Here is a 60,948-nt window from a genome sequence, read left to right as displayed (position 1 = left end):
GAGTTACCAGCATCCTAAGGCTGGATAATTCTCTGCACAACCTGATCCAATCAGAAGATGAGGTGAGCATAAGGAAGAAATGGCAGAGATTAGATCAAAGCCTCCAATTGCAGGAGTATGCCTACTGTTTAGTATTCAGGTTCACAACCTGGAGGTGGTGTTGGATCCCCAGCTGCTCAGGGATATGCTGATAGTAGTGGTTTCCAAGATCACATTTAACCATAGGCACTTGGCTAGAAGGTTGTGACCTATGCTTTCAGATAGAGATCTCACTACAGTTATCCATGTTTTTAGCACCTCCTTACTGGAGTATTGTACAGCTTTCTCAATGTTAGTCAGCCAGACATGGTCAAGAAAATTTAACCCCCACAAAAGCCAGGTAAGGCCTAATGTGGTGCTTGAGCGAGTATCCCCTCACAATCATACAGCTTTTGCAGCTGTAGAACCCTGGGAGTTTTCTAAAGCCAGGAGTTCTAGAGGTTGCTGGTTGTTTAGAGAGGGTCCTCAGTTGTAGTAGTGCCAATACTACTAGGAGAAAAAAAAAAAAATCTTTAGACGATTTTTCAGAAGCAGGTTGTTAATGTTGGCCCAGGATAGCATGGATTTCCCCCAGAGAAGCATATAGTAGGGGTTAGCTGGCTACATTGTTTAGTCAACTGATCAATAAAGAAACTATGATATTATAATAGTAACCCCATCGTCTCATGACATGCATCTCTCTATTGCTATCCCAGTATGCATTAATATTTTTTTCCAGACATATTTCAAGATTTTTTTTTCAAAAATCATTGTTTATCAATTGAAATGACGAGGTCAGGATATAACATTTGGTATTTCACCTCCATGTCACCTTTGTGCATTTTGATGAAATGCAGCAGAATGACTGCTGCCATTTAATTAAACAGAAATCTGGATTAACTCCAGCTGCGGGCCATGTAATCAGTGCTTGTGTGTTCAAAAAGGGGTGTTTTCCCTAGCCCATATTTCATTCCTGCATGGAAATCTGCTCTCATTCAAACCCATCCACATGCTGCAGTAAATGATTTTTCTCTCTTCTGAACTACATACATAAGTTTCCCCTCCCCTTCCTTCATTGCCTATGAAAACAAAAAAAAAAGGCACGAACAGCTTGACTTGTCTATATACAGTTAATACTCTTTAGTGATGGAGGCCCCAGCTTTTTGATGTACAAATCTACCACTTAATCAAGTTTATACTGTAAGTAGTGTAAAATCTATTATGCTGTTTAATGCAGGGTTTTTTTCTGTGTTGATCTCTCCAGATGGGCATAATTTGTTCCTCTAGTGCACATTGCTTTGAAAATTTTGTTGTGCAGTTTGGTGCCCGGGAGAGGTTGAATCTTTCTTCAGACCAGGTGCGCCATGATCTTTAGTATTTCTTTGAACACTGGGGATTGCTTTCGTGTTATGATTAATCAATCAATACAAATAGTATTAATCAAGTTACTTACATACTCATTCTGTTTATCATATTAGCATAGCTCTGATCTAAGATTCAGATCTTTCACCTGACAATTGAACAGTTATAGACCAACATACATGCATTCCTTAAAAAGACTCTTCAATTGATATTTCAAACTAGGTATTCAGGGATGGGTGTGTGTAAATTCTTAAAAGTAGAGCACATCTCTCAACTAGGTTTGGTGCATGTACAAAACTTTCTGCATGATCTTTGAGTACGCACTATACCCCTAGATGTCACCATTGTTCCATGCTAGCGCTCCTGAGTGTTTATCTCTCTGCCAGCAGAAAAGAGGATTGCTCAAGAAGACATTTTGAATTTGTTCATTTCCAGAGGCTGGACATCTTTTCACAATAATTTGACATGGCATGTTTTCTTAAGCTATTAGTACTCGCTGTTCAGACTTCACACAATTGTGCAAGCTAAATCATAATTCCTGCCATGCATGAAAGATTTTGCAGCTCTGAATTTCTGAAATTCCATATCCTGCATGGAGGCTACAGATGGGTTAACTCAAAAAACATTTGGATTTACCATGATTTCAGATTTGTCTTCCAAATCTCACCTGCCAAAACAAACTAGAAATAAAAAGCACTGTTTTCAGTGGGACAGAGCCAGTTTCTCCCCCTTTGTTTCCACTTTCTTCTTTCCTATGGGCCTGCAGAGAGATGAGACTGTTGGAAATATTATTTTGTGAAAAAAGATATCAAAAATACTTTGAGGGGTCCCCTCAGCTGCTTCCATGTTAAGGTAATTTCCATCAATCTCAGTTTAAATGTAGACTATTCCACCATGGATGCACAATGGAGTTCTACAGCCTTATATGATAAGACATTCATTTGTACCATCTTCTCCCGTAATTTGTCCCTATGGGAAATGAAATTTTAGATCTAATTTTATTTGAGGCCAGTTTAAAAAAAACTAGTAACAAATCATAGATCTTTTCCCTTTCCAATTTCTTAGATTCAAGAAGCTGATCCTGTTCACTGCCTGGCAGTGAAAGATTGTTCTGTATAGCAATAACGTCTACACAGAGCACTTGGCCCACCTGAAACCTAATCTATCAAGGTGTTAATAAAGTACCTACTCATTGTGATACTATATGAAGGGATTTCAGGAACATCTCCATAATGGTTGTAATCAGGGAAGTGGGGTTATTAAGAAGTCTTAATTTACCTAACCCTGAACCTGTTGCGATACAAGGCTAAATGTCACGGCTAACCTGGTGGCTGAACTTTGACTTCGTCCTCACCCATAACTATTTCACATTTGGGGACAATGTATACCTTCAAATCAGTGGCACTGCGATGGGTACCCGCATGGCCCCACAGTATGCCAACATTTTTATGGCTGACTTAGAACAACGCTTCCTCAGCTCTCGTCCCCTAATGCCCTTACTCTACTTGCGCTACATTGATGACATCTTCATCATCTGGACCCATGGAAAAGAAGCCCTTGAGGAATTCCACCATGATTTCAACAATTTCCATCCCACCATCAACTTCAGCCTGGACCAGTCCACACAAGAGATCCACTTCCTGGACACTACGGTGCTAATAAGCGATGGTCACATAAACACCACCCTATACCGGAAACCTACTGACCACTATTCCTACCTACATGCCTCTAGCTTTCATCCAGATCATACCACACGATCCATTGTCTACAGCCAAGCTCTATGATATAACCGCATTTGCTCCAACCTCTCAGACAGAGACAAACACCTACAAGATCTCTATCATACATTCTTACAACTACAATACCCACCTGCTGAAGTGAAGAAACAGATTGACAGAGCCAGAAGAGTACACAGAAGTCACCTACTACAGGACAGGCCCAACAAAGAAAACAGAAAATAACTAGCCATCACCTTCAGCCCCCAACTAAAACCTCTCCAATGCATCATCAACGATCTATAACCTATCCTGAAGGACGACTCATCACTCTCACAGATCTTGGGAGACAGGCCAGTCCTTGCTTACAGACATGTTCTTGTTAACTGCTGGAAATAATCTACCTTGCTTGTCACCATGAAAGGTTTTCCTCCTTCCCCCCCACCCCTGCTGCTGATGGCTCATCTTAAGTGATCACTCTTACAGTGTGTATGATAAAACCCATTGTTTCATGTTCTCTGTGTGTGTATATAAATCTCCCCACTGTATTTTCCACCAAATGCATCCGATGAAGTGAGCTGTAGCTCATGAAAGTTTATGCTCAAATAAATTTGTTAGTCTCTAAGGTGCCACAAGTACTCCTTTTCTTTTTGCAAATACAGACTAACATGGCTGCTACTCTAAAAGGCTAAATATATAAACAACCAAGAGGATAGAACATCACAGAAGTCTAGGAAGGAAGTTTTCTAACAACATACATTCTGAACATTAAGTGCACTTACGGGCTCTCCTATAAAGTGGTATATGTCCATGCTGTTCTATAAGGGATTTGAACAACCTTCGGTCCCACTGATTTCATTAGGGCCTCTCCTGGTAATAAAGTTGCATGTGTACATGGTTGCAGGATCAAGACCTTAGTCTCATCCTTCAAGAGAGAGCATGGGAAATGGGCAGTTTAGTTAAAACATAATATTCATAGTGCCCATTAATTAGCTCTCTCCAGTTGTAATCCCAGTTGGATTCTGAATCCTTCAGTACAGCTGTTAACTACTCCAGTCTAGCCATAAATAGCCAGACATTATTCTGAGTTCTACTGTAGAGTTACAAACACCAGAGTGACCAACTGACCAGTCAGCCACACACTGCATTTGGAACTGGAATTATGCAATCAGGCAGCAGAAACCAAAAAAAAACAAAACAAAACCCACAAATACATTACAGTACTCATTATGCAAGGCACTGAATTTAGCCGTATGGAGTGGAAATCCATCAACTTCATGAAAAAACTCATATGGATACAGACAGACATCTTCCTCTCCAAATGCAAACAGATGGAGATCATGCCAAAAGGACTGAAGGTAAAAAATCCAGACTATGCTGACAGATTGTGGCACACACTCTCAAAGAAACTGCCGAACCACCTGATCAACATCTTATACAGCAAACAGGGAAAGATTAAGAATGAGCTCTCAAAACTGGATACTCTAAAAACCAAGCCTCCACACAAACTTCCTCGTGACTGGACTTCACAAAAACTAGACAAGCCATTTACAACACACTTTGCTTCTCTACAAAAGAAAAAAAGGACACTAAACTACTACATGCCACAAGGGGCCACAACAGTGGTTCCCTTAACCCACCCAGCAATATTGTTAATCTTTCCAGCTATACTCTTAGCCCAGCAGAAGAATCTGTCCTATCTCGGGGCCTCTCCTTCTGCCCTTCCACCCCCATGAAAATGATACAGTTCTGTGGTGACCTAGAATCCTATTTTCGATGTCTCCGACTCAAGGAATATTTCCAACACGACCAACATGTTAACCCACAGAGACCTTCCTACCAACACTACAAAAAGAAGGATTCTGGGTGGACTCCTCCTGAAGGTCAAAAACAGACTGAACTTCTACATAGAGTGCTTCCGCTGATGTGCATGGGCTGAAATTGTGGAAAAGCAGCATCACTTGCCCCATAACCTCAGCTGTGCAAAACACAATGCCATCCACAGCCTCAGAACAACTCTGACATCAAAAAAGGTTGACAAAGGAGGTGCTGTCGTCATTGTGACTAGGTCGGAATATGAACAAGAGGCTGCTAGGCAGCTCTCCATTACCCACTGATCCCACTGAGGATTACCAAAAGAAACTTTACCATCTGCTTCAGAAACTCTGAAAAAGCACAACAAAAAATCTGCACAGACACACCCCTAGAACTCCAAGCAGGAGTATTCTATCTGCTACCCAAGATCCATTATCTCAGTCATTGGCACCCTGACAGCAGGATTGTCTGGCTATATAGACTCTCTCCTCAGGCCCTATGCTACCAGCACTCCTAGCTATCTTCGAGACACCACTGACTTCCTGAGGAAACTACAATCCATCGGTGATCTTCCTGAAAACACTGTCCTGGCCACTATGGATCTAGAAGCCCTGTACACCAACATTCCGTGAGCTGTAGCTCATGAAAGCTTATGCTCAAATAAGTTTGTGTTAGTCTCTAAGGTGCCACAAGTACTCCTTTTCTTTTTGCGAATACAGACTAACACGGCTGCTACTCTGAAACCCGTCAGGAACAGTATCCCTGATAATGTCATGGCAAACTGGGTGGCTGACCTTTGACTTTGTCCTCACCCATAACTATTTCACATTTGGAGACAATGTATACCTTCAAAATCAGCGGCACTGCTATGTGGCCCCACAGTATGCCAACAATCTCACAGATCTGCTTCTCCCTACTTAAGTCTTATTGATGAGGCTTGGGTGGTTTTGTAAATGCAATTTAGGCTACACTTTTTTCATGTCAATGGGGCTTATGTTCCTAAGGGCCAGATTTTTAAAGGTTGTTAGGTGCTGAGGATTTTTATATCACTCAGGTACCTAACATGAATGTCAAGGGGAGTTAGGTGCCTACACTCTTGAGAATAGGACTAGGTGTTTATCTGGCTAACTTAGAACAATGCTTCCTCAGCTCTTGTCCCCTAATGCTCCTACTCTACTTGCACTATGCTGAGGAGATCATCTGGACCCATGGAAAAGAAGCCCTTGAGGAATTCCATCATGATTTCAAAAATTTCCATCCCTCCATCAACCTCAGCCTGGACCAGTCCACACAAGAGATCCATTTCCTGGACACTACAGTGCTAATAAGCGATGGTCACATAACCTATCCCGGAAACCTACTGACCGCTATTCCTATCTGCATGCCTCCAGCTTTCATCCAGACCACACCACACGATCCATGGTCTGCAGCCAAGCTCTACAAAACAACCGCATTTGCTCCAACCCCTCAGACAGAGACAAACACCTACAAGATCTCTATCATGCATTCCTACAACTACAATACCCACCTGCTGAAGTGAAGAAACAGATTGACAGAGCCAGAATAGTACACAGAAGTCACCTACTACAGGACAGGCCCAACAAAGAAAATAACAGAACGCCATTAGCTGTCACCTTCCGCCCCCAACTAAAACCTCTCCAGCACATCCTCAAGGATCTACAACCTATCCTGAAGGACGACCCATCACTCACAGATCTTGGGAGACAGGCCAGTCCTTGCTTACAGACATCCCCCAACCTGAATCAAATACTCACCAGCAAACACTAACCCAGGAACCTATCCTTGCAACAAAGCCCGTTGCCAACTGTGTCCACATATCTATTCAGGGGACACCATCATAGGGCCTAATCACATCAGCCACATCAGAGGCTCGTTCACCGGCACATCTACCAATGTGATATATGCCATCATGTGCCAGCAATACCCCTCTGTCATGTACATTGGCCAAACTGGACAGTCTCTACGTAAAAGAATAAATAGACACAAATCAGATGTCAAGAATTATAACATTCAAAAACCAGTTGGAGAACACTTCATCCTCTTTGGTCACTCGATTATAGACCTAAAAGTCACAATTCAACAAAAAAACCAAACAAACTTCAAAAACAGATTCCAATGAGAGACTGCTGAATTGGAATTAATTTGCAAACTGGACACCATTACATTAGGCTTGAATAAAGACTGGGAGTGGATGTGTCATTACACAAAGTAAAACTATTTCCCCATGTTTATTCCCCCTCATCCCACACACTGTTCCTCACATGTTTTTGGTCAACTGCTGGAAATGGTCCACCTTGATTATCACTACCAAAAGTTTTTTCTCTCTCCTGCTGGTAATAGCTCACCTTACCTGATCACTCTGATTACAGTGTGTATGGTAACACCCATTGTTTCATATTCTGTGTATATAAAATCTCCCCACTGTATGCAGCCGATGAAGTGAGCTGTAACTCAGGAAAGCTTATGCTGAAATAAATTTGTTAGTCTAAGGTGCCACAAGTACTCCTTTTCTTATTACAGTACTGTGTTAAAAGTAAACCACTAGAAAAATAAAGGGAAAGTTAAAAAAAAATTTGACAAGGTAAGAAAACTCTGTGCTTGTTTCATTTAAATTAAGATGGCTAAAAGCAGCATTTTTTCTGCATAGTAAAGTTTCAAAGCTGTATTAAGCCAATGTTCAGTTGTAAACTTTTGAAAGAACCATATGAACATTTCAGAGCTATGAACAACCTACATTCCCACAGTGTTCATAACTCTGAGGTCTACTGTATGACATCTGATCCTCTGAAACAAGCTCAATTTTATTGCGTAAGCTTCTGTCCAGTTTCTCCCTCCTCCTGGGGATCTGTTTGTCTCAGTTTTTATACCATGCCCATCATACTGGTATGAGTGCCTCTACATCAGAACTATGTGATAAGCTGCACAATTACCACTCACTGGAAATCAGGAAACTCAAAGTTTACTTGAGATGATCACAAAAACCCATTTGAACTTATTCTCTTCCTTCCCAGTGAATGAACAATGAAAATCATCTGCCTGGCTGGTGCAGACTTAATTAGCTATTTTATCACAGATATGGCCATCTCACATAAATCATAGATTTCTGTTTCTTCCTGAAATGGCCATGTCTTTATTGCTAATACAGCTATGATTTTCAACTCAAAGACAACAAAGTATCCAGACAACCTTCCCAAAAGTGATAAACTCCACTAAGGTCTATATAGTTGAGAACAATGAATAGTTTTCCATGACTTCTGCCAACTTTTCTTTCTGAAAAGTGTAAAAGTGATTTTAAAAACAAAGGTGCTGTCATATTAATAGGATTCGGACTGCGAAAGGATAAAGTGTCCTTGCACAGAAAGATTGCAGTTAAAATTGTATCAATATTCCTGTTATAAACTGATAAACACAGCACTCAGTGAGGTCAAGTTGTACATGCTTGAGCTGACATGCCAATCTGCCAGCAGTCATATGGTTCTCATATGGTGACACTCCACAGATGCCAGGAAAATGTGAGAAGTTTCTGGCTCATTTCATTTCACTCTCCTGAATGCCATGTTTGCCTGTACAAGAACACACACGCTATCTATTTTAAATAGTGCAGTTATAGCTGTATACACCCATTTTCTTTAGGGGGTTGGTAATAACTCACCCCATACAAATTGACTGTTGATCAAGATTTTATGTGCAAACCCTTGCATTGGAAATGAGAGAAGCTTTTTTCTTAAGTCTTCAAAACACATCCATCACCATTTTTAAATTACATCAAGAACGACAAGATGGGAGAGGTAATATCTTTTTGTCTGCTGGGAAGAGAGACAAGATTTTGAGCCCCACAAAGTTCTTTTTCAGGTCTGGGAAAGGTAATCTGAGCATCACAGCTAAATGCAAGATGGAACAGATGTATCTCAGGTATATTTATTGGTTTCATGGTTGCATTTGTCCTTCATATCAAGAAGGACAGGCAGACAAACATGAATAACCTATCAGAGGGGAATTCATTTTGGACTCCTACAATATAAACTTAAGGGAAAGTGAAATTTAAAAGTTTCAGCTGATCCATAGTGAGCATTGTCAAAAACATCCAATAATATTAAAACAGCTGATTTACTAACATTAGAAAACTGGCAAAATATTCCCGCATGTGGTACTGTTTTTCATGTTCATTTTTGTATCAACAATATAATGTCTGTCTCACAGACTGACATGATACAATGTTAAATTGTCTACATTCATATTTGCTAAATAGACCATAATCATTCATTGAATTTATAATGCACAATTTCCAAATTTGAAATACGTATTTCCACATTAGATCTTTGAGCTATTTAAAGTCTTTTCAAAAAGAAAAGGAGTACTTGTGGCACCTTAGAGACTAACAAATTTATTAGAGCATAAGCTTTCGTGAGCTACAGCTCACTTCATCGGATGCATTTGCAAATTTGTTAGTCTCTAAGGTGCCACAAGTACTCCTTTTCTTTTTGCGAATACAGACTAACACGGCTGCTACTCTGAAACCTGTCATTAAAGTCTTTTGTGTCAAGTCCAATCCTCTTCAAGAAGAATTGTTTTCTGTTTCTTTCTTTGTAAATTTTGTTAGTGAGAGGAAAACTAAGACAAATACCACTACAAACGTGCATTAAAGTAATTATAAAGATGTGGCTTAATTCTACAAAGTAAAGACAATAAACTTCAGCTTAATTTACCACATTGTGCCAAAGTTTGTACAATCTCAACTGTATTCTTTTTTAGGTGGACTTAATTCAAACCATTAATACTAGTGCATACTTTGTTTAATGTGTATTTATAAATCCAATACAAGGTGTGTGTGTGTCTGTGTGTACACACACGCGCACACACACGTAAACCATATATATCGAGGTAATATCCTCATGTTAAATTGTAGAACCCTGTAATTAATTTATCATCCCAAATTGTTGAACAGATTCAAACAAGGTAAATCAGACAGTCAGGGAAATGTTACCTTCTTTTCCAAGTAGTGCAGTTACTGTCCTCTCCTCAAAAATTACACTTACCCAAGGTCCAGTATAGGAAAGATTGAATCCTGCACCTGTAGTAAAATTTCCATACAAAAATATTTTGGAGTCTTGTCTAACCTTGCAGGACTAGGAGCGGGAACCAGGAATAGGGGACCCTCTTCTCAGTGGGACTCAGCACTTTGAAGGTACTAAGATATAAAATTTTAAAATCATGGCAGGTTGGATGTAGTTACCCTATTTTATGTTATTTGTTTCCATTTATAAAACATGTACAAATTAGAGAAGAAGGCAGATCAGGTAACTTGCCACAGATTCAGTTCAGTTCCCTGCTCTGCCACAGACTTCCTGTGTGATCTTGAGCAAGTCACTTCATCTTTGTGTGCCTCAGTTCCTGCTTGAACTCACAGGTGTATTGTGAGGATAAATACACTAAAGACTGTGAGGCACTTAGATACCATGGTGATAGGGACCCTGTAAAACACCAAGAGAGAGCAAGTCACCTATGCAGGTTCTCGTTGCTTTTGCCGTATATTAAAAAACACATGTACTAGTAGAAACAAAAGAAAACTCAGCATCTTCCTCACAAACCAGGGAGAAAAAACAAAAAACACAGCTCACTCCAATCATAAGTCCACATTTTTTCCTCTCCCAAAGCCTGAGATTGTAGGTCATTTTGAGAGATTCTTGTTGTTCCCTTTAAGTCCTGGGTAGTTGTTATCATGATAATCACAGCACCTGGCTTTGCAGGTGTAGGGTTACCAAAAAAAAGAATCCCAGTAAAGTGCTAAAAACATTCCTAAAATATTTTCCTGTGACACAAGCCATATCCAGAGCACATGATAAAGATTGTATCAGCATGAATTTGTGATCACCTGCAAAATTGATTCATGACTTCGCCACTGGTGAATAATACAATTATCCCCAAACTCATACTGATAAACCTTTGTATCATACAGTCACTTTTTCCCTATAACAATTTACACAGCCTGGTTAGGTTACTCATATGAAAGGTCCCATTTATTTCAATAAGAATACTAAAGGGGATGATGAGCAGCATTTGGAATATTATATATAAAGTTTTGTAGAGTGTAACTCTTTAGGACAGGACCAGGCCTTCTTCTGTGTTTGTACAGTATCAAGCATGCTGTGGGCCCTAACACAAGTTAATTATTTTAGCTATACTTTTTACAAAGACACCTGTCTATCTGTATCTGGATAGATGGGAAATGTGACAATTGGATAGTACTTTCTTTTTACCCTTGGTGCTCAAAAAAAAGAAAGAAGGTCATAATAAATTGTGTAAATCCAAATCCTAATGAGATTATATTAGAACAGTCAAACTTCAGTTCACAAAAATTCATTTCAGTGTTGTATACACTGGTTATTGCATACATTATACCAATTCTTCTGCCTAAATGATTTTTAAATGAATACCTCCTCCCGGTAACAGAACCATGTCACTGCTCCAAATAAATTACTCCATTAGGACAGAATTAATAAGATAACACATTGGGAATCTTATAGATAACAAACTTCTTCCATTTGTGTAACAAGCAGGGAGAACTGGAAGTCCTGGCACAGTCAAGGAATTATGATGTGATTGGAACAACAGAGACTTGGTTGGATAACTCACATGACTGGAGTACTGTCATGGATGGATATAAACTGTTCAGGAAGGAAGGGCAGAAAAGGTGGGGGAGTTGCATTGTATATAAGAGAGCAGTATGACTGCTCAGAGCTCCTGTATGAAACTGCAGAAAAACCGGAGAGTCTCTGGATTAAGTTTAGAAGTGTGAGCAACAAGGGTGATGTCGTGGTGGGAATCTGCTATAGACCACCAGACCAGGAGGATGAGGCTTTCTTCAGGCAACTAACTGAAGTTACTAGATCACAGGCCCTGGTTCTCATGGGGCATTTCAATCACCCCAATATCTGCTGGGAGAGCAATACAGCAGTGCACAGACAATCCAGGAAGTTTTTGGAAAGTGTAGGGGACAATTTCCTGATGCAAGTGCTGGAGGAACCAACTAGGGGCAGAGCTCTTCTTGAGCTGCTGCAAGTTTGCAGATGACACTAAACTGGGAGGAGTGGTAGATACACTGGAGGGTAGGGATAGAATACAGAGAGACCTAGACAAATTAGAGGATTGAGCCAAAAGAAATCTGATGAGGTTCAACAAGAACAAGTGCAAAGTTCTGCACTTAGGATGGAAGAATTCCATGCACTGCTACAGACTAGGAACTGAGTGACTAGGAAACAGTTCTGCAGAAAACGACCTAGGAGTTACAGTGGATGAGAAGCTGGATATGAGTCAACAGTGTGCCCTTGTTGTCAAGAAGGCAAACAGCATTGCCAGCAGATAGAGGGATGTGTGATCATTCCCCTCTATTTGGCATTGGTGAGGCCTCATCTGGAGTACTGTGTCCAGTGTTGGGCCCCACAATACAAGAAGGATGTGGAAAAATTGGAAAGACTCCAACAGGGGGCAACAAAAATTATTAGGGAGCTGGAGCACATTATTTATGAGGAGAGGCTGAGGGAACTGGGATTATTTAATCTGCAGAAGAGAAGAATGAGGGGGGATTTGATAGCTGCTTTCAACTACCTGAAAGGGAGTTCCAAAGAAGATAGATCTAGACTGTTCTCAATGGTAGCAGATGACAGAACAAGGAGTAATGGTCTCAAGTTGCAGTGGGGGGAGGTCTAGGTTGGATATTAGGAAAAACTTTTTCACCAGTAGGGTGGTGAACCACTGGAATGCGTCATCTAAGAAGGTGGTGGGATCTCCTTCCTTAGAGGTTTTTAAGGTCAGGCTTGACAAAGCCCTGGCTGAGATGATTTACTTTAGGATTGGTCCTGCTTTGAGAAGGGAGTTGGACTAGATGACCTCCTGAGGTCCCTTCCAACCCTGATATTCTATGATTGATAAAAGTAATCTTCCTTAATGCTCCAGTGTCATTTCTTTCAGATCATAATTTTTTAAAAAAATGTCAAATACATAACTACTGCTTGAAACTTCTGACAAGGAACCTGACAATACATTAAATCAAATTCCATTTTACAACAGTTTCCTATGTAACAGGTACAAAAATGGACCAAACACAATGGAAGGAGGCCCACAAACAAAAATGAATCCTAAGGTATTTCCACTTTTCTCAATACTTTTGCATTGTTAAAACCCTTACTAAAGATAGAAATACTGAATATTATACTATCAAGTATTACTCCAGATGCATGGTAGCTTAATACTGCTTTTGGCCCATCAATGCACACAAGAACATACATAACTTAAAACAGATGTCATCCCAGTGAAGGTAAGAATGAGTCATGTTCTTAAAGTTGGGCATATGTACCTTACCATATGGGGGCCTTTATCTTCAGTAGTCATTAGAGAGTAGGAATATACAGACTGTGGCAAATTGTCAGCGCTACTATGATGGGTCTCGTGCTCTCTCTTCTTGTGGGGGGTGGTGGGGTGTTCAGGGCACCATTTCTTGCCCCTGAACTGGGGTATTAACTGCCCAACTAGTGTTCTAGAGGAGAAGAGTGGAGAGGGAGGGACCCAGGCCCACCCTCTACTACAGGTCCAAGTCCAGGGATAGCGGTAAACCTCTCGAACTAGCAGTTCCTTCTCCTGGGCTACTTCCTTCTCCTGCCCTTCAGCTTGTGGGGCTTCCTGCCCTCCCTCTGCACAAACCAGGTGGCCTTTACCTAGGGTCTTGGTCTTCTTAGCTCACTGCAGCACTTCTCCAACTGCTCTCTGCTCCAATACCAATCCACTCTGCTTTAACTATTCTTCTTGTCTGATTGAAGCAGGGGGTTCTATCAGGTGACTGGCTTCAGATGCTCTAATGGCTTCAGGTGTTTTAATTAATCTATAGCAAACTTTCTTCCCTCTACAAGGGAATAAGGCTCCCTTCTAACACTCTCCTGCTACCCTCTGGCCATGCTGTATCACATTACACAGCAAACTCCATATACATAAACCATGCTCATGAATGGAAAGAATACATATGGCACTCAAGGCTTCACATACCATAACCTATATGGCCTCTGGTTATTTAAAACCTAGCAAAGATCACTGGAGGAAGGTAGAGAGTCACTATTTTGTATAGTCTGTCTATATAAGTATATAAATTGTTATTTAACCTAAAAATTGCTTGTCAGCTGAGAGAATAAACATTAATTTTTGTTGCCCTTTGGGATTTTCTCTGCTCATGGCTGGAGTAACTTTGCAGGACCATATGTTTAACATTGTGTTTAATACTGATGAGAGAGATGTGTGGGGACTACAACAGTTTTGCACAAACTCTTCAATGTTTTTTAATGGCCAAGCAAAGCAGCATTTTCTCCCTAACTGTTATCACCATCCTGGGAAAGATGGGTAAGCAGATTTTGTGATTTGGCTGGAAATATAGGATGACACATTTCATTGCATGGCTGGACTACCATAACGCAGCTCTTATCCTTGTCACTGTCTTTATTTTCCCTTCAAGGGATGCCTTGGGCTCATATCTCATCCTGGAAGCTCAACAAGTACAACTCAGTGTACTAGATAATAATCCAGGTAAGCTTTAAACTATTCAAGGTGAAAAAATGAATTTAACAAATCTGGAGACAAGGTTATTGATGAAGAGCATGTTTTATATATACACAAGTTCACATGCACATATGTGCACACACACAGCTGCATAATTGCTTAGCCATGATTCTTAGGACCTTGTCTGAGTTCCCCCAGACCTTAGCACAGATGTGGAGGGAACAAACTGTGGCATGCAAGTGCTAAGCACAGTTGCCATCCCTGTACTCAAAGCATACAGGGAATGCTTCCTCTGTTTACCCAAAGATGGTAGGGGAGAATTTGGGATGATGGGCCTATCTGCTTCTACATCCTGGTCCCTGGAGCAACTCTAATACACCTGGCGGAGCAGGTGGCACCATCGTCCTTTCCCATCTCACTGGCCCAATTGGCTGCTCAGAGTAGCAATGCTTCTCCCTGAGGCACAATCCATTCCTGAGTTCCTCCTGGGGCCCTGTGGCTGTGCATCGTTCCCTATTCAAGACATGAACAATGGGCACCATGTGGCGGACAGCATTTCAATTCCACCTCTTTTTGGATAAATTACAATATTTAAGATTGAATAGTTGGATCTGAAATGATTTTCCCTGTTCTGTTCTGTTTCATTTGCATCAAGGTATAACCAAATTCCCACAGGGATAAGGAAGACATTTCCCTTATGGCAGGAACAGTGCATGAACTGCGGGCTGGGGAGGGCTAGCCCCAGTCCCGCCCCTTCCATTGAGTCCCTTCCGTCCTCCTACTGCAGCCTCCCCAGCCCTGGAGTGCCAGGAGGGCAGGCGGAGCAGCCCCAGTACTGGTGGGCCGAGAAGTTTGAACCAGCCAATGCAAATATATCTGACATGGTCCTCAACTATGTAACTCTGTTATAAAAGGTAGGCTAGTATGCAGAATACAAAATACCCACTGAGGTGCATGCTGCTGCGGGAAACTGATTTACCTTTCATCTCAGCTGCAGATACTTTCAGAGGCAGTTACAAATTTTGAATTGCAGGCTTGGGATCAGGTTTTGCAAACAAGCCTGTCTTGAGAGCACAAGGCCCATTGAACTCCTATGTCATTTTGGCACTTTTGAAAATCCCTTCCTAAGGCCCCAAGTGACTATGTTCAGAATGAGCACCTAGTCCATGTGGCGTTTCAAAAGAGAAAATTAGAAAGAAGGAAAACTTAAATAGCCATCAAAATAAAAACTTTTTGACTGGCAAAAAAGTGTATGCACTAGATGTCTATGAGAACACAAGCCAAGAAATTGCCCAGCCGTAGTCTTCCATCCCATAATAGAAGGGAGAAAAGGGTTCGGTTTTTTCATAATTGTGTATTTGTAAAACAGCAAACCAACCCAACTTGAAGTGTACTTGAAGTGTACTTATTTGTATCTCATTTATTTACTCAGTGCTTAATGGTAATTGTATTCCCTAACACTGGAGAGAGCAAGGTGCTTTGGTTTGGTAAAAATGGCTAAATTTTTATGTGAAACCTAACACTGAACACTGGAGTACAATGCAAAGTTATTACAACAAAAATAAATAATACTGTCACAAAGGAGAATCTAAATGTAAAGCAACTTTTGTTTCATCTTCCAGTGCACACAACACCAAGAAACTATTACAACTCATTTTTAAAACAGTGGCCAAGATTTTCAAAAGTGCTTAAAGATTTTGGGTGCCTGACTTAAAGAGCATGATTTTCAGAAAGCATAGAGAACACATTCTCTGAAAATAAGGGCCCTCAGAATGGCAACCAAAAATTGGACACCCAAAATCACTAATCACTGTTAAAAATCTTGGCCTACATCAATAAATTTAGGCAGGAAATTAGAAAAATGTTTCCAAGCAGAGCACTAAAGTTCTGGAACAATCTTCCAACAGGAATAGTGGGGGCAAACAACCAAACTAGTTTCAAACTGGAATTTGATACATTTATTAGCAGGATTATTTGATGGGGTTGCCTGAGGGATACTCACAGACTTTAAGACAGAAGGGACCATCATGATCATTTAGTCTGACCTCCAGCACATTGCAGGCCACAGCACCTCACCCACCCACTCCTGTAATAGATCCCTAACTTCTGGCTGAGCTACTGAAGTCCTCAAATCATGATTTGAAGCCTTCAAGTTACTGAGAATCCACTATTTACTCTAGTTGAAACCAGCAAATGACCCCTGCTGCACAGGAAGGAGAAAAACCCACAAAGTCTTTGCCAATTTAACTTGGGGAAAAATTCCTTTCTGACCACAAATATGGCAATCAGTTAGACCTTGAGCATGTTTGCAAGACCCACCAGCCAGATACCTGGAAAGAATTCACTGTAGCACCTCAGGGTCCTCCCCATCTAGTGTCCCATCTCTGACCATTGGGAATGGTAGCCATGGTAGATGAGTCACATGCCATTATAGGCAATTGCAATCATACCATCCCCTCCATAAATTTATCAAGTTCATCTTGAAACCTGTTAGTGTATTTGCTCCCACTGCTTCCTTTGGAAGACTGTTCCAAAATATAGCAGGCGACCGGACTCAGTGACCCAGGAGGTGCCTTCCAGTCCTGTGATCTAGTAACTTTTTGATAGTAAATGATAATGCAACACATATATTGAGATTAAAAAAATCTAACTAGCCCTGAAGTTAGTTTAAAAAAAGGGGTTTCATGTAAATGCCACAGAATATCATTCAGAGAGCTCAGCATATTGGGAGAATTCTTAGCTGTCTGCTAAGGCCTAAGACAACTAACAGCAGGATATCACATTAATTCAGACTTAGGTCTTGTCTTCACTTAAAAAAAAGAAAAGAAAAAAGGGATGTTGCTAATTTGAGTTAATTAACCTGAGGTAAAATCCTAGAGAAGACAGGGCAGTTTGTAGTTTTCCACCCCAGTTAGCAGATCAAATTAAAGATTATGGGGAAAGTTTAGGTTTTACTGCTAACTCATGCGAAAATTATGCACTGCCTTGTCCTTCCCTCAGATTTTCTTAAGTTAGCTCACTCGAGTTAAGAAAACCGCCCTCCCCTTTATTGTATTTTTAATTTTTGTTGTGAAGACGTGGCTTTAGATTTGGATACTAAAATCCATTTGATTGAAAAGAAAACATAACTTATAAATGAAAAAAACTAGATGTATTGAAAATCCGACAGACTGAGTTAATGTTACTAGGGAGGTGGTAGAATCTCCTTCCTTAGAGGTTTTTAAGGTCAGGCTTGACAAAGCCCTGGCTGGGATGATTTAACTGGGACTTGGTCCTGCTTTGAGCAGGGGGTTGGACTAGATGACCTTCTGGGGTCCCTTCCAACCCTGATATTCTATGATTCTATGATTCTATGAATGCTGTGGTTGTATTGGGAAACTAAACACCATAAAGATATACAATCATAATTGATATACATTGTATAAGAGATAATTATGAAATGAAATTGCTGAAGAAGTGGCAGTAAGCCTTCTGAAGCAAAATAATCTTCAGCATTAAATGTAGACATGCATTTTAGCAAGTAAAGTGAGTCAAGCACAAATGTAGTGACTTTTAATATAACATTTGGATACATTTAAGCAAATGACTTTGGTACTAGTTTCCTCTGAAAGTGTTTCAAAGAATAATTTCACAAATTTTTCAAGGATCACAATGTGTTGAAATTATAGGGGTTGTTTGAATTTGATCTAGTGACCGTAAGAATACCAATTAAAGATTTAGGCAACAATTTTGTAGAGTGAATGACAGAGACACCTACCACTAAACTTAAAACAGAAAAAAATTGGCCTTAAAAATGATCAGATTGGACATAAACTGAGCAAAGGTGGTTTAGTTTTTGATCCATATAAAATAAAAGAAATAGTTGAAGACCATGTTGCACAATGAAAGTAGATTTCCAGCTCATTCAGGACACTGCAGAGAATATAGGCTAGTCTGCTATTGGCAAAATAGATTCACATATGTTGTGAGCATTAATACACTGATCCCCAGTCTACCATTTTAAAGTATGATAATTTTATTGAGCTTGTTGTGAGGTTAGTACATCTGTCAAAAGATTAGGTGCATGACTTATGTAGAAAGAATGGCCATTTGCATTGTATTAAGCGTTCTACACAATGTCAGAAGAAACTACTGAGACTGAAATGGAGATCTGGCAATTGTTTGGTTGTCTTAATTCTTGTGTGTGTGTGTGTGTGTAGTGTGTGTGTGTGTGTGTGTGGTGTGTGTGTAATTAAATATATATATAGAGAGAGATTTTTCTATCAAGCCACTTTAGCTTAGGTGCCTAAATATGGATGATGTAAGTGTCTCATTTACAGCATTCAGGTTTTGAAATTTTGGCCCATCGACAGAGTGGAGTGAGTGTATTCTACAGGGTAGAAATTAATCACAAACTACTTGAAAGGTTTGTTTTTAAATACCCTTGTCTTTAACCTGTGAATGGGTAATGAAATACCTGATGAGTACTATTCTTGCTCAACAACCACCGTTTTTTTTTCCCGGGGATGCTCCAGCCTTGGAGCATCCACAGAGTTGGTGCCGATGCTTGGTATATCTCCCGACTTACCCTGTGCATAAGGTGATTATCCACTAAAAATTTATACTTTCCAAATGTTCTTATTGTTAACTTCTGCACAAGTTTTGGAAAAGTTTGTGCTTGTAATGGATATACGGCAAGTTTGACTTTTCTGATATTTCTATTCAAATCAGGTGGACACAAGCAGTCATTGAAATATGACTGCTGAATAGTTTTGTTGGCATAGAATCTAAATGGCCAAATAAAAAAAAAGAGGGGTAAAAAAGTGTTCATCTTCATTTTGTTCCCCACTTAGTGATGCTGACTGCAGCAGTAGTTGTAATAATGAAAAGATTAGAGTTGGATGTTTCAAACATAATCAGCACTGATCAGTCAATGGATTTAAGCCAACATGGAATGCTTTGAAAAAAAAAAACCCATCTTTTGTGATTGCACAGGGTCCTTTTTCTTACCTTCAACCTTTGGGCAAAACCACTCTGGTAATAATTTGGAGAGACAATGTAGGTGGAGATTAGATTATGGCCCTAACTTTATAGGCCAAGACCAGCACTGCACCAGAATTATAAATGTAATAAAGCCCTTTCTACAGAATGAGTTTACCCCTAGTTAGAACCGTCTGTTCTTTTTACTGGGGTCACACTTAAAAGTCAACTTTTACTCAGTTAATACACTACAGTATCTCTGAATTTACAATACTTATCGGACTTGATATTGAGAAGTGGTCTCCCATTTTGAGGCTAAAATTATTTTGCCAGCAATTATTTGAGTGTCTTTGGATTCAGTTCCTTAGTTAATGGACAGTATTAAAATCTAGTGACCACAGTCTCTAATACTGCCTAGGATAAAGATGGCAAACCAGTCAATTGCACCAGGTCTGGAAGTTCAAACAGGTATAAACAGTAAGTACACACTAGGGCTGCACAAACCCTGCAAGGGATTGTTTCACTTTGTTCCATCAACAGAACTCTTCGGGTTCGGTCTGCAGAGATTTGAGACTGGATGATCTCATGCAAATTCATGAAGTTTGGATTCATATACAGTTGGAACTTCTATGATCCCTCCTTTCTTCACTTCATTTGCTTCTCATTCAGCTGCATCCCTCCTCCCTAGCTGTATCCCCATAAATTTACTTTTGATGTCATTAGGTGTCTGGCACATGTTCCACTGCCACACTGTGTTGAGTGACTCCCTCACACCTCTCCTTGAACCACTAGGGAATTGCCATCTTGCTGCCCTCCCTCTCTGCAGGGGTTTGCCAGGCAATGCCACTGCCTTCCATAATGCACAGCACAGCAGAGTTTTCATGAAGGAGGGGGCAACCTGGTCCCCTACAGAGCAGCTCCCATTGCAATAGATTTATTACTAACTAGGGACAGCCAGTGTCCCAGTATTCTCTGTGTGACCTGCCAGCATGCCCCAATAACCATACACTATGCTTTTGGGGAACCTCAAACAGCACATGGGTGACTGTATAACAAATGCAGCACTATCCTGACCTGTTCTCTTTAAACAACCCCCATCCCATAATTCATCCTGCTTGTTTTATTATTTAATCTCTCTTTCTGTATTTTTATTTATTTATTTATTTACTTTTGGTTTATCTGTCGCAGCCTCTTAGGCATTTAGCTAATTGCACCATAAAGAGAGTGAGAGCCCAATAAACAATAAATCAGCCCACACAGACTCAAAAACTCTGCCCCAAATCCCTAAAGAAATGGATGATTATAATGAAATCACCCTAAAGAGTGTTGATTTCTAGTGTTATTTATGGGGGGAGGGGAAGGTTGCTGCTTTTCCCTTAATTCTGCCATATTGTCTGGTTCACAGCCGGAGACAAACTGAAATGGCCATCTGGTTGATGTGCATACAAAAGGAGTGGTTTGCCAGACAAAGAAGCTACCTTTATTATACAAAGCTATGCATCGTCTCTGCTCAGATTATCAATCTTTTGTTTCTGGTACAGATATAAATAGATAGATATGAGTACACACTACCTACTATCCAGATAAATAAAATCCTGGCAGGGTAGGAATAGAATTACCACATGGTTTGTGGTATCTAAACTGTTTGGCATATTCCTGATACCAAATAAACTATAGTATTACTGAACATTTTTAACTCACAACCTCTAATGTGACATGGACAATTCTGAATTCACTAATTTGCTCCCACAAAAAATAGCACACACAGAACAATATGCAAAAAATAGAAATTGGGCTGAGGCCCCTATGAAAATTGACCCTTAAATTAGCGGTCTGGTTGCAGAGTTAACGAGTCAAATGTTCGATGGCAGGCCCCTAATCTATGCCCACAAAAAATGCATGTGTGCCTTCTGCATCCCCAAAACTGTACCTACACTCACAAATGGAGAATGGTATGTATAACTTACCCATTCCGCACATGGTACATTTTGTAACCCACATGTGAAAACATAGCCCCAAATGGCCAATTCATAATAGTTTGACTTCCCTTGTATTCTGGTATTTGTTGCTGACTAAAATTGATCCCAAAATGGTATGTTTCACACACACCCAAAGTCAAAATGCTTTAACATTTTTCACAAAAAAGTTTGAAATTTTCACATTTTTTGACAAAAAGATAAAACCAAAAAAAAAATTCAGTTTTCAACAATTAAATTAAAATGTCCCCCTTGTTTTCCCTATATTTTCTCCTTTCCCTTTTGCCTCCTTCTATTTTGCCACTGAAAAGCAGTGGAAAGGGGAAGAAAAACAAAAACTGAAGAGCAAAAACTTTAGAAACCTATGTTTTCTGATTTTTGAAAAAGGTGGTCTTTTGGGGGAGAAAAAAAGTTTGGAATGAATCATTTCAACCATCTCTGATTTTCTGGATGTTACCCGGTCACTGTTTAAGACACCTTGTCCTGTAACATAACTCAACATCTCACCATGTGATGTTATGCAAAATGCATTTTGAAATTTAAAGTGAAAATACATGCTTTCCCAATAGGCAATCCCCTTTTCTGATTATATTTGATCAGAATGAAATTGGAACTTCACACAAGTACATACACTCAAGACAGCTGTTCAGTCTGTGAATAATAGTTTCCCTTCTTTGAGATACTTACTGTAAGTAAAATATGCTATTTATGTGAGAGGTGTTATTTTGATTGTTAATTAAGAATCTATGTCTTACAATTTTGCTGTGATCTTTTATCTTCCTTTATTCTCCAGACGGAGTCTCATCTACATCATTTTGGGACCTACTGATCCTCTTTTATAGCTAATTAATTGCCTTCTAGCCAAAGCAGCAGAAAATGCCATATATTGATAATACCCTCCAGGGAACTGGAATGTACAGTAATGTGGCCAGACCCAGCACTCCTCTATCCCTGAAAGACAAGAGAGTCATTTCCTTAATGTGATGGTTCAGGTTAAGTGTTTTTCTTCATTTGATTTATTTCACTTTTAAATTATTTATACGTTATATGTTATTAGTATTACTGTCGCACCAAGAGACCTGAGATCAGTGCCCCATTGCACTAGGTACAGTATAAATGCATAGAAAGAAACAGCCCTTGCCCCAAAGAGCTTAACATTTAAATAGGCAAAGCAGACAAAGGCCAGGGAAGGAAACAGAACTGAAATGACTTGCTCCAGATCACAGTCAGAACTAGAACTAGAATGCAGGACTCCTGAGTTCCAGTCCTATGCCTTATCAACTGTACCATGCTACCTTTCAGGGTATTGCTTTTTTACTCTTCGTTAGCATATTTCAGTATGAAAAGGCAACATTTTGATCAGCGTGTCCACGTCTTCTCCACAAGTGTTCGATACATATGCATGCAGTTTCACAGAGAGAATGAATGAGAGGGCTACAAATGTTAACTGATGTCATTTCTCACTCTTTCGATATGATCTGTATTTGCAATTTATTCAGTTGCTAGCTGAGAGAGAAGAAAAGAAGGTGGGGGATGGGGGGAGAAGCAGCATTGGGTTTCTAACCATACCCTTAACTTCCCTGATGGCTGTCAAGCATGTTAATCTATAAACTGCTCCCCAAAGAAAGGTTACTAGCTATTGGATACATGCAATGGCATTGAATTTGGCTATGTATCAGTCTCTTCATTTATAAAATGTATCCAGTTATGAACATCTGTGAGTGCAGTTTATCGTTTAACACAACAAACCTAACTTTAAAAGTAAAAAGTCAATTAAAAACAAAAATACTCCTCCAGTGTGATTTCACATCCACCCAGACCCATCATCGAGGAAGAAGAAATGGCACTTGGATTGTGACCTAAAGGTCAGCAGGAGATTTCCAAAGCTAAGAGCTCTCCACAGAGCAGCTGACCTCTGAGGTATTACCTCAAGTACCCAAGCTGATATTACCTTTCATTACCCCGGGAGAAAAGCAGCTTCCCATATAACTAGCATGGCTTTATAGACCAAAGTCAGCACTGGGAAGCAAATAGAAAACTAATATAAACACTGATGAACTAGTGTAGAAGAGGAAGGCCATTTGATAGTTATAGTGTTAACCTATGACTCGAGAAACCCAGTTTCAAGTCCATGCTCTACTGCGACTTCCTGAATGCCCTTAGGCAAATCATTTACTTTCTCTGTGCCTCATTTTTCCATCAGTAAAACGGGGATAATAGCTCTACCTTACATCACAGTGATATTTGTGTGGAAAGATGTTGATTGTGAGGTTCTTAAGTACTACGACACATAAGTACCTAAAGTAGATAGTAGCATGCAATATATTACACTAGCACCATCAGAGAGACTGCCAGATGCAAATAGAAAAAGATACTTTTGGCCAGGGAAATCACCTTAGAATCCAGAAGCAGTCAAGATTCCAGAAGCACCCAACATTGCAAATCCAATGGCTAAAGGTCCTCAATAAATAGAGCAGAAATCACCAGCCTAAATCTTTAAAATCCTTCTCTCATCCTACTAGCATCATCTCCATATTACCCGGAGTAACCTTTGGTCAGTGCATTCTCATCCAAATCCTGCCATCAAAAAAAGATTGGGAATACAAAGACACTGCTCCATTTGGGTCTGGAGAAAACGATACACCAAACTGCATGCCCTCTGCATGGGGGGAACACTTCTGTCCCCAATGTCTTGCCATCTCTCACTGTGGCCTCACATTCAAATTGAACAGAAGGGTCAATTAAGTCACACCTGAGTGCACTCTGTTCTAGTGCACATGTAAGTTCCACATTTGAGTATGCACATCAGATAGGTGGGCAGCCAATTGCTGCAATTTGCAAATGCAAATGGTTTGTTGCAGGCATAAAAACATGCATGCACCCATTTTCGTGGGCACAATCAGTTGAATATACAAAATTGGACACAGAACGGGAGGCTGGGGCTTAAAATGTGACCCCTCTCCCAAAATTATTAGCAGTTGAGGACTGTCTATTATACATGAACATATAAATGTTAGAATTGCCAACGGTTTGAACAGAAGTTAACTGAAAAAAACTCCCATTGATGTCAAAGGGCTTTGGATCTGGTCCCAAATCTGCAGAGATCCAACGTTCTGCTAATAGGGATAGAAATTGATAGCTGGGAGGGGTAAGAGAAGACGGGACATCTTAAGGCGTGGTTTTAAAAATAACATGAGGAGAGAGAGTGACCGCCTGTAGCTGAGAAAGGGAAGAAAAAGTAGATCCAGTTTTTAATGCACACAGGTCCAAACAGGGGACAGAGTGGATTCTGAAGACAGAAGGAAAACTAATCTTTTTCTAGACCTGTCATTTTCAAATGCGTCACCCACTGCTTCATCCTCGCCCTTGATCCTCAAGCCTCTCCAAGCAGCATGAAAGCACAAGTGGATGGATTTTAAAGCAGCAGCAAGTAGCTTTAATTAAGGTGTCCTTAAGAATACAAGCTGGCCAAGTCTTTAAAGACACCGATATAAAGGAAGCAACAGTGCACGATCTCTTAACTGTTCATGCAGTTGCAGAGAACAAAAAAGGCTTGGTACATATCTTTCCTGCTGACTTAGGATATTAGATCCTGCTAAGTGCTGAGCACCATTTACCCCCATTAACTCGAATGAGAGTGTAGGGTGTTCAGTCTCTTCAGGTGATGATCAGTGCTTTGAAGGATTGGGCCCGTATGGCCTGATCCTATGAGGTACTGGGCACCCTCTACCTCTGCTGAAATCAATGACAGTTGAGAACATTCAGAATCTTGCAGAATCAGGTTCTCGCTGATTAGACTTGATGGACCATGAAGGTAAATTTGGTGTACGAAGATACTCAACTAAAGGGGAAATAAAGATTAGTCTAATTATCAATAGATATAGTATTTGTGGCATAAAGGAGGGAAAAAATCCAGCATTGAATATATAATATGAGGTTTATTTTCGGTCATGTAATTGCTGTCAGCTAAACCCTGCGTAGATTGGAATTTTATGACATACATTTTATAATATATCTATATTTAATCTGACAAAAGTTGGACAAACATGTTCTAAAGACCAGGGGTCCATTTTATGTGCTTGGGTGTCCAAACACCTGCCAGTTGTTTGTCCCTTGAATTGAGGACATCATGTTTTCAATTTCTTTCAATAAAGCTATGAATCTGGCAATTTGCTGGCCTGCTTCAGATAAACAGAAAGGACAATTTGAGAAAGATCATAGTTCAGGCTCAGTCAGACGGAAACGATTGAAAACAGCGAGCTGGCCGCTATGTTTCCCCAATGCAGCTTGCTGTCACAGTTTGACTGACAAACTGACTTTTTTGAGGTGCTCATGCCCATTTCAGTCAGAGTTTATTGAAGGTGATTTTGATCTTCTCCATGAGGCCACAGCAGTGGCCATGCCATCTGTCACCTTGATTGCATCGTGGATTCTCTGGAGAGAGTGCTATGGCTCCTGATCATTTACAGATTGTGCAGCTTTCGCCTCCATAAGGACCACATGCACAGAGCCAGATGGTGAACATACACGCTTATTATAAGTCTTTATCTCTGTGCAGGAAGGAGAGGCACCATTAGATCTCCCTCAGGAACTCCGCTCCTCTCTACCATCATGCTGCTCTTCAGCAAATACAGTCTTCTTCAGCTGTCATCAACCTACCTCTGAAAATTAAAAAAATAAACAATAATTCCATCAGCTGAAGTACAAGACATACAGACAGTATCACAAAGCAACTCCCTGCTACCTTCCCCTGACTGTCAGCACTATGTAGAGACAAGTTTGTTTGCAAATTGATCATTAATATGAGATTAGGGTGAGCTTCTTTTTTTAATATAAAGCAATGGTATCTTGACTGTTATTGGCACATTTTAATCCATTAAAGCATTTCTCAAAAATAAGGCTACTTCTTGCACGGCAGGGAGGGGTGTGTGTGTGTGTGTGTGTGTGCACGCACGCGTGCCAAAGAGGGCTGTAATGCCAGTTGCCACAGGCTGCATTTGTGAAATGCAACTGTCACGGATTAGCAAAAAGTTGCTTGTACTTGTGGAGCTGACCAATGTCTTTTGGATTTTGGTGGTTGGGTTTGTTTTTTTGGGGGGGGAGGGGGAGTGGTTAAAATGGGGAGTGTTAGAAATGGGTTTGTATAATCGAGCCTGTAAACACAAAGCACATCAGAGGACCACTGTAAATAAGCTTGTTGCATCCTATTAGTACTGAGAGATACTGCCTGGATTAGGAGTTGAAAGAGGGATAGAAAAGAAAATATTTTGTAGCTCTTATTTAATATGTGCTCACATATATGTATACACACACCACCAGAGTACTCATCACCTCAGGACAAATGGACAGGCTATACAATTACAGTACTTGTATTTTCTTTTAAAGTCCAACTTCACTTTATAAAAGAGTCCAGATAATAGTTGATGTATATCATTTGCTTATATGTTGTTTTAGGTCATCAGCAACTATGCTGCTTCTGAGTTATATTTGCTGTTTTTAAAGAACTGTAGTTATCAAATCTTAAGACTTAAAAGAATGATCACTGTAGATGCACATTTCAGTGTTTTGCCAAGCACAGGGCATTCTTCATAGTGGAAATCTGGCAGAGTTCCAACCAAAGTGTCTTTCCTTAAGCAAATGGATATTTCTTTCTTTTTCTTTTGTCTTAAAAAGTGCATCTGTTTTGAAGGCTATGTGTCAGGGAGCTATGATTTAGACAGAGTTCTACCCCTTTAGTAATGCTAAGAAACATGTATATGTCATTGTCCCATAATGGTATTTGAAAATTAAAATTATAAGGTAAACCAGATAAAACAATAATTATCGGGTGGGGGAAAGATGGCTTTTGGATTAAGATGAGCATCTTGAACATGTTTATTATTCTTTGCTCTGATACCTTAAATCTTAAAGCAGGATTCATATTAGGATTGTGAACAATTTTTCTCTTTTTATTGTGTTACTTAGGAATGCAGTAATTTAAACAAGATCCAGTACAAGGATCCTGATCTCATCATCCTGGGGGTTTGCTAACAGCCCAACCTCTTATTTGAACAGTGCAAAAGATATAATTATTACAGTTATTCATATAAGAATGCTAGATTTCCCATAGATAAATACAGATTTAAATTCTTATTTTAGTGCCTCTAGGAGATCTTAGTTAATCAATTTTTCTACTACAATATAATTCACTATATCAAATATGATATGTAATTTCCTCACAATACATTCTATTAATTTTTCTATTACTTTTCCCCCAGCCCATATTTCAGATCCTGATTGCTGTGGCATAAAAAAAGAGAAAATAGAAATAATAAAAGAAAATACACAGAAATAATTAACACTTAAATAAAGAGCCACAGACTAGAAAGAAGTTTTCAGATATGAATTAAAGATCAGACAAATCAGAAAAGAACATACAAATGTGCCATTTGTATATCAACGCTAAAAGTATACAGTGGCACATTATATTAGTCTTTTTTATACTCTTTGTTCAGACTATTGGACAATATTGGTCTTATAATTATTTGTGAATTAGCATTCCCACTTAAAAAAATTCTTCAGGTTCAATTTACAAGTACAATACTTGCAAAAATCCTTCTGGTAACTAGTAACATTTTCTGCCCTCTTTTGTATCAGTCTGTCTGTCCGTACTGTCCCCTTTCCCAATTATGCTAGCATGTGGCTATCACGTATCCCCTCTTGTGGGTAGAATTATTATTGTGTTCAAATCTCTGATTAATCTGATTAAACTAGTGAGTGACTAATCCTGTAATCTCCTCAAGAGCACTGTTATGTCTGCTGAGTGTCAGATTCGTAGCTAGTAAGTCCATTAAGTAAATGTTAAAGTTAAGCAAAAAACTATTCATATCTATTCCAGATTCTATCTGTGAATGACCTTTACAGTTAATACTGGAATGAGAGCATTAGTAAAAATAATAAATTGTGTGTGGTGGTAATTCAGATGCTCGGGCATATTAGCCCCAGGACCAATCTGCTGCTGGTTTCTTTTTTTAAAAAAATGGTTTAATTATAAATTAATGGGTAGTTTTCCAACTGCTTTTCTTTGTTTCTTTCATTGTGGAAAGTAAATGCAAAATATGTGTGGCATATACTTTATATTTGGAAAACAAAAGTCGAGCTGTCTTGTAATGGTTACATACCTGCCTTGGCCTTATATGTAGCAGAATCTGAAACCCCTGTACAACCATTTACCTGTGCAACCCTATGTGAGTTATAAAGTGCACCAATGTTATATTTTCTTTGCCTTAAAGCATTGCTAATATGAGGAAGGAGAGAAATGTGAATTTTGCAAACAATGTATACGCTGATTGCTAGCAGATGTAAAAGCCTCAAGTTAATAGGATAGATTGATATGCCTCAGGCATATGAATATGACAATGCAGAATCCATTTTTAAAATTATCATTCCAACTAGCTACATGGAACAAAAATCACAACAACAACCACACAAAGGAGTAAATCCTTAACCAGGATCAAGTCCAAGTAGCTAGATAGATGCGGTGTTCATGCTCAGAAAAAGAAAGGGAAAGGCATCCCCATATGTGGTCTACCCAAGAGAACCTAAGGTGGTGTCACACCTCCTCTGACCCATCATGACTCACTCCTATATGCCCTCGACTAATAGCTGTGGATTTATCCGGGACATTCCCAACCCAAGAGTTCCATGGAATCCATGCCCCCTTCCTTGTGCACACACCAACTCCTACACAGCCATAGTGTTAAGGACTGGGTTTCGCCATAGTGCTTACATTTCAAATTGTTACACATGTACTGTGTTTGAGTCACTCCTGCACAAGTGAGGACAACAGCACTAAAGGGACATTCACCCCTGTTGGAGCACATTGTGTTTCCAGCATAGATCCCCCAGTGATTCAATTAGTGGATGGCAGTTTTAATTAGCAATTGAGGATTTGCAGACAGGATGTGTGAGCACAGATCAGAACCTTTTGTGGACACAAAATTCTCCCATTAGACCATGCCCACTTTGTGGAGCATATTGACAGGTTCTATCCCAGTTGCATTCCTATATAATCCCTCCTCATGCTGACTTGCCAGGGGAAGCTGGGGAAAAAGAAAGCCCATTAAATATCGCCACACACAAATTAACCAGTGCAGTCCAAGAGGCTTTTTCATCATGATTTTAATGAGATTTTTTAAATGTATGTTTTTACCTTGGCTAAAAAAGTAGCGTAGGTCAAACAGCCACAAGGAATATCTAGGTGGCAAAGTATGTGAGTATATTAGTTATTAGGCCAAATTCCTCTTTGAATGCACGTGGTTGTCTCCCACAGATTTCAATGACAGCCACATGGACAGCAAAGAGCACCAAGCATACTCATCCAAGGGCATAATTTGGCCCATAATTTATGATGTTTCTCCAGATCATGAAAGTAGTATACAGTTTATATAACCACTATCTCTATACAGTTTATGGGGGGTTTAAAATTCTCATTGACATTTCCTAAGCATCTAAAACACATTTGATTAAAATAGCAGGGCCTGCGTAAATCAATACCTGTTGAAAGTGCAGACTTGCTAAAGGAATTAAAATGTAGTGCAACAAGGTTATCCATTTAACAGGTTTCTACTTGAATAATCAAACAATTCTCCTTTTCCAACATCTCCAAGCCACAGTACATCCAGTTCAGAAAGTGTGTTATTTTCAGCACTTAATTCTTAATCTTGTCTTTGCAAATGTTTTCTATCCCTTCCTGATGTTTTTCGGCTTGCAGCTATTTCTTTTAATCCAAACAACAGTAATGGCTTATGTAATTATGACTTTGTACATGATCCAAACTCCCTGTGGATATTTAGACTCTTATTATCTTTAACCTCCTCCACCTTTGTCAGTGAACTTTCACCTCAGAACCTCAGCTGGGGATCAGCTGCTGTCTGACTGTGAAGAACAGGATGGTTACTCAGGCCTGGCCGTCAATGGGCAGTTCATTAAACCCTGAGGAGTAAGACTGTCTCAAAGAGGGAGAAACTATAAAGACACTTTCTTCTTTGGTTCTGCACAATTGACTGGAGTCACTAGAAACTATCTGTGAATGGGTTCTTCCAACATATGGCTCTAGAGGCCAAGCTCCCCATGCAGTTATCTCACTCTGCTTTGCTAAGAGTTCTGGATATCACTGGGAGTGAGGAGGGGGGGAAGAATGTGCAGATTTTTTTGTAAATGGTTTAAAATATTATTTAAAAGTTAGGATCATTCAGCAGCACCAGGCAGATTCCTTCCAAATCCTTGCTTTAACTACATGTCCTGGCCCAGGATGTGTACTATACAAAGATCTTAGGAGCTATTTGGCTAGCCTGGATTCCACAGATTCTCCCAACATTCATTAAAGGTCCCCCTCAGAGGTGACTGTGTAGATAGTATCTGGCCCCGCAACCTGTCATCCTCCTCTACATGCCTCCACTTGTCTCTCTCATAACTCTGAAAGATGATATAATGGAAGACGATGACTCTCCAAAATCCTTGCAGGGAGGCAGGTTCCTTCCTGCACCTTAAGAAACTGGGTGGCCCAGCACAGATGGTTGAGAGAGCCCCCAACTAACAGCTAAGAAATGGAGCAGTCAGCCAGAAGAGGATGGAGCCACTGGGCTGAAGATCCCCCACAAAGCCAGCTGCATGGGAAGGGAGAGACTCCCAGAGACACTCCCATGCGGATAGAACCCAGACCTTGTTGTTACTGGAGCTGGCTGAAGTAGGCCACCCCTTATATTTGGAACCAGGGCTAATGAAAACCTAATAATATTTGTGCTTGGCCCTTAAAGGGGTAGGATCTCTGTTTGCTTTCTGTACAATAAAATCTCTCTCTCCCAGAAATAGGAACTCTATCCATATGCGACACTCTTTGGTCAATCTTGATCTGATCAATCTTGCTCAGACTGGCTTAATATGACCAAGTAGGTAAAGGGCACAGACTCATCTGCAATGCTGTGCAGTTCCGGCAATCCCATTGCGAAAAGACTATACAAAAATCCAGAGAAAGGCAGCAAAAATTAGGGAGGGAAGTTTTCATGTGAGATGAAATTGAAAATTATTTACCTTGGAAGGTGGACAGTAAGAGGAGATACAATAGAGGTATGTAAAATAATACGTTTTTAGTATTAATGTGGGAACCCTAATCTGATTTCATTTGTCTTGTTCAAACTCTGAGCTAAATGGAAAATTCTCTTTTGTGGGACTGTATGCAAAGTAGTAAAAATGGAAGCTTAAACTATGGGAACCTGGGCCATTCAAAATGAATCTCTTTAATGAGACTGCTTCCTATCCCTTCTTAGTGCTTCTAATACTCTTGGTCACAATTTGTTTGATGGTGGTTGTACCAGGGCTTTCTGGAGCCTTTGCTCTTCAGCTCTTTGCTCATACCTCTGTTCCAACAAACTTCTTTCTTTTCGAACACTGCACACACTGAACACTGCTTTCATCATACAACAATATTTTGATGAATATTCATCAAAACTTGCACAGGATGCGAAGTCAAAGTGAAATCTGATCCTACCAAAATCAATAACAAAACTCCCTGTGACTTCAGTAAGGCCAGGATTTCACCAAAATATTTCCCCTTTAATATATTCCCAAAGATTCAAAGTTAATAGACAACTCACTTATATTACATCTAGCATTGCTGAGCCATGCATTTAATGTATGATATCAGAAAATGGTGCCAACCAAAGCTGTAAAAGTTGGTAGCTACATTCATATACAAAATGTTTCATACCTTTCATGCTATTAAACATACTTTTTATGTGACTTTTCTGCATGAGAACTACAACCTGAAGAAATTTTTGGGATAGAGTATAAGTTCTGTGAACAATTTGCTTATTTGTTCACAACCAAAATAATTCCACTATAGCTGTAGAAAGAATAAAGCATACAGAATGTTGCTCAGGCAGGAAAATTGACCCATTTGAGTAGCATATATCATATGATAGAGAGATTTCTGGAATAACCAAGGAGCACACTGCAATGTCAGCTACAACAAAACAAGAAGGTGGATTAAGTATTGACCCCTATACTGGAATCAAGTTTTACTTAAAATTGAAATGATTGTCCACTTGCATCCTTCCACCTGCTGTTATGAAATTCCAGCCCAATACAGAGTACTGAATCACTATTATCCTGTCTAAGATACCATAATAAAAACTGGCTAGTAGTTTGAATGGGTCCTTAGAGATGGGCTGGCCAGCTGGTTAGGAAACATTGGATATAATTAATATAGAATGGTTCTTTCTTGCTTCCAGTGGAATTAATGGGCATATCTTTATGTCTTCCATCCTCTTACAGGATAGAAGGCCCTGGAATATAATATCAGCAACAGGTTGCTATCTGTTAGTTCTTATTCCACTACTATGCTGCAAAGCCTGTACATTTGGTGGCACAGAACAGACATAAGCCTCTTATTTTCCTGTGTCAGAACTTGTGTTTTAATTGTCAATAAAGTACTTCAGGTGGAATTTTCAAAACCAGCTAAGTCAATAGGACTTGTGCTTCTAACTCCATTTTCAGGCATTTCTGCAAATCCTATCCTTCAATGCCAGCTAGAAAATGTTGCTTTCCTTTTTGAAGTTAGCAACATGCTTTTCTTCATAACCGTAAACTTTATCCATTGGCACTGTAGTCTAGTACAGGAATGCTGTTCAAAAATAATGACACCAGCAGCACAGGTGGATATGTGAAGAATCCATGGACAGCTTAGCTTAGCATTAAGGTCTTTCTTTACTGAGTTTGATCCCAGTCCCACGAGTCAAACTCTAGCTGTCAGGGGACTTGTTGTAAGTAATGGTCATTTGTGTTTCATAATTATCTTGAATAAACACAATTAGTTCCACATTCTGCTGTTTTCTTCCTAAGGCATTTGTAAACATTCTGCACTATTCTAGCAAATAGCTTTTGGCAATCATTAAAAAAACCCCAAAGCAAAATGGTTCTCAGTGGATCCTTTTAATTTATTCTAAGGAGCATGCCCAGAGGAGTAATGAGACCTACCAGACAATAATGACAATGGGATATTATCTTTCACTTAGATAACCATTGTAACCTAGTTTAAATATCTTTGCTCATAGTCTTAATGTGGCTAAACCAGGATATAGTTGGAAAGACATAAAATGAAGAGTTTTCAATTTGGGATTTCATTGTGTTCCCATGAGTCAAGCCAATGTATTTTATTTAATATGGATGTAAACTGGGCATCATACTTGCATTCTCATGCTTAAAAATTGTGTACAAAGCTGTTCAAAAGTATTCTAAGAGCAAAGGAGGATTGAACAAGATCTGAACTGGATGAAACATGCAAAACATCTTTTCACCATAATACAAAAATATCCTAGAAATGTATTGATATTGAATGTTTCTATTAACGTATAGACACCTTGGTTGGGTGATTAGGGAACTGGAAGCCCAGACATCTGATCATGATCACCTATACGACATGGGGAAAGTCACTTATTCACTCTGTGCCTCATTTTCCCTACCTGTAACATAAGGATAATAATGTTTATCAAATTTTGTAAAACACTGTATAATTTACAGTAATATTATTTCCTACATAATAGCTTGCAGCCTTTTGGTGGCACTGTATTGCCCATATTATTTTTAATGTTAAATAAATAGAATAACATTCCACCAAGAAAATAGATGCACAGTAAAACCAGCATAGAGCAACCACTCATGGGAGTGAACAAAAGTGGTCACTTGTAAGAGGTGGTCTCTCTTCAAAGGTTTGCTGTCTTCACAGCTGGGCAGCCGGAGAACGGCAGCTGCTGGCCAGGCAACCAGTTCTGAAGGCAGTGCCACCATCAGCAGCAACCATATTATGCCACCCTTATTTCTCCGCTCTCCAGCTGCCCAGCCCTGAAGGCAGTGCTGCTGCCAGCAGCAATGCAGAAGTAAGGAAGATCAGTTTCTCCTACAGGTTTATTTTCTTGGATGGAAGTAAGAAAAGGTGGTCGCTGGTCTCATCTGACAGGGGGTCATTCTTCACAGTTTCTTCACAGTTGAATTATAAGGGAAAAAACTTTCCATGGCCTCTCTAAGTAGTCAATCGTGACAGGTGGTCTCTCTTCAGAGGTGGTTGCTAAGTCAGGTTTTACTATACATTGGAGAACAGGTTTCACTACTTCCAGCCCATTAAATACAGAAAGGCTCTTCAAAGCTCTTCCTAGGATACAGCAGCAGCAGCTTTGCAGACACTGCTAAAGTAAGTAGGCAGTCAAAACTGGGAAGAATATGTCAATTGGTAAAATTAGCTAAAAAGTTACTCAGAATTTTGCCCTACATTTGGACTATCACATCTGAGGCAAACTTTTTGAAGCAAACTGCTGAGGATTGCCAAGTTAACAAGCTGTTCTATGCTGCAAGGGACATATTTATGGACATACTTTCAACAAGACGTACCTAGTGCTAACAAGCTGTGCTGTACTAAAGAGCAGTAAGTATCAGATAAATTAATTTTTTTTTAAATAAAGGATTTCACACATGGAAATTATTAAATTCAGACCAAATATTCAGAAGTGCACAGAGAAACCCAAAAGAAACAGATTTACCATAACAATAAAGTTGCTACACAAACTAAGAAAAGCCACAAAATTCAAAGTTAAGAATGTTAAACTTCACAAAAATTCTTAATCCATGAAGTTTTTAAAAAGACACTTTAAAGTCTATTAAGAATTTATACTAAACCTTTGGTGTGGGTTTTTTTTCATTTAAATGTGGGCTGGCTTGTGTCACTCCTACTTTAATGCTACTTAAAGGCATTTGTTTTCTGTCTGTCAATTCCCTTTTTTTAAGATACATTTAAAAAAATATTTTGTGAGAGGGCAATCAAGGTGCAGCATTTACTCAGGAGCAGCACCATGGGAAGGTATTCCAGCACCTGAGACAAGCAAAACAGCTATACTACGGTAATGGGCATGATATAAATGGCAGACAAAGGGCCCAATTCTATAGTCCCTCCTCATAGGTCACACTTATTGATTTTAATGACAATTCCTGTCTTAGAATCTTCAAGATCAGATCAGAATCAGCTAAATATGAAGGATCAAATATACCAAACATTAGCTTCTACCAGTGCAGACTCTGTTAAAAGGCTGCTGGTGGGAGAAAGTCTGCCAGCAGGGAGTGTGAGCCAGAGACCATAACAGCTCTTAAGTAGAAGTTTGTGGAACCTTTGACTTGACCATCAGTTGTACTGTGATTCAAATTTGACCTGGAGTTCTGAACCAGCGGTGATTCAAATGATTATTCAGCTGCATGAACTTTTGTCAAAGCTAGATAGTCACAGTTGATTATAGCTGTGTAGCCATGCACACATTGAGATTACTGTTCTCTTGTATATTTCAAGTCAGAACTATGTTGCCTAGGAAAATGTACGTGGTTATCTGATGATAGTTTTCAATATTACCACTAGACCTATTTCTAGATCTGTCACCCCTCCTCAGGATCCTGAACAAACCTATGCCAATGTGCATGAACTCACACTGTTCCTAGATCTTCCCAATGAGATTAAAGTTCAGGAAAGCAAAGTTCATTCTAAACTGAATCTTTTATCAAATTCCTGTGCCTGCAAACTGGTTTGAATTTTAAAAAATATTGTGAATCATCTCATTCTTTCCCATAACACTTTGCAGCAAGGATTCCAATTCTAACACGTCATAAACATTGTTTCTGAGTTGTCATAGTCTCATGTGTCAATAGGTTAAAAGTGTTTGTAAAGAACATGTATGTGTACCTTCAGTGAACCTTTTCATTATATAAACATAGTAACTATTATTCATTATGATGTAAAATGCTTTAAATAGTTACCCACAGATACTTATCAGCCTTCAAACTAGCACCTTGTAAAATTTCAGTTTATTAAACAAATCAGAGGGTCAGATTACTTCAGAAGTCAGGGGCAAAACTCCCAACGGTTTCAATGGGGGCAAAAAAAGATTTTGAACAAAAAAGTTCAAAAAAGTACAAAAAAGCAAACAAAAAAAGTTTAATCTAAATAAATATTTGGCACTTAACTCAAAAAGAGAAAATGGCCAAATGTTTCTTCAGTTCATTCCTGGGCTCCTGCCATGCACAAAAATTTATTTTATATTTCCATTTAAGAATGCCTAAAAATGTGTATTTATACAAAACACCTTAACCTTGGCAGCTTGCAAGGTGCTATTAGAAGGTATTGTGATCTATCAGCATCAGACATAACAATTTCTGTTACTGAAAATCTGATTGCTTACAAGCCAGACTTTATCCTGTTTAATAAAATCCTTACTGAAGTTTCCCCCCCCCCCCAGCTTTGGTAAGAGATATTTAAGCAGAAAGAGCAGCTTGTTTCCTTGACAGCAGAGTACCAACTGTTTTGGTTTTCTTTGTTCTATGTCTGTTCAACATACTGTATCCATAGAAATAGCTGCTGTCCCAGAAGTACAAGTATTTTGTATTATATATACTCAAATACTAGGTTAATGCAACATTAGCTTTGCATAGTTCATGTCAGAAAAAAGTCACAAAATAAAAAAGCAAAGGTTCCTAAAGAAAAACTGCACATCCTGTGTGCTTTCTGGTTTATATTTAACATCTTAAACATTATGCACCAGTATTAAGCTTCTACAGAGTAGGAAAAAAAAGAATATAAAATGTTACATATGTACCATGTCTCTGAGTTAACGGAACCTGTACATGTGGCAGTTCCCGTCTTTTGTGTGCTGTCACATATTATTAAATGTTGCTTATGCCTAACATGCAACTTTCAAACATTCTCAGTTTGTACCCAAATGCTGCCATCTCCACCCTCAGTCCTGAGGACAGAAATAAAACAATGCAAACCCCCCCCCCCCCAAAAAAACAACATGGAGCTCTAATGTTGTTGCAGAGTGATAGCATTTCCCACCTCCAATCTGCAGGCCTAGCAGAGATGCAGGGCCTAAAAAGGTACTAGAAAACCAGAATCCATGAGCATCTAGGCACCAGGCATCCTAGCCAGGTGGAAACTAGAAGCATCTGCTCACATCCCCCTCCTCAACCTTGAAAGTATGGCAAAGCCTTAACTGTGCTACCATTGATCATCAGACTTTCAATGCACACTGATACTGCAGGGAAAGTCCCAGAGTTTAGCTTTCCACTGACATTTCCTGTAAAACAGATTCAAGTTTTGGGGGTGCAGAGCATACAGTATACTATAGAGCTCTTTCCGATAGTCAAACCCACTTTCTCACATGAGATTGGGAAGATGGAGCGAGGCCTCATGACTACTGAGGTAGTGGAGGGAATAACATTTTGCACAATCACTCTCCTCTAGTGTGATATTTAGTAGATATGTTTCCCTACACACCACGTAGCAGAAGGTATATATAGGCCTTATACCATTTCCAAAAAAGATTTTTCCAAGGAGTACATATACAGTTTACCTCAATAAAGACTATTTACCTGGCAAGTTTCACCTCTTTGTCAGTTCACTATGTGGTGACAAAAAGGCTCTCGCAATAACAGTTACAATATGTGAAATGTATATTTTGTCTACCCTCACTGGCCTTAAAAAATTCCCAAAGAGATTTTGTTCAAATTTTACAAAAATACTTGCTTTGGCAGCTGCCAAAGCATGAAAATTTTCAGTGTAAAACCAGGATTTTCTAGAAAACTGTGAGAAACAAGGAAGAAAAATTATGAGAAAGGAAGTGAAAGCAGGGGTTCCAACTGAAACGGTTTTGTAAGCCTAACTATAGCATTTATTACCAACACTAATATATAAACCACTGAATGCATGAATAGAAACTAGGACATTGATACACAATTAAAAGAAAACTATAAAATGTATGGAATACTCTGCTACCAGAGTCCAGAGTGCTTGGCAGAGCTGTGTTTACATTCAAAAGAAGGGGAGAAAGGAAGGAGGTTGCGGGGGGAAGATTCTAGAATGCTGAACACCAAAGCATAATTAAATCACAAATCATTTGATTTCAGGACAAGGCCTAATTTGTAAATGACTTGGGACAGATTTATCTTCACAGTTCTCATGAAAACAGGACTTCCCACAATACTCAGCTATCTAGCGCAAAGTAGCATTCTTATAACCCTGGAATTTTTAACTAGTGAAGAAAATGAGCTGACTGTATTCTGGAGAATGTGAACCCCAGTGCACTCTTGGCATGCCTGACCCATGGAATATTAATGAGCCATAAAAAAAGCTAGGATTGTTCCTGAGATTTACTTTGCATACTGTCTGTCGCTATGTAGAGAGAGAAACTATGCTGAAGTAGCAGCTTTTATGTTCAAACTACGTACTGTGCATGGGGGGAGAAAACCTGTGTTGCCAAAGGAATTTTTTTTATTTGATTTTCAAATGGCAGCTCAGCAATTTTGCAAAACCAGATTTCAAATATGGCCTTCATGCAATTGTTTTTATCACTTTCTCTCGTTGTGCCCTTATGTACAAGGGTAAAGACTATTCTTCTGCATCCAAGTACAGTGTGCTAAAGGGAGGATGAGCAGTGGGGAGCCCTGCCTGTGCCACTGTCCTTTGCCTGTTCCTGATTCCATGGCCCGAGGCAATGGTTTGCATTTTTAGGACAACAGCCGGCTATCTGCAAGCAGGAGACCACTCGTCAGGCTTCATTACTGCACAGAAAATGACACAAGTGTGCCTGTGGTCACAACTGTGCTTATGGTGCGCTGAAAAGCCATTACATCTCATTGCAACAAAAAACTGCACTAACATACAGGCTGACCAGCTCCATAAATTGCCAAAAACCTGACAGGTCAGCTTATTTATGCAATTTAGTACCTGCAATGCAATTTCTGGAAAGAACCTATACTAAATAACTAGGGTCCAAATAATGTTTTATAGGAAGTTCTCTTCCTTTCTTTATTGGGTATACATAAAATAAACAATTTGTCTCTACTAGATTCCTGTAACAGCAGGCATTGTCAGCTGAAGTGTTTTACTCTTTTCAATATTAATAACCTTAAAAGCATCGTTAAAAATCTAATGACCAATATCAGTGGATTCTCACGTTTGATAATGTCATTTTGAATTGTTTAAGATTTTGATATTTTAAAGACCACATTGATATATTTGATATGATTCCTATTTAATGATAAGTGAACAGGCTGAAATTGCTTTGCTTCAGTAATAATTATGAGTATGTATTATTTGTTTAGTTCACATAATGAGATTGGAGCTTGTACAATAAAGTTATACATAAAAGGTAAAACTATAGGAGACGCAGGACATGCAGACACTAGGCATATTCCTTTCCAAAGTAAAATAGAGACAATGTGTGTGACATTTATCATTTTTATGTTTAAGTAGCGCTCCCCAGTAAGTACTGAAAACTAAAGAACTTTGGGCCAGATTCGGATCTTGCTTGCATGCATGTAAATCTAGAGGAACTTCATGAAGTCAGGTGAATCGCACCAGTGTATAAAGGTATGTGACCTCAGAACCAAACCCTTTGTTTCTCAAAAAATCCTGAAGGTATCAATGGAAAATTAATACAGGCTTGCATTTCTTCCTATGCCTCCCCCGCCCCCGCCCTCCGCCCTTACTCCCATCTATCCTTCCCTCACAGACATGCCTCTGTCAGAAAACTGCTTTGATGAGAGGGAACCACCAGTGGTAGTGTTAGTCCTCATACATATTCAGACATTTTCTTCTGAGAAGAGAGATTGACAACAGTTCTTGCATCAACTTAGTAATAACAATAGACCTCTATAAAGCCCATATTTTTTACAGTAACATACCAGGCCTTCCAGCTTAGCTATTCATTTTCTTGAAATGTGAATGGAATAAAACACTGGGCATGTCTATATGGGGGGAGGGTAGTAGTCTTCTGTGGAAAATACTTCAGGGAACTCAGCCATGTGGATTGAACTTTACCTGGAAGCTGCATTAAACTTTTCCAAGGCCTTTGGGGTTCAAAATATGTAGGATACTGTCACATTGATTAAATGTCTGGGTCTTGACAGAAGGTCCATCAGCTGTAGTTTTGAAGGCCACAGATATGATGATGGAAGCATATAAACAGCCCATGGACCACTGATTGGCAATGCATTACTTTAAAAAAGATTGATATATTGTCACGGTAACACCTGCTTGGTAAGAGGAACTAATCAGCTGCAGGTTTGTCAGGATTCAATTATTAAGCTGCTTTCAGTGGTGACTGAAATACATGGATGTAGGCATGCTGCAATACACTTCCCCCATTGTAATTCAAAGCTATATACAGTATATAACATAAAACTAATTGTTCATACCCAGGTCACCAGATTCTGATCTCAGTTACATTAGTGTAAACATAGAGTAAATCCATTAAAGTCTATGGAATTATTCTGGATTTACCCCCAAAATAAGAATTTAGCTCTGTGCGTTTTGGTGTTAAGGGAAGTTGTATCTTTAAAACAAACTCCATGGTCACACCTGTCTTTTGATTATATAACCATGGCCTTTTATGGCGTGTTTACCATTCTGTTATTTATACCAAGTCATCTACAAATAGAAATGGGAGGCAGTATAGTCTAATGGCTCGGGCACTAGGCTGAGAGTCAGAATGCCCTTGCTCAATTTCCAACGTGGTCTCTGTCACAGGGTGTGAACCCTTGGGCAAACAAAGTATTTTGAGTTCTCTCATATTTACAAAAAAAAAAGCTCATGCTGAAGGTGACTTCACCCAAGAAAATCACTCCCACATGGCATGTTCAATAGGTTTCTAAAAGTATCATTACAGGATTTTCTGTTTGGTGCAGTGCAGCTAGACTTCTTTTTTTTAAAGGAAGACCAGCCTTTACTCATGGTTTTTAAAATAGCTTAATGACCTACATATATACACATTTGGCAAAAAAACAGACATGCATTGTATTTCAGTCTAAATATTAAAGTCGGCACCTGTGCAGTTCCTAATTCACATGTCTGGTAACATCACAGATAGCTGGCTGGGTAATAGAATAACACCAATTAAGAGGAGTGAATGTTATTAGCTATTCTTTTGTTATCCCCCAAATGCAAGCATCTCCATAAATACAAAATGCTATAGATGAAATAAAATTTAAATTTAGTCATGGCAACAACAATACATTTTTACCATGTATACAGCACAGTGTTTTATATCTTTAATGTGCTGTAAATATCTTAAATGGTCAGCCTCCACAACATCCCATTTAGACAGGTTGCTTTTGAGCCATATTTTGCAGGTGGGGGGGGGTAACAGAGAGGCAGTAATGTGTAATTGTATGTAAGAAAAACAACAGTTTTCCAGGGCTTATTGAAGTGCTTTCTGTAGTAGAGAGAGAGAGTGCCTGGAGAACTGGGCCTGGTGCAAGACCTGAGGCCCCTGAACCAGAGGCTGTGAACCAAAGTCAGACCATGTATTAAAGCAGATGCTTACAAGTTCTCTGTCCAGTACATGAATTTGGCAATGTTACTGCCAGCGTTGCTAAAACATAGGCACTCCTAAGAAGTACTAGACACTAGATATTCACATAAATACATTCCAGGAGGCTAATGCAGATAAACCATCTTATCTTGTGCTAGGTTGGGGTGTGACAGAATAATGAATAGGGATGTTTTGTCCAAGACATCAGGCACAAGGTATGAGGGGAGGTAACAAACAAATGTAATGAAACCTGTAAGGTGATATGTAAGTTTATCCCAGTTGTTTGTTTCAGTCTATAAATGTTGTGGTACGTCGCCTTAACCCTTCGTATGGCTGAGAGGACAACAGAGATTCTTGCTGCTGACTGAGCCACTCCTTACCAGGGAGCTCTTGTGTGTTAATGTACTTGTGCAAGTTGTTAGGACTGTCCCGGGAGGGCAATAAGCCTGGCTGACCCATGCTTGTGGCCTGTTTTTATGACTGACATTGAAGTCTGCAGGAGCCCTGAAAGCAGCACAGGCTGAAACAACTGATGTGATTCACCTTCTACTCTAGCAACACATCCAACTACATATAATTCCACCTTTCTATACTTTCCAGAATCTCTTTGAGGTGCCCAACCAAGAGAAGAACTTGCTTTTCCAAAGAAGTAGCTAAACTGCCCATCTGCATAGCAGCATCAGTGACTACACTCTGCATAGCCTTGCCCCTTTGGTGTTCCTCCACATCATCTGCTTTCTCTATCTCGCTCGTCTTTTCTCTGCATCATCCTAATCCACTGGTGTGTCATCATAGTCCCCTTTTCTTCCTATTCTGGCATTTCACCTTTCTTACCGCCAATATTATATTCTCATACTTTCTCTTTCTATTCAGTTTATTCTGTCTCTCTTCTTTTTATTTTATATGAGTCTCTTTCTTTCCTGGCTCTTCACTTTTATTGTTTTATCTGATCTGTTACATGTTTTTCACACTGATTCAAATTACGTATCTCATTGGTTTACCTTATTCCTTATTATATTATTTTGTCATAATTTGTTTCGCTATTGCCAGGCTGTTGTTTTTAACTACATGTCTTTTGATCCTTGACCTACAGCTTGAAAAAACTTGAAAAATACAAGAACCATGACTAAACTATGACTGCATATGCACATGACTATGTGACATCCTTTTTGTTTCAAAAATTGTCAAAGAAACAGAGCTTTCATTATTATGTATTTGTATAACAGTAGTCCCCAGAGGACCCATCCAAGATCAGAGGCCAACTGTACGTACTAGGCACTGCACAAGCACATGCTAAGATATAGTCACTATCCCAAAGCTCTTAAAATCTAAAGAGACCTGGGATGGAAAGGAAACAGGTATCCGGAGGTGAAGTGACTGGCTCAAGGCCACACAGCAGGTCAGTGGCAGAGCTGAGAATAGAATCCCCGTCTCCTGAGTTTCAATCCACTGCTATATGCTGCCTGAGGTTGGTCCATAATCCAATGAACCAGAACAACTACATTACCTTAGTATGGGGCAACCAGAGAGTGCAGCTGATTCTACACGAAAGTGAAACTGACCAGTATCATTTCATTTTCCAAGTGAAGTGAAATCTGATAAGTGAACAAAGAGCATCAGTTGTGGAGAGTTAATAGGATTGTTAATTTTTTCATCCTTAGTATTGTCTGTTTTTTTTCAGCAACATAAGGAAAGGAAAGGTGGGGGTTTTTAATTGCTAAATTGCTTAACCCAATGTACCAAACCTACAATATTCAAACTTTTTAATGTCTTCCATTTTTGTAACATTATCCTATTGCAAGAGCAACAACTGCAACAAATGATCTTTTTGGTGTTGCTTGTGAATTCCCAGATGCCTAAAATGTCTTACTATCAGAAGTGTTGGGTCACTAGGGATGGCTTTTTCTCCAAACCACATTCAATATATTTAGTATCACCTCCTCCCGCACCTTGGGCACAACTAGTCTTCATGTAACCATTTACCAGTAGCCCCTCTTGGTGCCAAAAGTATCAATCCTTTGAATCTGGCTTTTCTCACTCATGCTAGCATTTGGTAAGTCCTAAAGAGATTTTTCTTTTGAACAAGTTTGAATTTCATAACATGCATGATTTATTCATGTTTCAGCCTATTATCTTCCATTCTCTGTTCTCAATCTGGATTCCTAAATTTCTGCTCCAAACATTCCTCAGGTCTTCTGTTGAGTTTTTGGAGGATGCTAAGAAAAAGTATTTACCGAGGATGTGTTGGCCACTGTTCTTAGCAAGAAAATATAACAAAGATCAGAGAGAGGAGGGTTTTTGTCAGCATGCTATACTTGAAATATATTATTTGATGCATCAGATATCTTAGCTGTAAAAAGAAAAGGAGTACTTGTGGCACCTTAGAGACTAATAAATTTGTTAGTCTCTAAGGTGCCACAAGTACTCCTTTTCTTTTTGCGAATACAGACTAACACGGCTGCTACTCTGAAACCTGTGACTTAGCTGTAAACTCCACTAGTGTTTTGCTTTTACCAGATTTATGGATTAGCTAATCTATGAGAACACAGATTGCCTTCTTGAAATAGTGAGCCTGGTCAAGCAGTCAGACTATTTAAAACTATGTGGACTTGGTGATTTTAAAAATACTTCCCCTCAAAACACCACCCACATATTAGTCTGCTTTATGGATTAACACATGACAGTTTCAAATTTAAAATAGGCAACCATGTTTAATTTATGGATGGGGGGGAGGGGATAAAATGTCATGTCTTTCTCTGAGTGTAGTTCATCCCTTTTTGCTTATTTCGTCTGGTATCTCTATCACCCTGCAGTATCTGAATGCTAATCATTAATTAACTAATATCACCATATTGGTCCCAGGATATGAGGGAGACAAGGTGAGTGAGGTAATATCTTTTATTGGACTAACTTCTGTTGGTGAAAGAGACAAGCTTTTGAACTACACAGAGCTCATCTTCAGGTCTGGAAAAGATCATCAGTGTCACAGCTAAATATAAGGTGTGATAGATTGTTTAGCATACAGGGTAAACATTCTTGCAAGAGATCATTTAAGATAAGTGGGCAATTAACACATCTGCAGTCATAGCACAAAGGAGGGTTAATGGGTTACAGACAGTTTTGAATCAGTATTTCTGTTAAGTCTATGATTTTTAGAGTCAAGATGAGTTATTAATTTTTCTATATTGAAGGAGATTCTCAAAGAGTAATTGGGTGGCCCATTCTATGATGCAATCCACTTCTCAGGTGGAGTGTCCTTGTTTGGTGAAGGCGGTTTTGAGTGTGTTAAGGTATATACCCCAGACTTTCTCCTTGGAGCATATTCTGTGGTTTTTGAGCACCAAGCTGTAGATAACAGATTTCTTGGTGTGTCTGGAGTGGTTACTGGTTCTGTGGAGGTAAGTGTGACAATATCAAACAATTATAACCCATACATGATGGGACCACATCCTGAAATAAATCTTTCTTGAAAGCACTCTTCTGGCCTTCAAACCCCCCGCCCCACACACACACATACACACAACCTATTCAAGTTCATCATCAGAAGCAAGCTCCCCACAGACCAGGACACTCTAACTCAGAGAAGCACCAGACCCTGCCAGGAAAACAGAACAAAACCTGCCGATATATCTCCACTGCTACAATGATCAATACGCCCACACAACATACCTTTCAAGATCATTGGGTCCTACACCTGCCTATCACAACATGTGGTGTACCTCATCTAAGTGTATCAAATGCCCCAAAAACAGCTAGGTCGGTGAAACCAGAAAATCACTTTGCTCTCAAATGAACTCACACAGAAAAATGATAAAAAGACAAAAATATCCTTTCACCCATGGGTGAGCACTTTTCACAGAGTGATCACTCTATATCTGACCTCTCAGTCCATATCCTCAAAGGAAATCTGCACAACACCTTCAAAAGATGAGCCTGGGAACTTAAATTCATAATTCTGCTAGACTCTAAAAATAGTGGATTTAACAGAGATAGTGGTTTTATGACTCACTACAACAATCTGTAATCTACTAACCTTCCTTTGTCCCCTGACTGCAGAGGTGTTAATTGTGCACTACATCTTAAATGCTTTTTTTGCAACATCTGTTTACTCCTTATGCTAAACAATCCATCCCACCTTGTACGGCACTCTGAGTACCTTTTACAGATCTGAAGAAGAGCTCTGTGTAGCTCAACAGCCTGTCTCTTTCACCAACAGAAGTTGGTCCAATAAAAGATATTACCTCACCCACCAAACTGTTGCTGGCACCAAATGCCCGAGGCAGGCAACAGCTGGATTCGTTGCCCAGTGTGCATCACCCAAAAATCACAACGGGGTGGAGAAGTAGAAAAGTTTATTTGAAGCTTCAAGCGGTACAGGGAGACAACAATCTCAAATCCTGCACACCAGTTACACATATTTTATACATTCATTCTTTAGCATGCTTATACAATAGCAAGCTGTCCTAAGTATCCATATAGCCGATCCGGTATACCGGCCAGTTCCCCTTTTTCCTCTTATCATCTATTTCCCCATATATGGAGTTGTTTGTTCAGCACTATCTAACATTCCTGTCCTGCTTGACCTAATCTTGCGCCAGCTAGTCTGTGCCTGCAATACACTGTTACAAATCTCTCAGCCTGAAGGCTGTGAGTATCTCCAGGCAGAAAAGGGAAGAAGGGGGGGCCATCTGGGCCTACAGCGAGGGGGCTTCATCGACACTCATGGTCTTCCATCCCCTTGAGTTACCTAGTGGCCATGCCCGGTGTCCCCAACAACTCCCTCCTTTGAGAATACTCAATAGCCTTGTCTCTGAGTTTTCTCACTTGGGCTCTTATCTTTTTATAAGGGGACTTTGCATAAGCACTTTGTGGTAGCCCTGAAGGAAATGCATTACCATGTTTTTTACAAGGGCTCTGACACATGATATTGCACAACATAACACCAGTAGTACGATTAGGACAGAAAGAAAACTTTTTAACAACAGACTAAATAAACCACCAAGCCAAGATGACAAACCCCAGCCTGAAAACAAGGTTTGAAACCAATCACCCTCGGGGGCAGTGTAAGCAGCCTGTGCTCCGGCTCGGGCATGGGCCTCAGCCTGTATCACCTTATCATAAATCTCATAACTGCTGTCATTTACATATACACAACATCGGGACCCGACAAGGGCACAAATACCCCCTTGGGATGACAAAAGGTAGTCCAAGGCCAGCCTGTTTTGGAGGGAATACGTTCTGAGCTGCTGTACCTCCTTATTTAAATGTTACTACTGCTGACCCTAGATCACGAATCGAGTCCTCTAATTCTAAGGCTACTTTTTCAAGCACCATTTGAAGCCTTACAATATAGCGGCCTATGCATGCTATGGCTGGCCCGGTAAGCAGTGGCACAATTCCCAGTATGGAGCACCCTGTAAGCTTTTCAGTTGTGAGGGGATTCTTAGCATTGCCCTCCAAGGCCGCATTGAGTCGCCACAGGGTCTCTTCTCGTGACTCAACAGAGGTATCTCGGGTATTCCTAATTTTTCCTTTGGGCAGTGTGGTGGATGTTGAAAGATGAGGAACTCCATAAGCTATATAACAGCTACCTGTCCAATTGGCTGGCAATACCTTGTAAGCCTTTCGGCCACATACAAAATAGTGGCCCTGTAGGGCCCAGTAAGGACTGTTTCTTAGAGAGATTCCTGAGATATTTAAGGCCGCTTTTCCAAACAATTCATATGCCCCCAGGGGGGCTTCCCATCCTCCCGAGTGGGTACAAGGGGGGGTATTCCTAATTGTGCCGTTCAAATTGCACTCACCATAAGGACCGCTGCAAACCTACCATTGGCCTGCTATAGTGGAAATATTAACTGAACGGCAATTTATATTTCCTGACCCTCTTTTTGTGGAAGGATCATTCATAAGAGTTTCCCCAAAAGGGGAGGAACCATTACATCCACACTGTTGACCTCCCCTCTCGGTTTTTATTCAATATCCATCGGCCCACTGTGTAATAACACAGGAGCTCCTTCCCACAGGACGCCTATAGTGATCAGATTGGTTTCGGGTAAAACAAAACACTCCCTCAGTGAGCACTGCAACTGAATACTCCTGATCCTGGTAGGTAGCTTGCTGCAAAGAGATCTTATCCCAGAAGGGTGAGTCCGTTCGATTTCTACTTTCCTGCTCTTTGGTGGCGGCTAATTCTGCTAGGGTTAAGGGCAGCATGACAAGGGGCACTCCTATTCTGGGGGAAAGTGGAGTCAGAGCACACACCCAGCAATAGGTTTGGTTTGTTAAAGTAGCAACATGGTGCGCAAGTAAAACAAAGAAATTATGTTCCCGATATGCACAGTTTAGAAATAACAGCATAGAAAATAACAGGGTTACATGATTAATTATTACCGGGGTCCTCCCGGTCCAGGGTTTCCAGTTTTTGAGTGGGCCCATTTTGGCATTAAGGAGCCCGCTGTTTGTGTCTCTTAAAAAGTAACTTTAGCCCGAGATCATCACTAGATGAGGAGTCAACGGGGTGGACGGTCCACTGCTCTGCTGATGAAGGGGTGGGTACTGCCTTCAGACGCGAGTGATGGATCCAGTTCTTGTGTCCCTCGACCTTTGCTGCCGTATGGGAGATCAGCAGGACGATGTAGGGTCCTTTCCACTTTTCCTGGAGAGGCTTGTCTTTCCAGGTGCGAACAAGCACAGAGTCGCCGGGCTGCAAGGAGTGGATGGGAGAGTCCAAGGGAAGAGGCTGGGAGTCTTTAGTATACCTGTGAAGAGACAAGAGAACAACAGACAGGGAACACATATACTGAGACAAAAAGCCATTACCCAGCTCCCACTCCCCTGACAGAATCGGTGTGCCATTCATAGGCCATACCCTCCCAAACAATTTCAAAGGGACTAAGCCCTAATCTACCTTTTGGGAGAGCGTGGATGCAGAGCAGGATGAGGGGTAAGGCATCAGGCCATCGCAGGGAGGCTTCTTGGCACACTTTTGAAAGATGTCGTTTAAGGGTCTGATTGGTATGCTCTACTACACCGCTGGCTTGTGGTCTCCAGGGCGTATGGTGTTTCCAGGGGATCTGCAAGGCATTCGAGATGCTTTGGACAATCTTTGATGTGGAATGTGTCCCGTTGTCAGATTCCATCCACTGGGGGAGTCCGAAGCGAGGAATGACCTCCTTAACAAACTTAAGTGCAATTGCAGCATGGGAAGGCTTCTGGCCATCCGCTGAATCGATCCACTAAGACAAGGAGATATTTGTACCCTTGGGTCTGAGGAAACTCAGTAAAATCTATTTGCCACACCCGCCCGGGGCCCCGAGTGGGTTCCAGAGCAGCGGGTGGCCCTTGATGTCCTGGTCGGGGGTTATTCTTTTGACAGACTAAGCAGTCTGCCTGTACCTGGGTAGCCAGGGGTCGGAGTCCAGAAGTTATAAAGTATTTTCCCATCAGTTGGATAAGTGCTTCTCTGCCAGCATGAGTGGTTTGATGTAATTTTTGTAACACTGGCTGGATCAGGCCCTTCGGTAGAAAGACCTTCCCTTCCGGGGAATGGAGCCATCCCTCCTTTTCCTGTAGACCGAGTTTGTCAATTAGCTGTCTCTCCTCTCCAGAGTACTGGGGGGTTGGAAGCTCCCCCACAGATGGGATAAGGGCATGCATATGGGCATTCTCAGTCTGACGGGATATCAGGGTGGCAGTATGCTTAGCCTCTCTATCTGCCCAGGCATTACCCCGGCCACATCTTGATCTTCCCTTTGATGGGCTTTACAGTGTACCACCGCCACTTCTGAGGGGAGCTGTATGGCTTCTAGGAGCCGGAAGATTTGGGGCCCATACTTGACTGGGGACCCTTGAGCTGTCAGCATTCCCCTTTGCTTCCATAAGCCAGCATGAGCATGCAGCACTCCAAAGGCATATTTTGAATCGGTAAAAACATTGACCCGCTTTCCTTTTGACAGTTCAAGCGCACGGGTGAGGGCCACCAGTTCAGCCAGCTGGGCAGAGGTCCCAGTGGGCAAACCCTTGGCTTCCACAGTGTCATGGAGGGTTACGATAGCATAGCCCGCCCTCCTTTGCCCATTTATCACAGTGCTGCTACCATCAGTATACCACTCATGATCTGCATTTAGGAGAGGTATATCTTTTAAGTCCGGATGGCTAGAGTATTGAGCATCTATGATCTCTAAACAATCATGTTCCTGTTCCTCAGTCTCCGGTAAGAGGGTGGCGGGGTTAAGGGAGGGGCAAAACTGTAAGGTAACTTCAGAGTGCTCCAGAAGTTTAGCCTGGTACTTAGCCATCCGAGCCTGCGTGAGCCAAAGGCCTCCCTTTGCATCCAATAAGGCTCGGACCATATGAGGGGTATATATCTGTATTGTCCCTCCCAAAGTTAGTTTCTCAGCTTCAGCCAGCGTCAGGGCTGTGGCTGCAACTGCCCGCAGGCATGCTGGCCATCCCTTTGCCACTTGGTCCAGCTGCTTAGAGAAATAGGCCATGTGATGTTTCCATGCTCCCAACAACTGTGTGAGCACTCCTAGGGCCAGCCCCTTTCGTTCATGTACATACAGCTGAAATGGCTTAGTGAGATCCGGGAGGCCCAGAGCCGGAGCTTCCATCATCTTCCTTTTCAAGATTTTAAATGCCCTGTCAGCCTCTGGGGTCCAATAGAAGGGGTCATGATCTGCTCCTTTTACACAATCATACAGGGGTCTAGCCCACAGTCCAAATTCCGGGATCCATATCCGACAGAACCCCACCATGCCCAGGAAGGCTCTGAGACATTTACGATTAATGGGAACGGGAACCTGGCAGACATTCTCCTTCCTCTCATTGGAAAGCTGATGCTCCCCCTGCCTGTACTTTGAAAGCAGCCAAATCCATAGGGTTAAAGGGCACATGGGTATAGATCTGCACAGTTGTGGCCGGATGCTCACCCGTGCCAGTACGGGAGATCTTAGTCTCAGTAAGTAAAGGATATAAGCCCACTGTAGGGGCCCTATCAGGTGGGGGCATGGGGGCTGAAGGGGACACCAGACCTGCCATCACAGTTGGGGTGGGGGTCTGGGGACTAACATTAGCCACTATCGAACCAGTCGGAGTCAAATTACATCGCTGTAAGACATCTGATCGATTACACAAAGCCAAAAACAAATGCGCATACAGATGTTCATTCCATTTCCCCGTTCGCTGACAGAACAAAAGTAACTGGAGGATCGTATTATAATTAATTGACCCTCCTGGTGGCCACCGCTCCTGGTCCTCTAGTTGATATTGAGGCCCGTCAACTGTACAGTATCGTTTTAATTTATTCTTAGTCATCGGATCCGATCCAAATACCTTCCAATTTGCTAGGATACACTCTAGGGGCGTACACTGTGCCCTCTCTCCCGAGCTCTGTCCCTGTCCCATGCCTACAGGGTAACTCTGGGCGTCCCCAGGTTCAAAACAGAGCAGATAATCCAGATTTCAAAAGGTTCCTACCTTATCCAAAAGACTGGTTCCCCACCGTCGCCCTCAGCACTTCTCCACTGATCAGGCGCGTTGCACCGTTGTGCCCTACGGGGTCGGTTGGGCTATGCCCCTCCGAGGCCCCCGGGAATCATACCAGTGTGCACTGGGCATCGGTAGGAGTCCTCACCCACTGGTCCCCACAAGGGATCCGGGCAAGGCTTGTGTTGTAGCCTCTCGCCCACCCAGGGATGCCAAAAACTGTTGCTGGCACCAAATGCCCGAGGCAGGCAACAGTTGGATTTGTTGCCCGGTGTGCATCGCCCAATAATCACAACGGGGTGGAGAAGTAGAAAAGTTTATTTGAAGCTTCAAGCGGTACAGGGAGACAACAATCTCAAATCCTGCACACCAGTGCAAACAGTTACACATATTTTATAAAAAGAAAAGGAGTACTTGTGGCACTTTAGAGACTAACAAATTTATTAGAGCATAAGCTTTCGTGAGCTACAGCTCACTTCATCGGATGCTGTAGCTGAAGCTCATGAAAGCTTATGCTCTAATAAATTTGTTAGTCTCTAAGGTGCCACAAGTACTCCTTTTCTTTTTGCGAATACAGACTAACACAGCTGCTACTCTGAAACATATTTTATACATTCTTTAGCATGCTTATCCAATAGCAAGCTGTCCTAAGTATCCATATAGCCAATCCGGTATACCGGCCAGTTCCCCTTTTTCCTCTTATCATCTATTCCCCCATATATGGAGTTGTTTGTTCAGCACTATCTAACATTCCTGTCCTGCTTGACCTAGTCTTGCGCCAGCTAGTCTGTGCCTGCAATACACTGTTACAAATCTCTCAGCCTGAAGGCTGTGAGTATCTCCAGGCAGAAAAGGGAAGGAGGGGGGGCCATCTGGGTCTACAGAGTGGGGGCTTCATCGACACTCATGGTCTTCCATCCCCTTGAGTTACCTAGTGGCCATGCCCGGTGTCCCCAACATTCCCTCAGTTATTAATGAAGTTATCCCCATTTTACAGATCATGGATTGAATAACACAGGATTAAATTACTCCAAAATGACTGGTGATTTTTTGAGTGCCTCTGTTTTGGGTGTCAAGGTTGACACACCTTAATGGGTCCTAATTTTTCAGAAGGAGGGTGCAAAAGCACCTGTGTAGATAAACACTTTTCAAGGTATTTCCAATTGAGCATCCACAATCACTAGTCACTTTTGAAAATGAAGGCCAAAGAAGTTAAGTTACTTGTTCCAGGTCACACAGGAAGTCAGTTGATGAATGGAGAATTAAAGCCAAAATTCCTGAGTCCTAAGTCGGTGCCTTAGTTATAAGACCATCGTACCTCCTGGAAGGAGCAGCCTGTACCCAGATCTCTGATCCTGGACTGTTAGTTTTTGAAATTTTCATATTTGACCCAGTTTACTGGGTGAGGTGATCTGTTTACATGAGCGTAATCTTTTATTCCTAAAACTGCTACTAGTAGTGGCACAACCATCCTAAAATTAGTCTCAGCTGTCTGTGCATTGATAGTAAAACATGGATGCCTCATAATTACATACAGCTCAATGCAGCAAAAATATACATACATTTAGGGAATCATAGAAATGTAGGGCTGGAAGGGACCTTGAGAAATCATCCAGTCCATTTCCTTGCATCGAGGCAAGACCAAGTAAACCTAGACCATCCCTGGCCATGCTAGGCCATCCCTGGTGTTTGTCTAAGCTGTTCTTAAAAACCTTCTTTCATGGGGATTCCACACTGCCCTTGGTAACCTATTACAGTACTTAACGGTTCCTATAGTTAAAAAGATTTTCCTAACATCTAAACTAAACCTTCTGTGTTGCAGATTAAGCTGATTACTTCTTGTCCTACCTTCAGAGGACATGGCGAACAATTGATCACCATCCTCTTTACAACAACTCTTAACATCTTTGAAGACTGTTATTAGGTTCCCTCTCAGTCTTCTGTTCTCATGACTAAACATGCTCAATTGCTTTAATGTTTCCTCCACGGTCTAGTTTTCTAAACCCTTTCTCATTTTTGTCGCTCTCCTCTGGATTCTCTCCAATTTGTCCACATCTCTCCTAAAGTGTGGCTCCCAAAACTGGACACAATACTCCAGGTGAGGCCTCATTGGTGCTGAGTAGAGCAAATCACTTCCCATGTCTTACATATGACACTCCTGTTAATACATCCCAGAATGGTATTAGCCCTTTTCACAATTGTATCAGATTTTGATGAACCTATGCATCACTTTATTCTCTCATCATTTCCACACTACTACTCCACTGTTTTGTGTAACCCATCATTTGTTGCTGGAAGCTTGGATGTTCAATTGTAATCTAGTCTCCACTCCATGTGTTCTCATCCATGTGTTCGAAGCTTTTTACCATTTTAGTAATAAACAAGAGATAGTTACATTACCTACAAAATATGAAGGCATTTTAATGGAATATTCATTTATTTTTGTGACAATGATTATTGAAATATTTGTCATTTAAGAAAGAGATCTTAGTCACTAGAGTGACTGGTGTTGGACAAAAACCTAAAATACACATTTTTAAAAATCATCCCACCTTTATTATCACAATGTGCTATTTACTAGTATTCCTATAGGTACACAACCGATAACCTACATTTAAAGCTGTTCAGATAATAACCAATGGAAGACAGATTGAAAACATTACTTACTACACCAACCATGAATAAGCTACATTAGTAAGCTCTTAACAGTTGTTAAAGCCCATTTCTACCCTAACATTTTCATTTCATTTATAAGGCCTTATAAAATCTGGGGCCAGCAATCATGATGATTTTTAATTCATTATAACCCAAGTTATCATCTGACATAGACAGGATCCCTCGTTTTGCGCAATACCCTGATATGTCATCTTGGAAAGATTTAACGAAAAACACCCATTCCATACAATGTGAGGTCCAGGCATGTATTTTAATTAAAACCAATAATTTTCACACATACCCTTTTAATGGTGCTCCTTGTCCAGTGGCAATGGAGTGATGATTATTATCATTCTCTTTAAGTCTCAGTTGAGTAGTTGTTGATCTTCAGCCTCTGCTCAGTTACATTGGTGCCACACTGGTGCAACTTCTGATTTACTCAGTTATTCCTGATTTACATGGGTGTACCTAACATCGGAATAAGGCCATTGTTTCTGGTTTTAAATATGCAGTTTTGTTTTCATTCCTCTTTCTCGCCCAACTCTGCTTTCAGTTACACTGGTATAAAACTGGCATAACTTTACAGCACATTGTTTTCAGCCACGCTGTGTGTCTGCATAGCCTATTGACTTCAGTTGGAGATGTGGATGCTCAAGACTTCTGAGAACCAGATTCTATTGGCTTTAATGGAATTACTGCTGATTTCCATGGATGTAACAGAGCAGATTTTCATCCCCTTTACTCTCACACCCTTTTTTCCTCACCTCTCAACCCCCTCCTGTGTTAGGATGCTTTAATGTGATAAGGCGCTCTATATACTAAAACTGAGCTGCTGTTGTAGAATTGCTAGTGGGAGCTAGCTAACACATGTATGCTGTGTGTACATATTTTATTATTAGTTTTCTAGCACATCCAAGACTGTCAAAGGAAGCCATGGCTTTATTTTACAGTTTTCTGTTATAGTTAATGTTTTACACTTCAGAAATATTTTATAAGCAGGGCATAAGTTGCAGGAATACTAATGCAAATCAGATATTCAGTATAACTCCAAGTCCCCTATTAACTTTTTCATCTCCCTGCAGAAGTTGTTTCTGTCCATATTTTTATTTCAGCTGGGCTGAGTGGGAGAAAGAACTCCAAGGGAGGTCTTAGCAGATGGTTGTCACAAACTGCATACGGCAATTGAGAATTAGTGTGCAAGCATATGCAACCTGGTACAGTATGAAACATTCCAGCATATGAATACTGAAGTAAATCAAGGCTGGACAGAATTTTTTATTATGAAAATTAAAGAATTTAGTTTTCCTTTTCTTTGTACATATGGATTTCAAGGCTTCGGAACATAGCCAGTACTAACTGTAACTCCGCTGAAATCCAGACACTTACACCAGGGATGAATGTGGTCCATGGATTTTCATGTCAAAGTAAGACATATGTACACGCACACAAAGAGAGCACAGTATATATAAATTTAACTTCGCCTTTTCCCTCCTCCTCCATACATTTTCTAACTAATATCTGAAACACAGTTTCTAAGGAAAAATAAGAGAATACTAAGATGGATATGAAAATAATACTGGAGGTACTCCAACAATGTATATTTTACAACTTTTAAATATTATTTCCACCAACAAATGAATAGTTATGTTCCTTTTTCTGGGAAAACTGGAAGTAAAACATATACAATTTGTGAGGAACAAACACTCAACCCACAGTTTTGTGGGTCATGATTTCACCAAGCAGAGGAAGCTTTTGGATATCTTTGCCTTGGGATATGCCAGGATTGAAGCCAGTCTAGTCCTGCACAGGGGTTCAAGAGGTATCTGCTCCCTTGTGGCAGTTGTGCTTCCTTGGTTTCCACGTTACATAAGTGAGACTGTTTTAGGCACAACAACTGAAGTTTCCCATTCTCCCCTCAGTCCCCCAACCCATCCCTTTGGGGATTTAGAGAGACCAATTTTGTTAAAAAGGAGGCTACTTGCAACTGAGCCTTGATGCCTTCTTAACCTTCCACTTGCCCTTCTTTCTAGGTCATGGCAGAAAAATAAGACTGAAAGGTGGGGGTAAAATGTAAATATTGGCACACAAGGAAATACTGAATTACATATTGGTCGACCAAAACACAAATCAACTCAAAACTACAGGAGTCCACCAACATGCACATAAATCATTTATAACGATAATCCAAGGCTAGGTCCAAATCTCATTAAACTATATGAATCCTTAATCTATTTTGGCAAAAAAGAGCCAATACACATTTTTTCTTTTTATCATAAATTACAGTTCTGTGGCACTGTGCAAATATTACCAAGCTGTAAGACAGCTGTGCTCCATTAAAATGTGTAATGGTCGCTGATTTCTTACAGCACATGGTCATCAGGCTGAATCTACAGCCAGTAATTAGGAAGATGAAATGTTTAATTGTGCCTTAATTTTGATAAAATTTATCTGTCACACATCCCGTAGTCAAGCACTATGCTCACAAATCAATGTCATCAGGCCCAAGCAGGAACTGAAGCACCATGCTCTGGCTCCTGACAGATCCTTTTGAATATCAAACTGCTCAGGGTGAGCCTCTAGACTAAAGAAACAAGTGAAAACTTTCCTGACATGCACAGCTCCTGTGACATATGTCTCACCACCTATTTAAAATATATAGAGGGCAAAGCAAGAGGCTGCTAACACTTCTTCTCTCACCTCTCACACAGCAAGTTCTCTTGGAGCTGTAAGCATGGTTTTGTTGGGTTTTTTAAATTCTCACTGCCTACTTAGTCTAACCTCAAGGGCGGTGGTTGTTGTGAGTTCATTTTTTCATCCCTCATATTTGTTCTCTTGCTGCAAAACCACCCAGGGGAAAGCCAGGCCCCTTTGTGTGCAACGAACGATCATTCACTTTCTTGCTGGCTTTACAGTACACATTACAGTCACTCACATGCAAATTGTCACACATACACAATGTTATTTTATTATTGATTTATTTTACGTGGGGAAAGGATCCATACAGAGTCTCTATTGAAAATGGCAGAGGGCAGTTTGATGCATTTCTACTACCATTTTAAAAATGTCTGGTTTGTTTTTGAATATATGTGAATATTGGTACCTTTGCTTCTGTTCATCATACTGCATGAAAGCATTATTTAAAATGTAAAGCTTACAATTCTCTAAGTAAAATATAGGAATACTCTATCAAGGTCCAATCTACTATCTAGCTAGGCCTTAGACTTTCTTTGTCCTTGAATTCAGATACAGTTATTTCAGGGGGGTTTTAAAATTTTTTCAGCCAAACCAACGCAAAATGTGCTAAAAACACAATCAATTGTCGCTGGGCTGGTTTTACAAGTGTAATCCTTCTGCCAGCAACTAGGGCCAGGTTCAATATCTAGGGGTTCCTCCTAACAATACAAAACAGAACTGGCTCAAGACCCCATCCAGTAATCTGGGAAAATCAACCACCACCCTCTAGAGGCGCCTCTAAGAGGCAATACTTCCCCTCTCGCAAGCATTGAGTATGTGTATAGCAGAGAAAACTTTTAATAAAAAGGAAAAAGGACCCAGCATTAATTTGAGATAATATCACAATCAAGATTTGAAAGCATATAACCATGAGTAAACACTCACCTCAGAGTATGCTGGGCAGTGTCCTTTGACTCAGTTTCTCACCTTGCGCTGTGGAAGTCCAACAAACAAATATTTCTTTAACACACCACTCCCCTCTCCTTCCACTACATCCCGCTCACAGTTGCTGTCCTTGGTCAGTGAAGATCCAGAGTTCAGAGGTGAGTTCACGTGAGTTCACCTCCCATCCTGGGATGAGGGAGGGAGAAGCATCAAGCAACGCCTCAGCTGTTGTGTTGCCACTGCAAGTCGTTCACAGTTGCAGGCGTTCACTTTGCCGCCTTGCCTGCTGCTGCCGCCGCTGTTCACTCTGCTGTCATCCCGCTGCTGCTGTCTCTCTGCTGTGAGGTCATGTTCTGAGGTTCCACCACTTAACCCAGCTCTCAGTGAGTTCAGAGGGTAGTGGGGACCAACACTGCTAGGGCAGGCTGCACAGTCTTTCTCATTGCAACCCTGTCCAACACCAGGTCTAAGACTCAGTTCATGGTTAACAGTGATTCCAGTTCTAAAGACCACTGAACAAAACAAAGATTCTCAATTGAGTCTAATCAGCTTTGTTTTTAAACAGTGGAGAGGGAAAGGTCAAACGATGTCTAGGACCCATCAGGCAGAATCCAAAACACCTGTCCCCACTCTTTTTCACTGGGATGTGGCATCCTTACCACCTGCTTAACAAGTGACATTCAGTTTAGGGTGACCCCCTCAATCAGGGCATGCTAAGTACCATTCTGCTGCCCTTTACCCGTACAATAAAGATAACAACATTTCATTACCCCTGCATTCGAATATTAGGAGTGATTTATAACCCAAACCAGCCAAAACTAATCATTTGTCAAAACAGCTGCATCATGCTGTCCACCTAGGCAGAGTAGCCATGTCTATCCAAACATGGTTTGTTCCTGAAGTCTTTTCCCCAGCTCTTCACTAAATGTCAGGGGAGAGCTCATTCCGACCTGCTTCCATAAAAATTGAGAAAGTTGAGTTTCTCCATTCTTCTCTGAGTCTACTTTGATTTTGATGCAACACACTATGACAGAGCCTTCTAAACAAACAGATTTGGGGTAAAAATTTGGATCTTCAATTTTAAGTACGAGAAAGAGAAAGAAGAAACTCGAGATTACATTCTGTCTGACACATTTCAGCTTCTTCTTCCTCTTCTAGGCTCTACCTATGCTCTTTGCATTTGAGATTAGTCATGCTGGCTCAATAATGAAAAGGTTCCATAGCTTTTCTGAATTATTTTCTGAATTATTTTTCAATTTTGTTCTTCAATTCCAGTTTTGTTGTTTATACAGATACTGTGACAGTATCGGCAGTCTATAAGCTATAAAATCCTCCAAAACCTGCTTTAGATATTTGTTTTGGGGGAGGAATTGTTTACTTTGGGAGGTTGTTTTTTTTTGTTAAGTGACTTTTTGTAGAGCTTTTTCTTCATGAGCAGTACAAATTTCAAAATACTTAGGCCTGGTCTATACTAGAAAATTTTGGTTGGCATAACTATGTTGCTCAAAGGTGTGAAAAATCCACACCCTTAAGCAGTGTGGTTAAGGTGACACAAGTTCCAGTGTAGACAGTGCTAGGTTAATGGAAGAATTCTACAATCAGCCTAGTTATTGCCTCTCTGGGAGATGGATTACATATGCCAACAAGAGAATCCTTCCCATCAGCATAGGTAGCATTTTAAGCAGTAGACAACTCCTTAGCATAGTTGGATGCAAAGACAGAGAGTCTGGGAGTTCCATTAGTGTCATCTGGAAAGGGAATCCTCCCTTTTTCAGACAACCAACCATGAGAATCACGGTAGTTGTTGAAGAATGTCTAAACTCAGTGCACACTAAAACTTGGTAGATGTTACCATCTTTTGCCACAAGATTTAAACAGCATGCTAAATTGCTGTGTAGGCTATAGGATAATAGAAATATGATGATAAAAATATAGGATGATTGCACTTGAGAAGTTTGCTCTTCATTTTCATTTAATTTTTGTTGTTTGAGCAAATAACTCATTATTATTTATTTGTTTCACAATAGCTCCCAGTTTTTATACATAAAGGAGATATCACACTGTATGCTAATTATCACTCAAGTAAGATGACATCACAAGCTACGAAAGTGTGAGAGAAGATTACTGAAAAACATGTGTGTGGAATTTGGGTGGGCCAGTATGGATTCACACAAAGAAGGATCACAACTGATGCTATAGCGCACTATGAATCCTCATGAGAGAAATTCAGAGAAAAGAGACAGTAACTGGCCTGGAGAAGTGTACAATCGTGTACCAAGAGAATTAGTTTTGCAGAGTTTGTGATGGAGAGGTGTGCCAGAAGAATATGTCCCTCTTATCCAGAATGAGTGTGATACAGTGACTACCAGAGTCAAAAATAAATGGGACTACAGTAGAGAATTTTTAGTAAACAATGGCCTGCATCAGGGCTCAGCATAGAACCCCTTTTAGTTTGTGGTCTTTTGAGATCTAATAAGTGAGAATATACAAAGGGAGTGCCTTGGAAGCTGCTATTTGCTGAGGTCTTTGTAATATGTGCGGCAGATCATAAGTCCCTACAAACCAACTTTGAACAGTGGCAATATAGGTTTGAGCAGGCTGGACTTAGAGTGAATGTTGGTAAGACAGAGGATATAATAACTGAGGGAGGAGGATTCACCATAAAGGATATCACAGGCAGAGAACTTAGAAGAGTAAAAGAATTTTAATACCTAGGATCAATGGTTCCTGTCAATGGTGCCCTTTTCAGTGATGCCTGGAATTGTACTAAAGCTGCTTGGGTTCAAATGGTGGGAACTGAACCCAGTTCTTGGTGACAAAAAGATGCCAATAAAGTTAAAAGGTTAAAAGGTAATTTGACCCATTGTAATTTATGGAACAGAGACTTGGCTAGCCATAAGAAAAGAAATCAGTATGCTCTCCACCACAGAAATGAAGATGTTGAAATGGCCAAATAGTTGGATACTCCAAGATAGAAAACAAAATGATATTGTACAGGGCCTAATATGGATGGATCCAATTGCAGACAAGTTGATGGAGGCTAGGCTACTTCAGTATGGGCATATCTAGCGTAGATCTGAAATCTACAACAGTAGGTTGGGACTTACAATAATCATGGATGGAAGATGACCATGGGAGAGTCCTAAGACTCAATACATGGACCAATAGCAGAGGATTTCAGACAGATCAATCTGCATGATAGACTGGCGTATGATTATGAGTTTTGGAAGAAAGCTGTAAAAGTTGCAGACCCCGAATAAGGATAGTGGCAAGAAAGAAGAAAAACTAGAAAACAGTAGTCCCTGGTCAAGGATAACCATTTTGCTATGTGCTGTACAAACAACTAATGAGAAAACAGTTTCTGTCCCAGAAGTTCACAATCTGGATTTATGACAGGACACA

General features: G+C 40.4%; 1 long non-coding RNA gene across 1 annotated transcript; it reads right to left on the bottom strand.

Moving 5' to 3' along the window:
- Window positions 1-24,862: 24,862 nt before the first annotated feature.
- Window positions 24,863-57,703, bottom strand: LOC122458447. The gene is made up of 3 exons (XR_006278496.1): window positions 57,547-57,703; window positions 29,370-29,487; window positions 24,863-26,067 (listed from the first exon to the last, which is right to left on the bottom strand). It is a non-coding gene; the product is annotated as an uncharacterized LOC122458447 (long non-coding RNA).
- Between the last annotated feature and the right edge of the window lie 3,245 nt (window positions 57,704-60,948).

Source organism: Dermochelys coriacea, chromosome 2, assembly GCF_009764565.3.
Source record: "Dermochelys coriacea isolate rDerCor1 chromosome 2, rDerCor1.pri.v4, whole genome shotgun sequence".
NCBI classification, from domain to species: domain Eukaryota; kingdom Metazoa; phylum Chordata; order Testudines; family Dermochelyidae; genus Dermochelys; species Dermochelys coriacea.
This window is presented reverse-complemented; position numbering and strand designations above follow the sequence as displayed.